Source organism: Anomaloglossus baeobatrachus, chromosome 3, assembly GCF_048569485.1.
Source record: "Anomaloglossus baeobatrachus isolate aAnoBae1 chromosome 3, aAnoBae1.hap1, whole genome shotgun sequence".
Lineage (NCBI taxonomy): Eukaryota > Metazoa > Chordata > Amphibia > Anura > Aromobatidae > Anomaloglossus > Anomaloglossus baeobatrachus.
Genome location: NC_134355.1, coordinates 627,893,239 through 627,965,327, shown reverse-complemented (window position 1 = coordinate 627,965,327; position 72,089 = coordinate 627,893,239). Strand labels below are relative to the sequence as shown.

Below are 72,089 nucleotides of genomic sequence, written 5' to 3'. Positions count from 1 at the left end.
CTCTGTTTTATCTTCAGTTCAGAATAACATAAACTGTACAGATATAGAGAAGTTTCTCTGACAATGACTGTGTTATTTTCCTTCTTGTCTTCCTTTTCCAGGAGGGGCAAATGAGATCAAAATGCATCCATTCCTGTGCGACTTGGACTTTGACAATCTGCTAAGTCAGAAACCCGTGTTCGTTCCTGATCTAAAGTCAGATCTGGACACCAGCAACTTTAACAGTAAGTAACATGAGACGTCCTCCGTAGAAAACGGCTGTGTGTCTTGTCTTTAATTTTGTGTGACAATCAGCTCCCACCATTATTAGTGATAGCATGGTGACTGTCTGACCAAGTCTTATGCTAATAATCTCTTATAACACATTACTTTGCAGCTCGCTATATGAAAAACAAACATGTGGATTCCGATGAGGAGGACACCAGTGAGGACAATAAGTGGCTAGAAGTCCGAAATTTTGTATCACCTTATCAAAGGTTTTGTAAAGTAAGTATGTGGCCAAAAAAATATATAAACCCTATAGTTATAAAAAAGTTTTAAAATAAATCTATTTTATATTTCTTCATTTATTTTAGCTATCTATCACCAACACTGAGAGGATGACCAATGAAGAGCCTATGTCACCTCCAGGATGTTCCAAAACCAATACTGAGAGGTTGACCAAAGAAGAGCCTGTGTCACCTCCAGAGTGTTTTATAACCAATACTGAGGGGTTGACCAAAGAAGAGCCTGTGTCACCTCCAGGGGGTTCCATAACCAATACTGAGAGGTTGACCAAAGAAGAGCCTGTGTCACCTCCAGGGTGTTCTATAACCAGTACTGAGAGGATGACTAAAGAAGAGCCTGTGTCACCTCCAGAGTGTTCCATAACCAATATTGACAGGATGACTAAAGAAGAGCCTGTGTCACCTCCAGGGGGTTCCATAACCAATACTGAGAGGATGACCAAAGAGCCTGAGTCACCTCCAGGGGGTTCTGTAACCAATACTGAGAGGATGACCAAAGAGACTATGTCACCTGCAGAGTGGTCCATAACCAATACTGAGAGGTTGACCAAAGAAGAACCTGTGTCACCTCCAGGGTGTTCTATAACCAATACTGAGAGTATGACCAAAGAGCCTGTGTCACCTCCAGAGTGTTCCATAACCAATACTGGGAGGTTGACCAAAGAAGAGCCTTTGTCAGCTCCAGAGGGTTTAATAACCAATACTGAGAGGATGACTAAAGGAGAGCCTGTGTCACCTCCAGGGGGTTCCATAACCAATACTGAGAGGATGACCAAAGAGCCTGTGTCCCCTCCAGAGTGTTCCATAACCAATACTGAGAGGTTGACCAAAGAAGAGCCTGTGTCACCTCCAGGGGGTTCCATAACCAATACTGAGAGGTTGACTAAAGAAGAGCCTGTGTCACCTCCAGTGGGTTCCGAAAAACCCTCAGACATGTGAGTAGATAATTATTATTATTATTATTATTATTATTATTATTATTATTATTATTATTATTATTATTATTATGTGATTTATAAGGGACGAGTAGCACAAATATAAATCCAGCATCCACCGCCCCATGATTGCTGATCTCTGTAGTTCTGGATTGTGAGAACACTGTAATAACAGCTGAATATGGAGACCAGCCATTCATTTCCAGTTCAATACAATATTACTAGTTGAGTCCATTATTTCAGGGAGAATGGGGTCCTGAGTGGGGAATCTCTTCCGTGTTTTCCTAATTGGTCTTACAGGCAGGTGCTCGTCCTTTTATATTGTTTTTACTTGTAATTTACTTGACTTTCTTCTATCAAACAGACAGAAAGAATCTTCACTTTCCAAATCTGATGGTGGGAATCAGTGTTTCCCTGTAAATAACATTGCGGCATCCTCGCCCTCCGTCTCAGGTATGTACAGATTTATAGATCATCCTATTATTTATCTATTCTCTTATATAGCGCTTTTAATTCCACCGCACCTTACAGACATGATCATCACTGTCCCCAGTGGGGTTCCCAAATTACATTCCCTATCAGTATGTCTTCGTAGTGTGGGAGGAAACCGGAGAATCCAGAGGATACCCACGGATTATACGGGAAGAACATACAAACTCCTTGCAGATGTCCTTAGCCTATAATCCAAAAGTGTAATGTGAATCTGCACATGAAGGATCAGGAAATTACTTACTTTATTCCCGTCGCCCCACTGAATTTTATTTTTCTTTGTGGGGGGTATATAAAATCCCCCATACGTTTCAAGAGTTATTGGGCCTTTATATTTGGTGCAAATGATTATGGTCTTTACCAAGGGGGTGTGGCACACAGGATTTTTTGGGGGCGTGTCTTCAGACTTCTCATTATGGGAACTATTAGCCACGCCCCTATGGTAAACACCATAAAAATTAGCACAAAAAAATATATCTCTGAACTGAAAAGGGGACGGTAACAAATAACAAACAGCAAACTCAGGGGAGAGCGGGAATAAGAGAAAAGTGAATCCTGGACACTTTTCTCCTGGTGACGAGTTCTCTATAAAGTTACACTGAAGGTTTATGGAACTGATTATATAATAACACTGTGTCCTGCTGCAAGTAATGTCATATTAATAAGCGGACATAGATCCTTGGGGAGACACCACATGGCGGCACACAGAATAGTGATAGGTGCATAGTAATCAGGTCACATAACTTTATGAAGATACAAACCTAATCTTTTAGGAATTTATAATCAACATTTTTTGACTTTTTGATTAGAATCTCCAGTTCAGAAAGGAAGAAAATCTGCTCTAAAACTGGGAAAAAAGCAAAAAACAGAGACTGTAGAAGAGGGGGAGAGAAGGCGAGGTAAGTGTGACCATAAGCTCCATGTTGTGTGATGTCAGTGAGAATTCATGTGCAGCAGATGTGATCTGTGGTGGGATTGTCACATCTATGATGGCTGACGATGGTCCCATACCTGTGTATGGAGAAGGTTCCTCTACCGTCCGGTCACAGTGACACCACTGTACTATCCTCTAATATGGAGTCCCATTACTTACATCAGTTTTTCATTTCTTCTCACAGGTTCTATCTTCCGCCGGATGATATCATCCTGCCGACGTAGATTATCCAGGGCTGCTCGCGCTGTCAGAGAAAGCTGCATTTTTGCCTGCTGTCAGCGGGGCTCCATAGTCATCACAGAAAACCCCCTCATCTAGCGCCCTGAAGAAATTACAGCACATCCACCATCAATACTGTGCTTGTATGGAAGAACTTGTACCACCTATGGGCAGCACGGTGGCTCAGTGGTTAGCACTGTAGTCTTGCAGCAATCTGCAAGGAGTTTGTATGTTCTCCCCGTGTTTGCGTGGGTTTCCTCCGGGTTCTCCGGTTTCCTCCCACACTCCAAAGATATACTGATAGGGAATTTACATTGTGAGCCCCCAAAAAATGAATAAAAATTTAAAATTGATTCATATTTTAACTTAATTATTACTAATTTAAAACTTAATTGTTAATGGCATATCAATACTATACATGTCATAAATATTTGATGGGTTGGACACTGGAGATGAGCGAGTATCGAAATATTTGTATTCGCGATACTCGTAACAAGTACTTTGTAATACGCGCGTATTCATTCCGAATGGCGAGTATAATGCAAGTCAATGTGTAATTAGAGTAATTATCTGCTGGACTCCAACAGAAAAATACTCGCATTTCCCAATCAGAAGAAAATTACTTCCATTTCCCATTGACTTGCATTGTACTCGCTATTTGGAGAGAATATGCAATTATTACAAAATACTCGTTACGAGTATCACAAATACAAATATTTCGATACTCGCTCATCACTATTGGACACCAAACAGGAGAAGAATGGTTCTTTGTCTCCCATTAATGCTTTACACCCTGGCCACAATTGGTGTGATGACCAGAGATTCTTTTATTCCTAAGGTTATGTGTACACAGCGCCTTTTAAATGCTGCCTACCTGCTAAGTAGTGATGGGCGAAAAAGTTCGGGGTCTGTACCGGATACCTAGTATATGTGCACGGACCCCCATTACAGAAGTCTCAGGAAACTCGGTGTAACGGTTCGGATTTGGCCATCCAAAATATTAAAAAAAATTCAGGAAAAAGAAAGAAAATAAGGAATAAATCAGGAGCTTTATACTTACTGAGTCTCCCACAAGGCTGTAACACCACATCAGGGTCTGCTCATTAACCCTCATACATATTCACTGCTTCCCTCGAGCACCGTCAGTCCCAACATGTAGTTGGTTACCGTCAGACCGCGCCCCCACCCTGTGTGAGAGAATGAAGCCAGCACTGATTGGCCAGACATTAACCAGTTAGTGCCCGGCTGCTTTCTGCTGTAGCCTTTGAGCTCAGCTGTGGCATCCATCTTACATGAGGAAGGAGCGTCAGTCAGGAACTTGTGCTGCACCTGATGCTACACGGGCAACTAAGCAGCAGGTACTTATATCTGAGCGAAATGTGTTTATAACTAATATAAACCATATCATACCTCCCAACCGTCCTAAATTATGTGGGACTGTCCCCAGTTAAGTGAATACATTTACTCAGTTCAGTGCATAAATTAAATTCTCATCTGCTCTGGGTTACCAATATGGCAGGACTGAAACTCGTGAACTGATTGTCCAAAGGCAGCAGCTCTACCATTGACCTACTGCCTCTAATGAAAGAGAAAGAGAGATAGATAGATAGATACAGGGATAGATAGATAGATACATGATAGAGAGAAACATGATAGATAGATACATAATAGTTGGATAGATACATGATAGATAATAGATAGATACATGATAGATAGATATGTGCCGCCCACGTGCCAGCAGCCGGGCTGCTTGGATCCGGATCCGCGGTGGCTCAAGGGGTCTCTGGACCCGGGGGTCGTGCGGCCACTCGATGAAAGGGGGACTATGTACAGGGGGATTGGAAGTCGTGATGCCACCCACAGTGTGTGGTAATGTGAGAGACCACCGCTGCTGTTGGGGAGCCCTGTGACGGTGATGTAGCAGCAGGATGTTTAACCCCTCCGTGGTTAGGGGGTTTGTGTCCTGGGACCCGTCGGATGGTTGGTGATTGGGTGCCGTTGGGGTAGGAACAGGGGTATTGCAATGTACTCACTCAGTCCAGGAATAACAACACCGAAAGCTTGTAAACCAGAATTCTGAGCACCACTGCAGCTTGTAGGGAGCATGCCTGGGTCTGTGCCCTTGGTGTTGCTGTTAGCCTGTGACCCTGTCCTTGGCACCTCTGTCTCTGTTGGACCCGTGGGTATAAAACTCTTTGGGTCCCGCTCACCCGTATGGCTATCAGAGGGAGCTTGCTCTCAGGGTTCACGCGTAGGATTTCTTTGGACTGTATTGGGAAAGTCCTATCCCATCGGTGCGCTAGTACCCCGATTTTGGAGTGGGTTGGGGATGACACTTGAAGTCTTCACCCCCGTTGGGTAAATTACCGGAACACGTGAAGCTACATTCCAGCCTGGGGTCCACGTACCCCGTCGTGCCCTGGCCCCTGCCTGGTGGTAGCTCAAGGCCGTCGGCCGCCCTCCTCGGCAGTCCGTGCCCCTTGACACTGTCCTCTGTGACCGGGGTTCCAGCTCTTACCAGGCCCAGACCAACGTCTGCCACCTAGTACACAGTAGCTCTGCTCCTTGACCTCTCCTCACGAGAGTCACCACTCCACCTTTTCTCCTTTCACTCTCACTGCTCAAGCTCAACTGTCACTTTTTCCACTTTCCCCTTACCAACCCCCCAAGTGGGTGGCCATATTTCCTTCAGGCCCCCCAATGGTGTGTCTGGTAGGTTAAAGTGTGAAGTGTTCCTATGATTTTTAATGGCTAAGCTGTTAGCAACACCAAAGGTCCAGGACCCATAACCAAGGAGGGTGGATACTGTGCAGAAGGGAAGATTGCACAATACCCTGCGATGACCTGATAGGCCAGGGCGTCACAGATACATGATAAATAGAAAGGCAGTACAAAACCATCCTCAGGAGGAAGAAGCAGAGCTACATCTTTAGCAAACATAGCCAACTCCAAGGCGTCCGCCAAGATAACTCCTTCTGGGAAATATGGAAGCACATGGACACAAAAAGCAAGAAAAACGACATCCATATCCAAAATGGCAACATCTGGCTCCAGTACTTCAGAGACCTCTACAAAGACATCCCTAAAGAAGGACTAAGCCAAGAACAGGAAAACATAACAACTGAACTAAAGGCGATGGAGTAGAAAGTCAAAAATTTTCAAAAACCTCTGGATACACCAATTACATTACAGGAAGTTGCAGAAAGAATCTCTTCCATAAGGTGTAAAAAAGCCAGTGGCCTGGATGGAATCCCCCAGAGATGCTGAAGTAGAACCCACTAGAGATTCAAGCTGCAATGGTTCAACTGTTCAATATTGAGCTAAGTGGCGGCTACTTCCCTTGAACCTAGAACCAAGGCCTCATCAGACCCATCCACAAGAGTGGGGATAGGTATGACCCTGCCAACTACAGAGGCATATGTGTCAGCAGTAACTTGGGAAAACTGTTCAACAGCATCCTGAACAAGAGGATCCTCAGTTTTCTTACCGAGCACAATGTCCTCAGCAAAAGCCAGAGTTCGTGCCAAACCACCACACCATGGATCACATCTACATCATGCACAGTCTCATTCAGAGCCACGTCTTTAATACAAAGCACAGAAAGATATACGCTTGTTTTGCAAATCTTAAAAAGGCCTTTGACTCAGTGTGGCACCCGGGCTTGTTCTTGAAATTGGTGGGTGATATATTCATGTACTCATGGTTACTGGGGTGATATATTCATGTACTCATGGTTACTGTCGTGATATATTCATGTACTCATGGTTACTGGGGTGATGTAGTCTTGTACTGATGATTACTTGGGTGATGCATCCATGTATTGATGGTTGCACAAAAAGGAGGAAAAAAAGAGCAAGGTCCCCGGAAAAATAAGTAAACAAAAAATGTAAAAAGAAAAATAGAAATCTTTATTAAGCAATTCACATGTAAAGAAAAACAGAAATGACAAAAATATACAAATTAAATAGATGATGAGAACAGGAATATATAGAGAGCAAAGAAATAAACATGATGCACAAGAGTCTGTTAGGAGAGATGAGTCCCCTCCCCAAAGAAAGGGGCTAAATCATAGCAAAAAAGATTTATATATAAATGGCAATGTGTCAATATATGCACAAAGGGATAGACACATAGCTATTAGATCAAGAGTTTAAATCCCAAACAGTGTGCTTAAGTAAGTCCCACGTCTCAAGCCCTTAGTAATGGCCACAGGCTCCAAATTAAACAATTCACCCACATATTCTATAACATAGACAGCCTCAGTATATGCACTTTAATAAATGCTAATATACCTGGGAGAATAGAAGTCAAAGGGTAAAGCCACAGCATCCGGATGGGGGGGCAATGCATGTTTCGCTGCGTAGCAGCAGCTTTTTCTCAGGGGATCATGAAGTGGCTAGAAAGTCCTCCAGTGTCATAGAAATAAGGTTGAACACAGATGTGTCTTATCAAAAACAGTTCAATCGAATTGAGTTTAGAGACAAGTACAAAAAACCTCAATTACCAGAATAAAATATAATAAACTTTATTGATATCGAAATTTAGTTAAAATACACCCAGTGACTGTGAACACACAGAGGCATACAAGGAAAATTGAGGAGCATTACCAAATGGGATCCCTCTAACAAGAGAACTGCTCCTAACTGTGGGGAAATATACAAGTGTGTGTAGTATACACCCCCTTTAGAAAGGTAATTAATCCTTGATGCCCCCTAGATATCAAAAAGTATTCATCACACCATAGGGGCACAATAGGGTAGAAGGGGTGGATAGTCTCTATGGAGTCCCTATCTCACCCTATACACGCTTACTCCTACCTACCGACGGGGGGTTTGACGCCGTAACTGTTTTGGGCGCCCCCATTCCACGTCGGCTTGCCCTTAATGCACCCTACCTCAAGGTGAATGAATACTAAATAGTTTTTCAGAATTCATAAATAATTCAAAAAAATAGACTCACAATTACACATCCTGCAGTTCAGATAAGGTAATTACCAATATATTGCAGAATGGTTACAACCCATAATCGTAACGTCTTCCTTTGAAAAAAATGAATCTCTGACTAACATTCATGGATCAGATTAAATACAAATATTGTACAAACTGCACGAGAAATGCACAAGAAGGACTTAAATAACTAATCCTCAATGCATTCTAAATATCAAATGAGTATAAATAACACCTTGGGGCAGAATAGGGTGGAAGGGGAGACAATCTCTATGGGGTCCCTATCTCACCCTATATATACTCACTCCTACCTACCAACGGAGGGTTTGACGCCGTAACTGTTTTGGGCGCCCCCGTTCCACGTCGGTTTTCCCTTAATGCACCCTGCCTCAAAAGGTGAATAAATACTAAAACAGTTTTTCAGAAATCACACATAATTCAAAAAGATGGACCTGTACATATACATCCTGCAGTTTAGATAAAATATTTACTAATATATTGCAGAATGGTTACATCTGATAATCAAGATGTCATCTTTTGAAAAAAATGATGAGATAAATTTCTGCGCCTGCGTGCATTCATGGCATCAGGCCACTTATTGGCTAGAGTATGGGTGACATGCGCAGTAATAGTGTTAGAGATGAGATAGCCAGGGATTGTTATTGGTTGGCGGCCCCATGTGATATATTGGCGCCGGTTTTTAAACCCTGCACTTCCTGTGACCAGGGCGCACAGCCATGGATCACCACATCTGACAGCTGGAACTTTGGCCTCCTGATGATCCTTATATCTATAAGAAGGGGAAACGCGTCGAGGCGAGATAGAAACGATCATTTGAAGGGAAGTAACTGCATCTATATTTCCTTCTCCTTGTACATTTTTTTGTGCAATTTCTACGATATGTCATGATAATCAGAAATTTATCTCATCATTTTTTTCAAAAGATGACATCTTGATTATCAGATGTAACCATTCTGCAATATATTAGTAAATATTTTATCTAAACTGCAGGATGTATATGTACAGGTCCATCTTTTTGAATTAAGTGTGATTTCTGAAAATCTGTTTAGTATTTATTCACCTTTTGAGGCAGGGTGCATTAAGGGAAAGCCGACGTGGAACGGGGGCGCCCAAAACAGTTACGGCGTCAAACCCTCCGTTGGTAGGTAGGAGTGAGTATATATAGGGTGAGATAGGGACCCCATAGAGATTGTCTCCCCTTCCACCCTATTCTGCCCCAAGGTGTTATTTATACTCATTTGATATTTAGAATGCATTGAGGATTAGTTATTTAAGTCCTTCTTGTGCATTTCTCGTGCAGTTTGTACAATATTTGTATTTAATCTGATCCATGAATGTTAGTCAGAGATTCATTTTTTTCAAAGGAAGACGTTACGATTATGGGTTGTAACCATTCTGCAATATATTGGTAATTACCTTATCTGAACTGCAGGATGTGTAATTGTGAGTCTATTTTTTTGAATTATTTATGAATTCTGAAAAACTATTTAGTATTCATTCACCTTGAGGTAGGGTGCATTAAGGGCAAGCAGACGTGGAACGGGGGCGCCCAAAACAGTTACGGCGTCAAACCCCCCGTCGGTAGGTAGGAGTAAGCGTGTATAGGGTGAGATAGGGACTCCATAGAGACTATCCACCCCTTCTACCCTATTGTGCCCCTATGGTGTGATGAATACTTTTTGATATCTAGGGGGCATCAAGGATTAATTACCTTTCTAAAGGGGGTCTATACTACACACACTTGTATATTTCCCCACAGTTAGGAGCAGTTCTCTTGTTAGAGGGATCCCATTTGGTAATGCTCCTCAATTTTCCTTGTATGCCCCTGTGTGTTCACAGTCACTGGGTGTATTTTAACTAAATTTCGATATCAATAAAGTTTATTATATTTTATTCTGGTAATTGAGGTTTTTTGTACTTGAACACAGATGTGTCCAATCAAAGTCAGCACGAACACAGCGGCGCGCTCATCCGCCGCTGAGATACAAAGGGGAGGAGGAGGAGACTAGCGCCACCATAACCAGCGCATGCGCAGGAGCCAGGATGTGTTGTTAAGGCTCCATCACATGCTCACACAGACCAGGTGCCGGGACATCCCCCCACGAGGACGTCAGCAAGCAGGCGCACATGCACAATCACGGTGGCCATAGGACAGCTAAACAGCTGGTGACGAGGTATCTGATAGAAATATTGCATGCAGGGAAGCAAGAAGAAAAGTCATGGACTATATATATATTGTGAGGTAGCGGCGTTGCTTGGGCAAAAACGTGAGGCAGGAGCGTGTTCACACCAACAGTCTATTTATTGTTGCAGCATAAATAGATTAAATTTCCCACAATCAAAGTCTCTTCCGGATCACAGCCGGTGCATATAGACAAATCCTTGGTATAAAAAGTCTTGTTACCTTAGGACCCCGTTAACCGCAGGGGTCTTGTTAAGGTTCTCCTAGGCTCACACTCTTGGCCTGTGTTCACTCCACACAGAGCCAGCTCAGCTCACACAGCATGTGGTAGCTTCTTCAAGCCTGGCTCTCAACTGAGACATACCCTGATGTGCTTTGCCAGATTTAAACGAAAATGCTGGACATGAGGATTGCTACAAAACCTGGACTGGGAGGAGGGATCTGTCTCCCTGTTACCCTTTGTGCTATACTCCCTGTAATAGCTATAGCAAACTCAGAGGGACACATAGCGGTCTTCAAATATTACCCCTGTCACTGCCTCACATATCCCCCCCCTCAGTTCAAATGGGCGGGTTTGAACTTTTGCCAACATACAGGGACCTCTGGACAGGGCATCCGCATTGCCCTGCAACCTACCAGCCCGCTGTTCCACAGAAAAGTGAAAGTTCTGCAAGGAGAGAAACCACCTGGCGACTCTAGCATTTCTCTCCTTAGCATTCCTCATCCAGACCAAAGGGGAGTGGTCTGTCACCAGGCGAAAGTGTCGCCCCAGCAGGTAGTAGCGTAGGGATTCCAGAGCCCATTTTATGGCCAGGCACTCCTTCTCCACTATGCTATAGTTCTTCTCTGCCGGGGTGAGTTTTCTACTCAAATAGGTGATCGGGTGCTCCTCTCCATCTACCCCCTGGGACAGAACTGCACCCAGACCCACCTCAGAGGCATCTGCCTGTACTATAAACTCCTTTTGAAAGTCAGGGTTGACAAGGACAGGCTGACCACATAGGACAACCTTTAGCGCCTGAAAGGCTTCCTCTGCTTGTGTATTCTGGAGGAGTTTGCACAGTTCCTTCGTAATTTTAGACATAAAGGGAGTACCCTGATCGGTCAGGATTTCTTTGGGTAACCCCACGCGACAGAACATAGCAAACAACTCCCGAGCAATAAGCTTCGCCGAGGTGTGACGCAGTGGAACGGCCTCCGGATAACGCGTCGCGTAATCCATCACTACCAGGATGTGCTGGTGACCACGGGCTGATTTTACAATGGGTCTGATCAGATCCATAGCAATCCGCTCACAAGGCACCTCTATAATGGGTAAAGGTATCAGAGGACTACGGAAACGTTGCGTGGGTGCGGTCAACTGACAAACGGGGCAGGACTCACAGAACCTCTTAATTTCTGCGCCGACCCCTGGCCAGTAAAACCGCTGAAACATGCGTTCCCGCGTTTTCCTTCACCTAGGTGCCCACTCATTAGGTGTTTATGAGCCAATTCCAAGGCCTGACGGCGGTACAGCTGAGGGACCACCAACTGTTCCACTATTTCCCCCCGGATTTTATCAACCCGATAGAGCAACTCTCGCTTTAGAGCCATGTAGGGAGTTTCCAGCTTGGCACCAGGCCGCTGGGGTACCCCATCAATTACCTGTACATTTCCACGTCCAGGAGCCAATGTGGGGTCCCGGAGCTGAGCTGTTCCAAAATTATCTGGAGACACGTTCAACTCCGGGATTGCCTCGGGTGGCTCAACCTCTCCTGCCATTACCTCTAGGGGGAACCTGGCAGGGTTACACTCTGTCCCTATACTGGTGACCCCTACGGCAGGTATCCCTGAGTCGGGATCGTCCGGCTCAGGGCCTGGTTCAATCATACACCTCGGAGGGCAAGGTCGCCTCCCACATAATGTCCAAAACAGGGGCAAGTCTCTTCCCAAAATAACATCATATGTAAGTCTTTTCATCACCCCCACGTCATGTTGAACCTCTCCACATGAGGTAGCAATGGTGACCCTTTCCATAGGGTATTCACGTAGGTCTCCATGAATACAAAGTACCCCTACTTTATGTTCCGTGGGGTTTTCCCCAGAGACCAACGAGGCATGTACAAGAGTCACTACACTTCCTGAGTCCAACAACACCTCTGCTGTATAGCCCTTAACACGTACTTTGCAGAGATGGAGCTCCTCAACCATAGTAACAGTGCTTACGGCACCATCAGAATGGTCACACATTGATTCCTGGCGAGCGTACCGGCAGTCCATGGGTTCTGATGTGAGTGGGCACTGTGCCATCACATTCCCGAGCTGATGGCACCGCCAGCACAAACCAGCAGAGGTGTCCCTGTTTCGGGTGTCCGACTTTGGGGAACCGGGACTCCAGCTGACCTTAGTCTGGGGTTTACTCTCTGCCAGGGCTAAAGACGGGGCAGCACCCGAGGAGGGATGGGAGTCTTTCACCAACTGTGAAGGGGGCGTATCCCTACGGAGTGCCCGCCGTGAAGCAGAGTCCGGGACCAACTCCTGGGTAGCTGTGTAGCGTTCCACCAAATTCACTAGTTGGTCCAGGGTACCGGGATCCCCCTGTCCCACCCACCGTTGAATGGGGGCTGGCAAAGTCCGCACAAACCGTTCAATCACCACCCGCTCGATCATCTGTCCGGGGTTCAAGCTCTCTGGCTGGAGCCATTTATTCACAAGGTCCAGTAAAACATGGCCTGCGAACGTGCAGGTTTTCCCTCCACAAAGGACCACTGATTCACTCGCTGGGCCCGGAGATAAGTGTTAACCCCAATTCGTGCAAGGATCTCACCTTTCAGGGTGCCATAGTCCTTGGCAGGGCTGTGGAGTCGGTAAGCCAAACCTTCGACTCCGACTCCTCAATTTCTCTTGCACCGACTCAGACTCCGGCTCCGACTCCGGCTCCCACATATATTGCTTATAGTTAGGTGAAAAATTTATTGTAGTACATGAACATGTGTATGTGAACATCAGACATTTAATAATTTTTATGATACAATAATCAAGATATTTGGATAGAACATAAAACATATTTATTGGAATACAACTTTAGAACACAAAAAACTAATAAATTGTAAATATGTAATACACTATGTAATATACAGTAGATTACATACAGTGCCTACAAGTAGTCTTGAACCCCCTGCAGATTTAGCAGGTTTGATAAGATGCAAATAACTTAGAGCTTGCAAACTTCAAACAAGAGCAGGATTTATTAACAGATGCGTAAATCTTACAAACCGACAAGTTATGTTGCTCAGTTAAATTTTAATAAATTTTCAACATAAAAGTGTGGGTCAATTATTATTCAACCCCTAGGTTTAATATTTTGTGGAATAACCCTTGTTTGCAATTACAGCTAATAATCGTCTTTTATAAGACCTGATCAGGCCGGCACAGGTCTCTGGAGTTATCTTGGCCCACTCCTCCATGCAAATCTTCTCCAAGTTATCTAGGTTCTTTGGGTGTCTCATGTGGACTTTAATCTTGAGCTCCTTCCACAAGTTTTCAATTGGGTTAAGTTCAGGAGACTGACTAGGCCACTGCAACACCTTGATTTTTTCCCTCTTGAACCAGGCCTTGGTTTTCTTGGCTGTGTGCTTTGGGTCGTTGTCTTGTTGGAAGATGAAATGACGACTCTTCTTAAGATCCTTGATGGAGGAGCGGAGGTTCTTGGCCAAAATCTCCAGGTAGGCAGTGCTATCCATCATCCCATGGATGCGGACCAGATGGCCAAGCCCCTTGGCTGAGAACCAACCCCACAGCATGATGCTGCCACCACCATGCTTGACTGTAGGGATGGTATTCTTGGGGTCGTATGCAGTGCCATCCAGTCTCCAAACGTCACGTGTGTGGTTGGCACCAAAGATCTCGATCTTGGTCTCATCAGACCAGAGAACCTTGAACCAGTCTGTCTCAGAGTCCTCCAAGTGATCATGAGCAAACTGTAGACGAGCCTTGACATGACGCTTTGAAAGTAAAGGTACCTTACAGGCTCCTCTGGAACGGAGACCATTGCGGTGGAGTACGTTACTTATGGTATTGACTGAAACCAATGTCCCCACTGCCATGAGATCTTCCCGGAGCTCCTTCCTTGTTGTCCTTGGGTTAGCCTTGACTCTTCGGACAAGCCTGGCCTCGGCACGGGTGGAAACTTTCAAAGGCTGTCCAGGCCGTGGAAGGCTAACAGTAGTTCCATAAGCCTTCCACTTCCGGATGATGCTCCCAACAGTGGAGACAGGTAGGCCCAACTCCTTGGAAAGGGTTTTGTACCCCTTGCCAGCCTTGTGACCCTCCACGATCTTGTATCTGATGGCCTTGGAATGCTCCTTTGTCTTTCCCATGTTGACCAAGTATGAGTGCTGTTCACAAGTTTGGGGAGGGTCTTAATTAGTCAGAAAAGGCTGGAAAAAGAGATAATTAATCCAAACATGTGAATCTCATTGTTCTTTGTGCCTGAAATACTTCTTAATACTTTAGGGGAACCAAACAGAATTCTGGTGGTTTGAGGGGTTGAATAATAAATGACCCTCTGAATAAACTTTTTACAATTTAAAAAAAAAAAAAAAAAAAAGAAATAACATTCTTTTTTGCTGCAGTGCATTTCACACTTCCAGGCTGATCTACAGTCCAAATGTCACAATGCCAAGTTAATTCCGAATGTGTAAACCTGTTAAATCTGCAGGGGGTTGAATACTACTTGTAGGCACTGTATATATCTTGTGTGTATATATATATATATATATATATATATATATATATATATATATATATATATATATATATATATATACATATTGTATTACATATTTACAATTTATTAGTTTTTTGTGTTCTAAAGTTGTATTCCAATAAATATTTTATGTTCTATCCAAATATCTTGATTATTGTATCATAAAAATAATTAAATGTCTGATGTTCACATTGCACTACAATAAATTTTTCACTTAAATATAAGCATTATACTAAATATTATTTAGTAAAATATTCAGCACATTCTGCATTGCACTACTGTCCCCAATTTATTATATATTTTAGAAGTCGGAGTCGGTGCATTTTATACCGACTCCGACTCCACCAAAATGAGCTCCGACTCCGACTCCACAGCCCTGGTCCTTGGCATCCTCCGTGCTGAGATCCAGATAGGCTTTTTGGGGTTCACCTATCAAGAACGGGGCCACAACATCAGTCCAACGGTCGATAGACAATTTCTCTTGCTCAGCGGTCCTCTCAAACACGGAGAGAAAGGCTTCTGGGTCGTCCTCTGCACTCATCTTCGTAAGTGCCGCCCTTATTCTGTCCTGGGCCGCAGGAAGGACTGGATGACCTGGCGTTACCGCTGGGAGCGCGTCTCGCAGAGCCGCAAGCTGCTGAGTCAACAAGCTGTTTGTCTCCTGTTGCTGAACTAACGCCCGCTGGAGCTGGGCATTTGTTTGTTGCTGCTGAGCATTAGCTTGTTGCTGCTGAGCATTAGCCTGTTGCTATTGTGCACTGGTTTGTGCAAAAGCCTGCTGTAGTTGAGCACTAGACTGGGCCAGCTGCTTTACAAGATCCTCCATAGTGACTGCTGAGTTAAACTGTAACTTTGCAGGCTTGATCATAAACATGTGGAAACTGGGTTGTTGCCCCTAGCAACCAGGCTGTAATGCCTGCAAGCTTCGTGGACCCGCCGATCCACCGCAGTGAGTAAAAAAAAAAAAAATAATATTCTTTTTTTTTTTTTTCTTTTCCAGGGAAGTACATCTTCGGCCATTGCCCTTAGCAACCAGGCTGCCTTGCCCGCATTCTCCACCATAATGTGAGGTAGCGGTGTTGCTTGAGCAAAAATGTGAGGCAGCAGCGTGTTCATACCAACGGTCTATTTATTGTTGCAGCATAAATAGATCCAATTTCCCACAATCAAAGTCTCTTCCGGATCACAGCCGGTGCATATAGACAAATCCTTGGTATAAAAAGTCTTGTTACCTTAGGACCCCGTTAACCGCAGGGGTCTTGTTAAGGTTCTCCTAGGCTCACACTCTTGGCCTGTGTTCACTCCACACAGAGCCAGCTCAGCTCACACAGCATGTGGTAGCTTCATCAAGCCTGGCTCTCAACTGAGACACACCCTGATGTGCTTTGGCAGATTTAAACGAAAATGCTGGACATGAGGATTGCTACAAAACCTGGACTGGGAGGAGGGATCTGTCTCCCTGTTACCCTTTGTGCTATACTCCCCGTAATAGCTATAGCAAACTCAGAGGGTTTCCAGACACATTCTGGGGGACACATAGCGGTCTTCAAATATTACCCCTGTCACTGCCTCACAATATAAATAAATATATATATATATATAAATATATATAGTACAGACCAAAAGTTTGGACACACCCTCTCGTTCAAAGAGTTTTCTTTATTTTCATGACTCTGAAAATTGTAGATTCACATTGAAGACATCAAAACTATGAATTAACATTAACACATGTGGTATGAAATACTTAACAAAAAAGTGTGAAACAACTGAAAATATGACTTATATTCTAGGTTCTTCAAAGTAGCCACCTTTTGCTTTGATTACTGCTTTGCACGCTCTTGACATTCTCTTGATGAGCTTAAAGAGGTAGTCACCGGAAATGGTTTTCACTTCACAGGTGTGCCCTGTCATGTTTAATAAGTGGGATTTCTTGCCTTATAAATGGGGTTGGGACCATCAGTTGTGTTGTGCAGAAGTCTGGTGGATACACAACTGATATTCCCACTGAATAGACTGTTAGAATTTTTATTATGGCAAGAAAAAAACAGCTAAGCAAAGAAAAACGAGTGGCCATCATTACTTTAAGAAATGAAGGTCAGTCAATCCAAAAAATTGGGAAAACTTTGAAAGTGTTACCAAGTGCAGTGGCAAAAACCATCAAATGCTTCAAAGAAACTGGCTCACATGAGGACCGACCCAGGAAAGGAAGACCAAGAGTCACCTCTGCTGCAGAGGATAAGTTTATCCGAGTCACCAGCCTCAGAAATCGCAGGTTAACAGCAGCTCAGATCAGAGACCAGGTCAATGCCACACAGAGTTCTAGCAGCAGACACATCTCTAGAACAACTGTTAAGAGGAGACTTTGTGCAGCAGGCCTTCATGGTAAAATAGCTGCTAGGAAACCACTGCTAAGGACAGGCAACAAGCAGAAGAGATTTGTTTGGGCTAAACAACACAAGGAATGGACATTAGACCAGTTGCAATCTGTGCTTTGGTCTGATGAGTCCACATTTGAAATCTTTGGATCCAACCACCATGTCTTTGTGCGATGCAGAAAAGGTGAACGGATGGACTGTACATGCCTGGTTCCCACCGGGAAGCATGGAGGAGGAGGTGTGATTGTGTGGGGGTGCTTTGCTGGTGACACTGTTGGGGTTTTATTCAAAATTGAATGCATAAAGAACCAGCATGGCTACCACAGCATCTTGCAACGGCATTCTATTCCATCCGGTTTGCGTTTAGTTAGACCATCATTTATTTTTCAACAGCACAATGACCCCAAACAAACCTCCAGGCTGTGTAAGGGCTATTTGACTAAGAAGGAGAGTGATGGGGTGTTACGCCAGATGACCTGATCTCCACAGTAACCAGACCTGAACCCAATCGAGATGGTTTCGGGTGAGCTGGACCGCAGAGTGAAGGCAAAAGGGCCAAAAAGTGCAAAGCATCTCTGGGAACTCCTTCAAGACTGTTGGAAAACCATTTCTAGTGACTACCTCTTGAAGCTCATCAAGAGAATGCCAAGAGTGTGCAAAGTAGTAATGAAAGCAAAAGTTGGCTACTTTGAAGAACCAAGAATATCAGACATATTTTCAGTTGTTTCACACCTTTTTAAGTATTTCATTCCACATGTACAAAATAAAGAAAACTCTTTGAATGAGAAGGTGTGTCCAAACTTTTGGTCTGTACTGTATATTTTATATATATATATATATATATATATATATACACACACATTCACTATCCAATGACAGTGATCAGTGAGCGGGGTCTAATGAAATGGGTCCCTGCATCTCTTCCGGTGCTGGTTGGCTGTCAGTGACCGCTGTCAGCACGGATCTGTCACTGAGTTTTTATACAGTGACAGTTTTACTCCATTATGGACATAGTAGGTCATAATGCGGGAACTGACACCTGCTCATGGCGTTCTACAGTATGTCCGTCATTCGTCATGAAGAGGATAAGTTGATTTTGGTATCTACAAAATGATATTTCGTAACTGGCATAAAGAAACGTGTCCATGTAGGTTACAAAGTGACAGTTAAAGGGTATTCTCATCTCCAAGATGAGCTCAGCATAATAATAGTAATATTAGCAAATACCTCTAATTAGAAATATATACCACCTGGTATAGGATACTAGAGATATAAATACCCCTTTAATTATTGTATGAGCTATTTTCCATAAATGCATGCACATAAGTGTACACCACTAGGAGAAGTCATATAATAAAGTGGGAGGGAAAAGAGAGAATTACTACAGTTAGGTCCAGAAATATTTGGACAGTGACACAATTTTCACGAGTTGGGCTCTGCATGCCACCACATTGGATTTGAAATGAAACCTCTACAACAGAATTCAAGTGCAGATTGTAACGTTTAATTTGAAGGTTTGAACAAAAATATCTGATAGAAATTGTAGGAATTGTACACATTTCTTTACAAACACTCCACATTTTAGGAGGTCAAAAGTAATTGGACAAATAAACCAAACCCAAACAAAATATTTTTATTTTCAATATTTTGTTGCGAATCCTTTGGAGGCGATCACTGCCTTAAGTCTGGAACCCATGGACATCACCAAACGCTGGGTTTCCTCCTTCTTAATGCTTTGCCAGGCCTTTACAGCCGCAGCCTTCAGGTCTTGCTTGTTTGTGGGTCTTTCCGTCTTAAGTCTGGATTTGAGCAAGTGAAATGCATGCTCAATTGGGTTAAGATCTGGTGATTGACTTGGCCATTGCAGAATGTTCCACTTTTTTGCACTCATGAACTCCTGGGTAGCTTTGGCTGTATGCTTGGGGTCATTGTCCATCTGTACTATGAAGCGCCGTCCGATCAACTTTGCGGCATTTGGCTGAATCTGGGCTGAAAGTATATCCCGGTACACTTCAGAATTCATCCGGCTACTCTTGTCTGCTGTTATGTCATCAATAAACACAAGTGACCCAGTGCCATTGAAAGCCATGCATGCCCATGCCATCACGTTGCCTCCACCATGTTTTACAGAGGAAGTGGTGTGCCTTGGATCATGTGCCGTTCCCTTTCTTCTCCAAACTTTTTTCTTCCCATCATTCTGGTACAGGTTGATCTTTGTCTCATCTGTCCATAGAATACTTTTCCAGAACTGAGCTGGCTTCATGAGGTGTTTTTCAGCAAATTTAACTCTGGCCTGTCTATTTTTAGAATTGATGAATGGTTTGCAACTAGATGTGAACCCTTTGTATTTAACCCAATCGAGATGGTTTCGGGTGAGCTGGACCGCAGAGTGAAGGCAAAAGGGCCAAAAAGTGCTAAGCATCCCTGGGAACTCCTTCAAGACTGTTGAAAAACCATTTCTAGTGACTACCTCTTGAAGCTCATCAAGAGAATGCCAAGAGTGTGCAAAGCTACACAGTAGCTCTGCTCCTTGACCTCTCCTCACGAGAGTCACCACTCCACCTCTTCTCCTTTCACTCTCAATTGTCACTTTTTCCACTTTCCCCTTACCAACACCCCAAGTGGGTGGCCCCATTTCCTTCAGGCCCCCCAATGGTGTGTCTGGTAGGTTAAAGTGTGAAGTGTTTCTATGATTTTTATTGGCTAAGCTGTTAGCAACACCAAAGGTCCAGGACCCGTAACCAAGGAGGGTGGATACTGTGCAGAAGGGAAGATTGCACAATACCCTGCGACGACCTGATAGGCCAGAGCATCACAGATACATGATAAATAGAAAGGCAGTACAAAACCATCCTCAGGAGGAAGAAGCAGAGCTACATCTTTACCAAACATAGTCAACTCCAAGGCGTCCTCCAAGATAACTCCTTCTGGGAAATATGGAAGCACATGGACACAAAAAGCACAAGAAAAACGACATCCATATCCAAAATGGCAACATCTGGCTCCAGTACTTCAGAGACCTCTACAAAGACATCCCTAAAGAAGGACTAAGCCAAGAACAGGAAAACATAACAACTGAACTAAAGGCGATGGAGTAGAAAGTCAAAAATTTTCAAAAACCTCCGGATACACCTATTACATTACAGGAAGTTGCAGAAAGAATCTCTTCCATAAGGTGTAAAAAAGCCAGTGGCCTGGATGGAATCCCCCAGAGATGCTGAAGTAGAACCCACTAGAGATTCAAGCTGCAATGGTTCAACTGTTCAATATTGTGCTAAGTGGCGGCTACTTCCCTTGAACCTGGAACCAAGGCCTCATCAGACCCATCCACAAGAGTGGGGATAGGTATGACCCTGCCAACTACAGAGGCATATGTGTCAGCAGTAACTTGGGAAAACTGTTCAACAGCATCCTGAACAAGAGGATCCTCAGTTTTCTTACCGAGCACAATGTCCTCAGCAAAAACCAGAGTTCGTGCCAAACCACCACACCACGGATCACATCTACATCATGCACAGTTTCATTCAGAGCCACGTCCATAATACAAAGCACGGGCAGATATACGCTTGTTTTGTAAATTTTAAAAAGGCCTTTGACTCAGTGTGGCACCCGGGCTTGTTCTTGAAATTGGTGGGTGATATATTCGTGTACTCATGGTTACTGGGGTGATGTATTCATGTACTCATGGTTACTGGGGTGATGTAGTCTTGTACTGATGATTACTTGGGTGATGCATCCATGTGTTGATGGTTGCACAAAAAGGAAGAAAAAAAGAGCAAGGTCCCCGGAAAAATAAGTAAACAAAAAATGTAAAAAGAAAAATAGAAATCTTTATTAAGCAATTCACATGTAAAGAAAAACAGAAATGACAAACATATACAAATTAAATAGATGAGGAGAACAGGAAGATATAGAGAGCAAAGAAATAAACATGATGCACAAGAGTCTGTTAGGAGAGATGAGTCCCCTCCCCAAAGAAAGGGGCTAAATCATAGCAAAAAAGCTTTATATATAAATGGCAATGTGTCAATATATGCACAAAGGGATAGACACATAGCTATTAGATCAAGAGTTTAAATCCCAAACAGTGTGCTTAAGTAAGTCCCACGTCTCAAGCCCTTAGTAATGGCCACAGGCTCCAAATTAAACAATTCACCCACATATTCTACAACATAGACAGCCTCAGTATATGCACTTTAATAAACGCTAATATACCTGGGAGAATAGAAGTCAAAGGGTAAAGCCACAGCATCCGGATGGGGGGGCAATACACGTTTCGCTGCGTAGCAGCAGCTTTTTCTCAGGGGATCATGAAGTGGCTAGAAAGTCCTCCAGTGTCATAGAAATAAGAATGAACACAGGTGTGTCCAATCAAAGTCAGCACGATCACAGCGGCGCGCACATCCGCCGCTGAGGTACAAAGGGGAGGAGGAGACTAGCGCCACCATAACCAGCGCATGCGCAGGAGCCAGGATGTGTTGTTAAGGCTCCATCACATGCTCACACAGACCAGGTGCCAGGACATCCCCCCACGAGGACGTCAGCAAGCAGGCGCACATGCACAATCACGGTGGCCAGAGAACAGCTAAACAGCTGGTGACGAGGTATCTGATAGAAATATTGCATGCAGGGAAGCAAGAAGAAAAGTCATGGACTATATATATATTGTGAGGTAGCGGCGTTGCTTGGGCAAAAACGTGAGGCAGCAGCGTGTTCACACCAACAGTCTATTTATTGTTGCAGCATAAATAGATCCAATTTTCCACAATCAAAGTCTCTTCCGGATCACAGCCAGTGCATATAGACAAATCCTTGGTATAAAAAGTCTTGTTACCTTAGGACCCTGTTAACCGCAGGGGTCTTGTTAAGGTTCTCCTAGGCTCACACTCTTGGCCTGTGTTCACTCCACACAGAGCCAGCTCAGTTCACACAGCATGTGGTAGCTTCTTCAAGCCTGGCTCTCAACTGAGACATACCCTGATGTGCTTTGCCAGATTTAAACAAAAATGCTGGACATGAGGATTGCTACAAAACCTGGATTGGGAGGAGGGATCTGTCTCCCTGTTACCCTTTGTGCTATACTCCCCGTAATAGCTATAGCAAACTCAGAGGGACACATAGCGGTCTTCAAATATTACCCCTGTCACTGCCTCACATATCCCCCCCCTCAATTCAAATGGGCGGGTTTGTACTTTTGCCAACATACAGGGACCTCTGGACAGGGCATCCGCATTGCCCTGCAACCTACCAGCCCGCTATTCCACAGAAAAGTGAAAGTTCTGCAAGGAGAGAAACCACCTGGTGACTCTAGCATTTCTCTCCTTAGCATTCCTCATCCAGACCAAAGGGGAGCGATCTGTTACCAGGCGAAAGTGTCGCCCCAGCAGGTAGTAGCGTAGGGATTCCAGAGCCCATTTTATGGTCAGGCACTCCTTCTCCACTATGCAAAATTCTTCTCTGCCGGGGTCAGTTTTCTACTCAAATAGGTGATCGGGTGCTCCTCTCCATCTACCTCCTGGGACAGAACTGCACCCAGACCCGCCTCAGAGGCATCTGCCTGTACTATAAACTCCTTTTGAAAGTCAGGGTTGACAAGGACAGGCTGACCACATAGGACAACCTTTAGCGCCTGAAAGGCTTCCTCTGCTTGTGTATTCTGGAGGAGTTTGCACAGTTCCTTCGTAATTTTAGACATAAAGGGAGTACCCTGATCGGTCAGGATTTCTTTGGGTAACCCCACGCGACAGAACTTAGCAAACAACTCCCGAGCAATAAGCTTCGCCGAGGTGTGAAGCAGTGGAACGGCCTCCGGATAACGCGTCGCTTAATCCATCACTACCAGGATGTGCTGGTGACCACGGGCTGATTTTACAATGGGTCCGATCAGATCCATAGCAATCCGCTCAAAAGGCACCTCTATAATGGGTAAAGGTATCAGAGGACTATGGAAACGGTGCGTGGGTGCGGTCAACTGACAAACGGGGCAGGACTCACAGAACCTCTTAATTTCTGCGCCGACCCCTGGCCAGTAAAACCGCTGAAACATGCGTTCCCGCGTTTTCTCTTCACCTAGGTGCCCACTCATTAGGTGGTTATGAGCCAATTCCAAGGCCTGATGGCGGTACAGCTGAGGGACCACCAACTGTTACACTATTTCCCCCCGGATTTTATCAACCCGATAGAGCAACTCTCGCTTTAGAGCCATGTAGGGAGTTTCCAGCTTGGCACCAGGCCGCTGGGGTACCCCATCAATTACCTGTACATTTCCACGTCCAGGAGCCAATGTGGGGTCCCGGAGCTGAGCTGTTCCAAAATTATCTGGAGACACGTTCAACTCCGGGATTGCCTCGGGTGGCTCAACCTCTCCTGCCATTACCTCTAGGGGGAACCTGGCAGGGTTACACTCTGTCCCTATACTGGTGACCCCTACGGCAGGTATCCCTGAGTCGGGATCGTCCGGCTCAGGGCCTGGTTCAATCATACACCTCGGAGGGGTAGGTCGCCTCCCACAAAATGTCCAGAACAGGGGCAAGTCTCTTCCCAAAATAACATCATATGGAAGTCTTTTCATCACCCCCACGTCATGTTGAACCTCTCCACATGAGGTAGCAATGGTGACCCTTTCCATAGGGTATTCACGTAGGTCTCCATGAATACAAAGTACCCCTACTTTATGTCCCGTGGGGTTTTCCCCAGAGACCAACGAGGCATGTACGAGAGTCACTACACTTCCTGAGTCCAACAACGCCTCTGCTGTATAGCCATTAACACGTACTTTGCAGAGATGGAGCTCCTCAACCATAGTAACAGTGCTTACGGCACCATCAGAATAGTCACACATTGATTCCTGGCGAGCGTACCGGCAGTCCATGGGTTCTGATGTGAGTGGGCACTGTGCCATCACATTCCCGAGCTGATGGCACCGCCAGCACATAACAGCAGAGGTGTCCCTGTTTCGGGTGTCTGACTTTGGGGAACCGGGACTCCAGCTGACCTTAGTCTGGGGTTTACTCTCTGCCAGGGCTAAAGACGGGGCAGCACCCGAGGAGGGATGGGAGTCTTTCACCAACTGTGAAGGGGGCGTATCCCTACGGAGTGCCCGCCGTGAAGCAGAGTCCGGGACCAACTCCTGGGTAGCTGTGTAGCGTTCCACCAAATTCACTAGTTGGTCCAGGGTACCGGGATCCCCATGTCCCACCCACCGTTGAATGGGGGCTGGCAAAGTCCGCACAAACCGTTCAATCACCACCCGCTCGATCATCTGTCCGGGGTTCAAGCTCTCTGGCTGGAGCCATTTTTTCACAAGGTCCAGTAAAACATGGCCTGTGAACATGCAGGTTTTCCCTCCACAAAGGACCACTGATTCACTCGCTGGGCCCGGAGATAAGTGTTAACCCCAATTTGTGCAAGGATCTCACCTTTCAGGGTGCCATAGTCCTTGGCAGGTCTGTGGAGTCGGTAAGCCAAACCTTCGACTCCGACTCCTCAATTTCTCTTGCACCGACTCAGACTCCGGCTCCGACTCCGACTCCGGCTCCCACATATATTGCTTATAGTTAGGTGAAAAATTTATTGTAGTACATGCACATGTGTATGTGAACATCAGACATTTAATAATTTTTATGATACAATAATCAAGATATTTGGATAGAACATAAAACATATTTATTGGAATACAACTTTAGAACACAAAAAACTAATAAATTGTAAATATGTAATACACTATGTAATATACAGTAGATTACATACAGTGCCTACAAGTAGTCTTGAACCCCCTGCAGATTTAGCAGGTTTGATAAGATGCAAATAAGTTAGAGCCTGCAAACTTCAAACAAGAGCAGGATTTATTAACAGATGCATAAATCTTACAAACCGACAAGTTATGTTGCTCAGTTAAATTTTAATAAATTTTCAACATAAAAGTGTGGGTCAATTATTATTCAACCCCTAGGTTTAATATTTTGTGGAATAACCCTTGTTTGCAATTACAGCTAATAATCGTCTTTTATAAGACCTGATCAGGCCGGCACAGGTCTCTGGAGTTATCTTGGCCCACTCCTCCATGCAGATCTTCTCCAAGTTATCTAGGTTCTTTGGGTGTCTCATGTGGACTTTAATCTTGAGCTCCTTCCACAAGTTTTCAATTGGGTTAAGGTCAGGAGACTGACTAGGCCACTGCAACACCTTGATTTTTTCCCTCTTGAACCAGGCCTTGGTTTTCTTGGCTGTGTGCTTTGGGTTGTTGTCTTGTTGGAAGATGAAATGACGACTCATCTTAAGATCCTTGATGGAGGAGCGGAGGTTCTTGGCCAAAATCTCCAGGTAGGCAGTGCTATCCATCTTCCCATGGATGCGGACCAGATGGCCAAGCCCCTTGGCTGAGAACCAACCCCACAGCATGATGCTGCCACCACCATGCTTGACTGTAGGGATGGTATTCTTGGGGTCGTATGCAGTGCCATCCAGTCTCCAAACGTCACGTGTGTGGTTGGCACCAAAGATCTCGATCTTGGTCTCATCAGACCAGAGAACCTTGAACCAGTCTGTCTCAGAGTCCTCCAAGTGATCATGAGCAAACTGTAGACGAGCCTTGACATGACGCTTTGAAAGTAAAGGTACCTTACAGGCTCCTCTGGAACGGAGACCATTGCGGTGGAGTACGTTACTTATGGTATTGACTGAAACCAATGTCCCCACTGCCATGAGATCTTCCCGGAGCTCCTTCCTTGTTGTCCTTGGGTTAGCCTTGACTCTTCGGACAAGCCTGGCCTCGGCACGGGTGGAAACTTTCAAAGGCTGTCCAGGCCGTGGAAGGCTAACAGTAGTTCCATAAGCCTTCCACTTCCGGATGATGCTCCCAACAGTGGAGACAGGTAGGCCCAACTCCTTGGAAAGGGTTTTGTACCCCTTGTCAGCCTTGTGACCCTCCACGATCTTGTCTCTGATGGCCTTGGAATGCTCCTTTGTCTTTCCCATGTTGACCAAGTATGAGTGCTGTTCACAAGTTTGGGGAGGGTCTTAATTAGTCAGAAAAGGCTGGAAAAAGAGATAATTAATCCAAACATGTGAATCTCATTGTTCTTTGTGCCTGAAATACTTCTTAATACTTTAGGGGAACCAAACAGAATTCTGGTGGTTTGAGGGGTTGAATAATAACTGACCCTCTGAATAAACTTTTTACAATTTAAAAAAAAAAAAAAAGAAATAACATTCTTTTTTGCTGCAGTGCATTTCACACTTCCAGGCTGATCTACAGTCCAAATGTCACAATGCCAAGTTAATTCCGAATGTGTAAACCTGTTAAATCTGCAGGGGATTGAATACTACTTGTAGGCACTGTATATATCTTGTGTGTGTGTATATATATATATATATATATATATATATATATATATATATATATATATATATATATATATATATATATATATATATATATATATTACATATTGTATTACATATTTACAATTTATTAGTTTTTTGTGTTCTAAAGTTGTATTCCAATAAATATTTTATGTTCTATCCAAATATCTTGATTATTGTATCATAAAAATAATTAAATGTCTGATGTTCACATTGCACTACAATAAATTTTTCACTTAAATATAAGCATTATACTAAATATTATTTAGTAAAATATTCAGCACATTCTGCATTGCACTACTGTCCCCAATTTATTATATATTTTAGAAGTCGGAGTCGGTGCATTTTATACCGACTCCGACTCCACCAAAATGAGCTCCGACTCCGACTCCACAGCCCTGGTCCTTGGCATCCTCCGTGCTGAGATCCAGATAGGCTTTTTGGGGTTCACCTATCAAGAACGGGGCCACAACATCAGTCCAACGGTCGATAGACAATTTCTCTTGCTCAGCGGTCCTCTCAAACACGGAGAGAAAGGCTTCTGGGTCGTCCTCTGCACTCATCTTCGTAAGTGCCGCCCTTATTCTGTCCTGGGCCGCAGGAAGGACTGGATGACCTGGCGTTACCGCTGGGAGCGCGTCTCGCAGAGCCGCAAGCTGCTGAGTCAACAAGCTGTTTGTCTCCTGTTGCTGAACTAACGCCCGCTGGAGCTGGGCATTTGTTTGTTGCTGCTGAGCATTAGCTTGTTGCTGCTGAGCATTAGCCTGTTGCTGTTGTACACTGGTTTGTGCAAAAGCCTGCTGTAGTTGAGCACTAGACTGGGCCAGCTGCTTTACAAGATCCTCCATAGTGACTGCTGAGTTAAACTGTAACTTTGCAGGCTTGATCATAAACATGTGGAAACTGGGTTGTTGCCCCTAGCAACCAGGCTGTAATGCCTGCAAGCTTCGTGGACCCGCCGATCCACCGCAGTGAGTAAAAAAAAAAAAATACTTTTTTTTTTTTCTTTTCCAGGGAAGTACATCTTCGGCCATTGCCCTTAGCAACCAGGCTGCCTTGCCCGCATTCTCCACCATAATGTGAGGTAGCGGCGTTGCTTGAGCAAAAATGTGAGGCAGCAGCGTGTTCATACCAACAGTCTATTTATTGTTGCAGCATAAATAGATCCAATTTCCCACAATCAAAGTCTCTTCCGGATCACAGCCGGTGCATATAGACAAATCCTTGGTATAAAAAGTCTTGTTACCTTAGGATCCCGTTAACCGCAGGGGTCTTGTTAAGGTTCTCCTAGGCTCACACTCTTGGCCTGTGTTCACTCCACACAGAGCCAGCTCAGCTCACACAGCATGTGGTAGCTTCATCAAGCCTGGCTCTCAACTGAGACACACCCTGATGTGCTTTGGCAGATTTAAACGAAAATGCTGGACATGAGGATTGCTACAAAACCTGGACTGGGAGGAGGGATCTGTCTCCCTGTTACCCTTTGTGCTATACTCCCCGTAATAGCTATAGCAAACTCAGAGGGTTTCCAGACACATTCTGGGGGACACATAGCGGTCTTCAAATATTACCCCTGTCACTGCCTCACAATATAAATATATATATATATATATATATATATATATATATATAGTACAGACCAAAAGTTTGGACACACCCTCTCGTTCAAAGAGTTTTCTTTATTTTCATGACTCTGAAAATTGTAGATTCACATTGAAGACATCAAAACTATGAATTAACATTAACACATGTGGTATGAAATACTTAACAAAAAAGTGTGAAACAACTGAAAATATGACTTATATTCTAGGTTCTTCAAAGTAGCCACCTTTTGCTTTGATTACTGCTTTGCACACTCTTGACATTCTCTTGATGAGCTTCAAGAGGTGGTCACTGGAAATGGTTTTCACTTCACAGGTGTGCCCTGTCATGTTTAATAAGTGGGATTTCTTGCCTTATAAATGGGGTTGGGACCATCAGTTGTGTTGTGCAGAAGTCTGGTGGAAACACAACTGATATGCCCACTGAATAGACTGTTAGAATTTTTATTATGGCAAGAAAAAAACAGCTAAGCAAAGAAAAACAAGTGGCCATCATTACTTTAAGAAATGAAGGTCAGTCAGTCCAAAAAATTGGGAAAACTTTGAAAGTGTTACCAAGTGCAGTGGCAAAAACCATCAAATGCTTCAAAGAAACTGGCTCACATGAGGACCGACCCAGGAAAGGAAGACCAAGAGTCACCTCTGCTGCAGAGGATAAGTTTATCCGAGTCACCAGCCTCAGAAATCGCAGGTTAACAGCAGCTCAGATCAGAGACCAGGTCAATGGCACACAGAGTTCTAGCAGCAGACACATCTCTAGAACAACTGTTAAGAGGAGACTTTGTGCAGCAGGCCTTCATGGTAAAATAGCTGCTAGGAAACCACTGCTAAGGACAGGCAACAAGCAGAAGAGACTTGTTTGGGCTAAAGAACACAAGGAATGGACATTAGACCAGTTGCAATCTGTGCTTTGGTCTGATGAGTCCACATTTGAAATCTTTGGATCCAACCACCATGTCTTTGTGCGATGCAGAAAAGGTGAACGGATGGACTGTACATGCCTGGTTCCCACCGGGAAGCATGGAGGAGGAGGTGTGATTGTGTGGGGGTGCTTTGCTGGTGACACTGTTGGGGTTTTATTCAAAATTGAATGCATAAAGAACCAGCATGGCTACCACAGCATCTTGCAACGGCATTCTATTCCATCCGGTTTGCGTTTAGTTAGACCATCATTTATTTTTCAACAGCACAATGACCCCAAACAAACCTCCAGGCTGTGTAAGGGCTATTTGACTAAGAAGGAGAGTGATGGGGTGTTACGCCAGATGACCTGATCTCCACAGTAACCAGACCTGAACCCAATCGAGATGGTTTCGGGTGAGCTGGACCGCAGAGTGAAGGCAAAAGGGCCAAAAAGTGCAAAGCATCTCTGGGAACTCCTTCAAGACTGTTGGAAAACCATTTCTAGTGACTACCTCTTGAAGCTCATCAAGAGAATGCCAAGAGTGTGCAAAGTAGTAATGAAAGCAAAAGGTGGCTACTTTGAAGAACCAAGAATATCAGACATATTTTCAGTTGTTTCACACTTTTTTAAAGTATTTCATTCCACGTTTCAATTCATAGTTTTGATGCCTTCAATGTGAATCTACAATTTTCAGAGTCCTGAAAATAAAGAAAACTCTTTGAATGAGAAGGTGTGTCCAAACTTTTGGTCTGTACTGTATATTTATATATATATATATATATATATATATATATATATATATATATATATATATATATATATATTTACACACACATTCACTATCCAATGACAGTGATCAGTGAGCGGGGTCTAATGAAATGGGTCCCTGCATCTCTTCCGGTGCTGGTTGGCTGTCAGTGACCGCTGTCAGCACGGATCTGTCACTGAGTTTTTATACAGTGACAGTTTTACTCCATTATGGACATAGTAGGTCATAATGCGGGAACTGACACCTGCTCATGGCGTTCTACAGTATGTCCGTCATTCGTCATGAAGAGGATAAATTGATTTTGGTCTCTACAAAATGATATTTCGTAACTGGCATAAAGAAACGTTTCCATGTAGGTTACAAAGTGACAGGTAAAGGGTATTCTCATCTCCAAGATGTGCTCAGCATAATAATAGTAATATTAGCAAATACCTCCAATTAGAAATGTATACCACCTGGTATAGGATACTAGAGATGGAAATACCCCTTTAATTATTGTATGAGCTATTTTCCATAAATGCATGCACATAAGTGTACACCACTAGGAGAAGTGATATATTATAAAGTGGGAGGGAAAAGAGAGAATTACTATGTGACTAAAATATAGCTTTGATTGATAAGAATTAAAATCTACTATTGTTAAAAGCTACATCATATTTTTTAACCCATAATAGATGAGCACCAGATGATACTGGGTTATCCCACAGTAATTAATTTCTTACTGATACAAAACACTACGTATAACAAATATAAATATATTTTTTTACAACATAAAAATACCCTATCTGATCAGAATATAAAGCCCCCTATAGCTCTGTACTCCATGCCTGCATCTGGTACTAATGCTCAGCTACCATGTTGCCACCTTAAGGGTTGCTAGGGAACTTCCTTATAAGGTAAGATGCCCCTTTAAGAATAGAACTCAGGGTTCCATTATGACATCACAATTAAGAATCCCTACGTATACCAGTGTTTTCACTCTCATTCTCACTTTGACACTTGTGGTCATTGCTGTTAGTGATAAAGCTATATAGCTCTTCATATACAGATCGTGCTTTGCATTACTTTTATTTGAAATGTCTGGAATTTCTCCAGATAAATTTCAGGTGCTAGCAGAACTTCAGGAGATTATTATCAGCTATGACCCTGACTTTGTGCGACCACTACCCTGTGGCATCCTCAGCTTCACATACCGGCTGGTTATGAAGCTAGTGAGTGACTGCCTGACCAAATACAATCATGGTCAAATTAGCTCAGAATATCTTGAGCATTTACAGCAGAACATCAGGACAGCAGTACAAGAGGTAAATAGCAGACAATCTGCACAAATCTTATAAAAATAGTAATAATAGAAAGTAATAATGGAATAAAAATGTAAGTTTAATCGGTAAAAACTACCCTAATAAGAATAGCCAAAGAGCCAAAATAGGGCACACAGGCTACATGAGAAGGGAGAGAGTGGGATCTAAAGGATTAATTGAATTAGTGGTGGGAAGGTTGTGGTTGTGGATGAATAGGATTATTAACTATTTAAGAACAAGGGAATTTTTCACTTTTTCCGCTCCCATATTTTCATCACTTTCTTTCAAGAGTCATATATTTCTAGTGACAGACGTGTGAGGAGTTGTTTTTGTTGTTGCTTTTTTGCAAGAAGACTTGAAGCTGTGAATGGCTCTATTCTTTTTTACCCTACAATGTACTGAAAAATTGGGGGTATTAATGTGGAATATTAATAACTTACGCCTTGTACCAGTGCGCTTTTTGTAGAGTCTCATTTTTAAAAAGGTGTTGGTTTTCTCCTGGTTTAGCGCAATCTAATATCTAAAGCTGAGTGTATGTATGTACTGTATTTGTGTATGTGTGTATGTGTGTATGTATTTATGTGTGTGTGTGTATGTCCGCTAAAGGAATTTCCACCGTCGCATGTATAATCATGAAATTTTGCGCACACACTCCATTTGACTCAAGGAACGTCATAAACTATCTTTTGAGGGAAAATTTTAACCCTACGCTTTACAGTTATTCGCCAAAAGACCTGCCTCCATTAAAGTTAATAGGGCTTGGAGCCACAGTGCAGCCAGAACTCAGAAGAATGCGCAGCCACGCCCTTAAGTGGAATGTTGGCATGTCACAATGCAGCCAGGGAAAGAGACAGACAAACAAAGAAATAAGAAAAAAATAGGGAAAGAGACAAACAGAGAGAGTCAGACAGGGAAAGAGACAGACAGACAGATAAGGAAAGAAACAGACAGAGAGAGAGAGAAAGAGAAAGACAGTTACTATCCTGGGCAATGCCAGGTGCTACAGCTACTTGATATATATAATTATGGGGTTATCATTGTTGAAGTCACCCCTAGATTTGGGTTGTAAAGTTAATAAAGGATGCGTTGACCGTTTTACACCAGTCACAAGCAGTCATCTGTCTTATGTACATACACTGGGTAAGGCGTATAGACGAGGACATTTAATGGTTTACAAGTTACCAGATTCCTTGTCAGTTCCCAATATAAGCATTTTAGTGCAGATAGGAGTAAGATGGTGACATAAAGGGCCTCCTCCATTCTGAACTTTCTCTCATGATTTTCTTGTTTATTTTCATCTCTATAGGCTGAAAGATCCCAAAGTGGAGAATTGGCCTTTATTAAAGAACTGGCCCAAAATGTCCTGAGGGTACTAGAGAACCCATCCTGCCAACTGGAGCATCAGGTAAGGATCCATAATCTTCTATATCTTATGTCATTGTTGTCTGATCTTCTCCAGATTTCCAGTCATGTAGCAGAAGGTCAGATTTATGATGTTTACGTTCTACTTTTGGTTCCAGGCAGACACAGGGTATCGTATGACAGCCTGTCTCCGCGGTTCTATCTGGGATGGCAGTCTGTACTCAGCGGTGCGGAGTTTGTATTTATGCTTCTGTCTCGCTCGGTCATCACAGTCTTCCTTCTTATAAATGCTGCAGTTCAGGGAAATTATTAGAGAACAGTTGTATATACAAGTCCATTATATATTAATGTATATTTACTAGAGGGAGCGGCCGGGTATAGTTCATCCCATACTGAAATTATTAAGTAAATCCAGATTTAGATTTAGATTTAGATATATATGGTATTTAGTAATTTAGTATTTCTGAAATGTTATATTAATTGTATATATTATATCCATCAGGAAACATCAGAAGATGACTCCGAAGAAGGGCAGGACCTAAATATCCCTGACTGTGATACCAGTCAGCAGGAGCTTAATACTGATCTGATAGAAGGTAAGCTGATCACCAATATTTTACATTCAAATGTCAAGTAATAGAGAACGGCAGAGAATATGCAGATTTACTCTTCATCCTCTGTATGAGGCCGATAGCTACACCAGAGCCCCCCCATAGACAATAATGGAGGGCGCTCATATAATTCTGCTTCTTTTCTGGGGTTTTCTCAGCTTAAAATATAAAAAGAGGCTCATGAGTCCCCGGTCATATCATTGTTGGGGATTCAATCAAATTTGCCGCAATCACAGATTTATCTACTGATACAGACTATTACATGACATCTCTTCATTATTTATCATTATTTTAGGAACATCTGTGCCGGCAAATACTGAACGTGAAATATGTGAGACACCAGAGATCGTCCACGAATCTGCCAGTGTAAGTATCAGAGGGATGTCTGTATAATGATGACTGGGCACGAAATACACATCCCATATTATATCCCATATGACAATGGGATGTCTCTGTTCTTCATGTAGATCAGACCTATTATATGTGATGATGGCATTATTCCTGCCTCCTCTGTGTGATGACCCTCATCATCCCCTGCAGTATAATAATATATTTATATGGAGGATACAACCCTTTAATATAAGAGCGTCTGTGGAGGGTCCGGCTTGTATGACGTCCTCTACATCTGCTGCAGTGTAATCAGCGGGATATAATATAGACGGGAGATGTTCCTGCATCTGGAGCTTTATTTTTCAGTAGTTTCTATGACCTAATATAATTTCTTATTAATTTATAGGCCGCGAGTGGATCCTTAAATGTAATGAGAAGTCCTTGTAAGAGCGACTTTGATCCGATCAAGCTGATCAGCTTTGGAAATTTTGGGTGAGCTTTTCTTTGATATAATATTTATTTCCAAGGACTTCTTATGACGACGCCTATGTCTCTGTGTCCCGCTCATGCAATGTTCCCATACAGAAATTAGGAGTCGATATCACTGTCCACATTTGTTACTATTCAGGACAGATGGAATGGAGTGTGAATGAGGACCTCCTATAGGTGATCATTTATGGAGTGTTAGAAAAAAAAAAAAGCCAGCACTAAAATGTGCACTACAGCACTAAAAATTCCAACTGTACTTATTATAAAATTGAGATTTTTGGCCAAAAATTGCAATTTCTTGAGCTACCCCACCACGTCACGGCAAATCTAATTTGGGGCAGTCCTACGCTAAAATATTTTTATAAAATGTGCCAGATGGCCTCACATATGAAATAGTAGAACTGCTCTTAGCAGCACTAACCTGGTTTATTTCAATCCCGTACCCATAACTGAGTCATGGCTGTGGGCGGGACAGGTCCAAGCAAATGCTGCATGAAGTAAATAGCCTGTGGACAGGGCCTGATGACTGTATGTGAACAGTCACCAACCACCAAAATCTAGACAGGTGGAATACATCCCAAATTAGGGTGCATAGCTAGGTGGGGGTCAGCCACCGACCAATTGAATGAAAAAAAAACCCAAAAAAGCCAGCACTAAAAATTCCAACTGTACTTATTATAAATTTGAGATTTTGGGCAAAAAATTGCAATTTCAATTTTTATGGAATTTTAGTTTATGTATTTGTAGACACGGATTTCTAGAAATGGTCTCACATCTAGTATTAACCATTAGTACAGAAGATCATTTGATGAGGTCTACAGACAGATTATTAATAACAATTGATAATTAATCATGGATTTTCCTTTTCTCCAGTGCCGTCCACTTAGTGCGCCATAAAGACACAAAACAGATCTGCGCCATGAAGAAAATGGACAAGCAGAACCTGAATAATACATGGAGTCTTGAACAAGCCTTTCTGGAGAGGGACATCTCAGCAATAGCGGATTGTCCCTTTCTGGTCTCCATGTTCTGCTCCTTTCCTACTAGACGACATCTTTGTATGGTGATGGAGTACGCACCAGGTAGGACACATCCATTGTATATATATACTGCCCACGTCTGCTTAATCCTTATATATACCCAGATTGTGACCACATGGGCGGTTACATGTCCACACAGCATTTACTATAATGTATCTATTACCAAGATGCCTGAAAAATCATTGATCTCTGTGAAATCCTCGGGCGTATGCCCTGACTAAGCATGGCGGCAATTTCTGATAAGGATAAAAGCATAAATTGTTTATATTTGAGCAGTTTTTATAGATGGAAACTTTCGCAGAGAAATACATGAGGCTTGTAGATGGGGCTGGGCTCTATCTCTGTGTATAGGGTAACTCTGTAGTATACAATATACGCTGTGCATTATACAGTTTATCTCTATATATGATTTCCTGTTCCACTATCTTTGATTATTTCTCATTCACCCTCATCATGTGTAATTTACATTGTAACAAACCCTCACCTGTGATATTTGCTTTCTCGTGTAGGAGGAGACTGTGCCAGTCTCCTAAAGAACAAAGGTGCTTTTCCTAACGCCTTGGCTCAGTTGTACATTGCAGAAACAGTTGTCGCTGTGGAATATCTGCATAGCCATGGTGTGGTGCACAGAGACCTGAAGCCTCAGAAGTAAGTGACCCCTGTATTATAATGACGGGGAAGAAAGTTACAGATTGTTATATAGAGTCTATGAGTTATTACTGACGCCATCTTTTCATTCACAGCCTCCTGATAACAGCTACAGGACATATTAAAGTCACGGATTTTGGGCTTTCAAAACTCGGCGTCATGAGACCAACGTCCAACGTCTACAAGGCTCCAACTGAGGACATCATCAGAGAGTTCTGTGATAAAGAGGTCGGCTTTACTTACAGGATCTTGTACTTTACAGATCTCTTCTCTTTCTCCTTATCTGATCATTTCTCATTTAGACGTTTCCTTTGATGTCATTTGTTGAAATGATATTTATTGATCATCATCCCTTGTTTTTGTTTGTTTCCAGACGGTTGGCACGGTTACCTACATGGCCCCAGAAGTCATCCTATTGAAAGGATACGGAAGACCTGTAGACTGGTGGTCATTAGGGATCATTCTATACACATTCTATTTAGGATATGAACCCTTTACTGGGGCTACCAAGAAGGAGATTATGCGCAGGATCGTCTATGGTGAGTAACGTAATCTGAATGCCATGTGGTGTCTGTTATTTGCTTTGATTTGTTGTGTGCCCAAGTTTCTATTTTGTTAGGAAAAATGGTTTTTTTTCCATGAAAATGAATTCAGATGTTTTATTTTATGTAATACTTGATTTTTATATAACAGCTGACATACCTTGGACATTTAATGAATACTGTCCTCCACCAAAAGCTAAAGAATTAATCATTGCGCTGCTCCGAAAAAATCCTGCACATCGACTTGGGACAGGTAATATTATCATAGTATTAATAATGATTTATTACACCTCATTGACAAGACAAATGACCATGCCCATGAGGACCAGCACTGAGGGTCTTTACTCCACCTACTTGTCCATTCCCCATTCTTCATACTATGATTTTCACTACATTTCCTTCATGTCTGGCTCTGTTTTATCTTCAGTTCAGTATAACATAAACTGTACAGACATAGAGAAGTTTCTCTGACAATGACTATGTTATTTTCCTTCTTGTCTTCCTTTTCCAGGAGGGGCAAATGAGATCAAAATGCATCCATTCCTGTGCGACTTGGACTTTGACAATCTGCTAAGTCAGAAACCCGTGTTCGTTCCTGATCTAAAGTCAGATCTGGACACCAGCAACTTTAACAGTAAGTAACATGAGACGTCCTCCGTAGAAAACGGCTGTGTGTCTTGTCTTTAATTTTGTGTGACAATCAGCTCCCACCATTATTAGTGATAGGATGGTGACTGTCTGACCAAGTCTTATGCTAATAATCTCTTATAACACATTACTTTGCAGCTCGCTATATGAAAAACAAACATGTGGATTCCGATGAGGAGGACACCAGTGAGGACAATAAGTGGCTAGAAGTCCGAAATTTTGTATCACCTTATCAAAGGTTTTGTAAAGTAAGTATGTGGCCAAAAAAATATATAAACCCTATAGTTATAAAAAAAGTTTTAAAATAAATCTATTTTATATTTCTTCATTTATTTTAGCTATCTATCACCAACACTGAGAGGACGACCAATGAAGAGCCTATGTCACTTCCAGGATGTTCCAAAACCAATACTGAGAGGTTGACCAAAGAAAAGCCTGTGTCACCTCCAGAGTGTTTTATAACCAATACTGAGGGGTTGACCAAAGAAGAGCCTGTGTCACCTCCAGGGGGTTCCATAACCAATACTGAGAGGTTGACCAAAGAAGAGCCTGTGTCACCTCCAGGGTGTTCTATAACCAGTACTGAGAGGATGACTAAAGAAGAGCCTGTGTCACCTCCAGAGTGTTCCATAACCAATACTGACAGGATGACTAAAGAAGAGCCTGTGTTACCTCCAGGGGGTTTCATAACCAATACTGAGAGGATGACCAAAGAGCCTGAGTCACCTCCAGGGGGTTCTATAACCAATACTGAGAAGATGACCAAAGAGCCTGAGTCACCTCCAGGGGGTTCTATAACCAATACTGAGAGGATGACCAAAGAGACTATGTCACCTGCAGAGTGGTCCATAACCAATACTGAGAGGTTGACCAAAGAAGAACCTGTGTCACCTCCAGGGTGTTCTATAACCAATACTGAGAGTATGACCAAAGAGCCTGTGTCACCTCCAGAGTGTTCCATAACCAATACTGGGAGGTTGACCAAAGAAGAGCCTTTGTCAGCTCCAGAGGGTTTAATAACCAATACTGAGAGGATGACTAAAGGAGAGCCTGTGTCACCTCCAGGGGGTTCCATAACCAATACTGAGAGGATGACCAAAGAAGAGCCTGTGTCACCTCCAGGGGGTTCCATAACCAATACTGAGAGGTTGACCAAAGAAGAGCCTGTGTCACCTCCAGGGGGTTCCATAACCAATACTGAGAGGTTGACTAAAGAAGAGCCTGTGTCACCTCCAGGGGGTTCCGAAAAACCCTCAGACATGTGAGTAGATAATTATTATTATTATTATTATTATGTGATTTATAAGGGACGAGTAGCACAAATATAAATCCAGCATCCACCGCCCCATGATTGCTGATCTCTGTAGTTCTGGATTGTGAGAACACTGTAATAACAGCTGAATATGGAGACCAGCCATTCATTTCCAGTTCAATACAATATTACTAGTTGAGTCCATTATTTCTGGGAGAATGGGGTCCTGAGTGGGGAATCTCTTCCGTGTTTTCCTAATTGGCCTTACAGGCAGGTGCTCGTCCTTCTATATTGTTTTTACTTGTAATTTACTTGACTTTCTTCTATCAAACAGACAGAAAGAATCTTCACTTTCCAAATCTGATGGTGGGAATCAGTGTTTCCCTGTCAATAACATTGCGGCATCCTCGCCCTCCGTCTCAGGTATGTACAGATATATAGATCATCCTATTATTTATCTATTCTCTTATATAGCGCTTTTAATTCCACCGCACCTTACAGACATGATCATCACTGTCCCCAGTGGGGTTCCCAATTTACATTCCCTATCAGTATGTCTTCGTAGTGTGGGAGGAAACCGGAGAATCCAGAGGATACCCACGGATTATACGGGAAGAACATACAAACTCCTTGCAGATGTCCTTAGCCTATAATCCAAAAGTGTAATGTGAATCTGCACATGAAGGATCAGGAAATTACTTACTTTATTCCCGTCGCCCCACTGAATTTTATTTTTCTTTGTGGGGGGTATATAAAATCCCCCATACGTTTCAAGAGTTATTGGGCCTTTATATTTGGTGCAAATGATTATGGTCTTTACCAAGGGGGTGTGGCACACAGGATTTTTTTGGGGGCGTGTCTTCAGACTTCTCATTATGGGAACTATTAGCCACGCCCCTATGGTAAACACCATAAAAATTAGCACAAAAAAATATATCTCTGAACTGAAAAGGGGACGGTAACAAATAACAGACAGCAAACTCAGGGGAGAGCGGGAATAAGAGAAAGGTGAATCCTGGACACTTTTCACCTGGTGACGAGTCCTCTATAAAGTTACACTGAAGGTTTATGGAACTGATTATATAATAACACTGTGTCCTGCTGCAAGTAATGTCATATTAATAAGCGGACATAGATCCTTGGGGAGACACCACATGGCGGCACACAGAATAGTGATAGGTGCATAGTAATCAGGTCACATAACTTTATGAAGATACAAACCTAATCTTTTAGGAATTTATAATCAACATTTTTCTGACTTTTTGATTAGAATCTCCAGTTCAGAAAGGAAGAAGATCTGCTCTAAAACTGAGAAAACAGCAAAAAACAGAGACCGTAGAAGAGGGGGAGAGAAGGCGAGGTAAGTGTGACCATAAGCTCCATGTTGTGTAATGTCCGTGAGAATTCATGTGCAGCAGATGTGATCTGTGGTGGGATTGTCACATGTATGATGGCTGACGATGGTCCCATACCTGTGTATGGAGAAGGTTCCTCTACCGTCCGGTCACAGTGACACCACTGTACTATCCTCTAATATGGAGTCCCATTACTTACACCAGTTTTTCATTTCTTCTCACAGGTTCTATCTTCCGCCGGATGATATCATGCTGCCGACGTAGATTATCCAGGGCTGCTCGCGCTGTCAGAGAAAGCTGCATTTTTGCCTGCTGTCAGCGGGGCTCCATAGTCATCACAGAAGACCCCCACATCTAGCGCCCTGAAGAAATTACAGCACATCCACCATCAATACTGTGCTTGTATGGAAGAACTTGTACCACCTATGGGCAGCACGGTGGCTCAGTGGTTAGCACTGTAGTCTTGCAGCAATCTGCAAGGAGTTTGTATGTTCTCCCCGTGTTTGCGTGGGTTTCCTCCGGGTTCTCCGGTTTCCTCCCACACTCCAAAGATATACTGATAGGGAATTTACATTGTGAGCCCCCAAAAAATGAATAAAAATTTAAAATTGATTCATATTTTAACTTAATTATTACTAATTTAAAACTTAATTATTAATGGCATATCAATACTATACATGTCATAAATATTTGATGGGTTGGACACTGGAGATGAGCGAGCATCGAAATATTCGTATTCGCGATACTCGTAACAAGTACTTTGTAATACTCCCATATTCGTTCTGAATGGCGAGTATAATGCAAGTCAATGCGTAATTAGAGTAATTATCTGCTGGACTCCAACAGAAAAATACTCGCATTTCCCAATCAGAAGAAAATTACTTCCATTTCCCATTGACTTGCATTGTACTCGCTATTTGGAGAGAATATGCAATTATTACAAAATACTCGTTACGAGTATCACAAATACAAATATTTCGATACTCGCTCATCTATATTGGACACCAAACAGGAGAAGAATGGTTCTTTGTCTCCCATTAATGCTTTACACCCTGGCCACAATTGGTGTGATGACCAGAGATTCTGTTATTCCTAAGGTTATGTGTACACAGCGCCTTTTAAATGCTGCCTACCTGCTAAGTAGTGATGGGCGAAAAAGTTCGGGGTCTGTACCGGATACCTAGTATATGTGCACGGACCCCCATTACAGAAGTCTCAGGGAACTCGGTGTAACGGTTCGGATTTGGCCATCCAAAATATTAAAAAAAAATTCAGGAAAAAGAAAGAAAATAAGGAATAAATCAGGAGCTTTATACTTACCGAGTCTCCCACAAGGCTGTAACACCACATCAGGGTCTGCTCATTAACCCTCATACATATTCACTGCTTCCCTCGAGCACCGTCAGTCCCAACATGTAGTTGGTTACCGTCAGACCGCGCCCCCACCCTGTGTGAGAGAATGAAGCCAGCACTGATTGGCCAGACATTAACCAGTTAGTTCCCGGCTGCTTTCTGCTGTAGCCTTTGAGCTCAGCTGTGGCATCCATCTTACATGAGGAAGGAGCGTCAGTCAGGAACTTGTGCTGCACCTGATGCTACACGGGCAACTAAGCAGCAGGTACTTATATCTGAGCGAAATGTGTTTATAACTAATATAAACCATATCATACCTCCCAACCGTCCTAAATTATGTGGGACTGTCCCCAGTTAAGTGAATACATTTACTCAGTTCAGTGCATATATTAAATTCTCATCTGCTCTGGGTTACCAATATGGCAGGACTGAAACTCGTGAACTGATTGTCCAAAGGCAGCAGCTCTACCATTGACCTACTGCCTCTATTGAAAGAGAAAGAGAGATAGATAGATAGATACAGGGATAGATAGATACATGATAGAGAGAAACATGATAGATAGATACATAATAGTTGGATAGATACATGATAGATAATAGATAGATACATGATAGATAATACATATATATGTGCCGCCCACGTGCCAGCAGCCGGGCTGCTCGGATCCGGATCCGCGGTGGCTCAAGGGGTCTCTGGACCCGGGGGTCGTGCGGCCACTCGATGAAAGGGGGACTATGTACAGGGGGATTGGAAGTCGTGACGCCACCCACAGTGTGTGGTAATGTGAGAGACCACCGCTGCTGTTGGGGAGCCCGGTGACGGTGATGTAGCAGCAGGATGTTTAACCCCTCCGTGGTTAGGGGGTTTGTGTCCTGGGACCCGTCGGATGGTTGGTGATTGGGTGCCGTTGGGGTAGGAACAGGGGTATTGCAATGTACTCACTCAGTCCAGGAATAACAACACCGACAGCTTGTAAACCAGAATTCTGAGCACCACTGCAGCTTGTAGGGAGCATGCCTGGGTCTGTGCCCTTGATGTTGCTGTTAGCCTGTGACCCTGTCCTTGGCACCTCTGTCTCTGTTGGACCCGTGGGTATAAAACTCTTTGGGTCCCGCTCACCCGTATGGCTATCAGAGGGAGCTTGCTCTCAGGGTTCACGCGTAGGATTTCTTTGGACTGTATTGGGAAAGTCCTATCCCATCGGTGCGCTAGTACCCCGATTTTGGAGTGGGTTGGGGATGACACTTGAAGTCTTCACCCCCGTTGGGTAAATTACCGGAACACGTGAAGCTACATTCCAGCCTGGGGTCCACGTACCCCGTCGTGCCCTGGCCCCTGCCCGGTGGTAGCTCAAGGCCGTCGGCCGCCCTCCTCGGCAGTCCGTGCCCCTTGACACTGTCCCCTGTGACCGGGGTTCCAGCTCTTACCAGGCCCAGACCAACGTCTGCCACCTAGTACACAGTAGCTCTGCTCCTTGACCTCTCCTCACGAGAGTCACCACTCCACCTTTTCTCTTTTCACTCTCAGTGCTCAAGCTCAACTGTCACTTTTTCCACTTTCCCCTTACCAACCCCCCAATTGGGTGGCCATATTTCCTTCAGGCCCCCCAATGGTGTGTCTGGTAGGTTAAAGTGTGAAGTGTTCCTATGAATTTTAATGGCTAAGCTGTTAGCAACAACAAAGGTCCAGGACCCGTAACCAAGGAGGGTGGATACTGTGCAGAAGGGAAGATTGCACAATACCCTGCGATGACCTGATAGGCCAGGGCGTCACAGATACATGATAAATAGAAAGGCAGTACAAAACCATCCTCAGGAGGAAGAAGCAGAGCTACATCTTTACAAAACATACCCAACTCCAAGGCGTCCGCCAAGATAACTCCTTCTGGGAAATATGGAAGCACATGGACACAAAGAGCAAGAAAAACGACATCCATATCCAAAATGGCAATATCTGGCTCCAGTACTTCAGAGACCTCTACAAAGACATCCCTAAAGAAGGACTAAGCCAAGAACAGGAAAACATAACAACTGAACTAAAGGCGATGGAGTAGAAAGTCAAAAATTTTCAAAAACCTCTGGATACACCAATTACATTACAGGAAGTTGCAGAAAGAATCTCTTCCATAAGGTGTAAAAAAGCCAGTGGCCTGGATGGAATCCCCCAGAGATGCTGAAGTAGAACCCACTAGAGATTCAAGCTGCAATGGTTCAACTGTTCAATATTGAGCTAAGTGGCGGCTACTTCCCTTGAACCTGGAACCAAGGCCTCATCAGACCCATCCACAAGAGTGGGGATAGGTATGACCCTGCCAACTACAGAGGCATATGTGTCAGCAGTAACTTGGGAAAACTGTTCAACAGCATCCTGAACAAGAGGATCCTCAGTTTTCTTACCGAGCACAATGTCCTCAGCAAAAGCCAGAGTTCGTGCCAAACCACCACACCATGGATCACATCTACATCATGCACAGTCTCATTCAGAGCCAAGTCTTTAATACAAAGCACAGAAAGATATACGCTTGTTTTGCAAATCTTAAAAAGGCCTTTGACTCAGTGTGGCACCCGGGCTTGTTCTTGAAATTGGTGGGTGATATATTCATGTACTCATGGTTACTGGGGTGATATATTCATGTACTCATGGTTACTGTCGTGATATATTCATGTACTCATGGTTACTGGGGTGATGTAGTCTTGTACTGATGATTACTTGGGTGATGCATCCATGTATTGATGGTTGCACAAAAAGGAGGAAAAAAAGAGCAAGGTCCCCGGAAAAATAAGTAAACAAAAAATGTAAAAAGAAAAATAGAAATCTTTATTAAGCAATTCACATGTAAAGAAAAACAGAAATGACAAAAATATACAAATTAAATAGATGATGAGAACAGGAAGATATAGAGAGCAAAGAAATAAACATGATGCACAAGAGTCTGTTAGGAGAGATGAGTCCCCTCCCCAAAGAAAGGGGCTAAATCATAGCAAAAAAGCTTTATATATAAATGGCAATGTGTCAATATATGCACAAAGGGATAGACACATAGCTATTAGATCAAGAGTTTAAATCCCAAACAGTGTGCTTAAGTAAGTCCCACGTCTCAAGCCCTTAGTAATGGCCACAGGCTCCAAATTAAACAATTCACCCACATATTCTATAACATAGACAGCCTCAGTATATGCACTTTAATAAACGCTAATATACCTGGGAGAATAGAAGTCAAAGGGTAATGCCACAGCATCCGGATGGGGGGGCAATGCACGTTTCGCTGCGTCGCAGCAGCTTTTTCTCAGGGGATCATGAAGTGGCTAGAAAGTCCTCCAGTGTCATAGAAATAAGGTTGAACACAGATGTGTCCAATCAAAGTCAGCACGATCACAGCGGCGCGCACATCCGCCGCTGAGGTACAAAGGGGAGGAGGAGGAGACTAGCGCCACAATAACCAGCGCATGCGCAGGAGCCAGGATGTGTTGTTAAGGCTCCATCACATGCTCACACAGACCAGGTGCCGGGACATCCCCCCACGAGGACGTCAGCAAACAGGCGCACATGCACAATCACGGTGGCCATAGGACAGCTAAACAGCTGGTGACGAGGTATCTGATAGAAATATTGCATGCAGGGAAGCAAGAAGAAAAGTCATGGACTATATATATATTGTGAGGTAGCGGCGTTGCTTGGGCAAAAACGTGAGGCAGGAGCGTGTTCACACCAACAGTCTATTTATTGTTGCAGCATAAATAGATCCAATTTCCCACAATCAAAGTCTCTTCCGGATCCCAGCCGGTGCATATAGACAAATCCTTGGTATAAAAAGTCTTGTTACCTTAGGACCCCGTTAACCGCAGGGGTCTTGTTAAGGTTCTCCTAGGCTCACACTCTTGGCCTGTGTTCACTCCACACAGAGCCAGCTCAGCTCACACAGCATGTGGTAGCTTCTTCAAGCCTGGCTCTCAACTGAGACATACCCTGATGTGCATTGCCAGATTTAAACGAAAATGCTGGACATGAGGATTGCTACAAAACCTGGACTGGGAGGAGGGATCTGTCTCCCTGTTACCCTTTGTGCTATACTCCCCGTAATAGCTATAGCAAACTCAGAGGGACACATAGCGGTCTTCAAATATTACCCCTGTCACTGCCTCACATATTCCCCCCCTCAGTTCAAATGGGCGGGTTTGAACTTTTGCCAACATACAGGGACCTCTGGACAGGGCATCCGCATTGCCCTGCAACCTACCAGCCCGGTGTTCCACAGAAAAGTGAAAGTTCTGCAAGGAGAGAAACCACCTGGTGACTCTAGCATTTCTCTCCTTAGCATTCCTCATCCAGACCAAAGGGGAGTGGTCTGTCACCAGGCGAAAGTGTCGCCCCAGCAGGTAGTAGCGTAGGGATTCCAGAGCCCATTTTATGGCCAGGCACTCCTTCTCCACTATGCTATAGTTCTTTTCTGCCGGGGTGAGTTTTCTACTCAAATAGGTGATCGGGTGCTCCTCTCCATCTACCCCCTGGGACAGAACTGCACCCAGACCCACCTCAGAGGCATCTGCCTGTACTATAAACTCCTTTTGAAAGTCAGGGTTGACAAGGACAGGCTGACCACATAGGACAACCTTTAGCGCCTGAAAGGCTTCCTCTGCTTGTGTTTTCTGGAGGAGTTTGCACAGTTCCTTCGTAATTTTAGACATAAAGGGAGTACCCTGATCGGTCAGGATTTCTTTGGGTTACCCCACGCGACAGAACATAGCAAACAACTCCCGAGCAATAAGCTTCGCCGAGGTGTGACGCAGTGGAACGGTCTCCGGATAACGCGTCGCGTAATCCATCACTACCAGGATGTGGTGGTGACCACGGGCTGATTTTACAATGGGTCCGATCAGATCCATAGCAATCCGCTCAAAAGGCACCTCTATAATGGGTAAAGGTATCAGAGGACTACGGAAACGGTGCGTGGGTGCGGTCAACTGACAAACGGGCCAGGACTCACAGAAACTCTTAATTTCTGTGCCGACCCCTGGCCAGTAAAACCACTGAAACATGCGTTCCCGCGTTTTCTCTTCACCTAGGTGCCCACTCATTAGGTGGTTATGAGCCAATTCTAAGCCAGCTCAGCTCACACAGCATGTGGTAGCTTCATCAAGCCTGGCTCTCAACTGAGACACACCCTTATGTGCTTTGCCAGATTTAAAAGAAAATGCTGGACATGAGGATTGCTACAAAACCTGGACTGGGAGGAGGGATCTGTCTCCCTGTTACCCTTTGTGCTATACTACCCGTAATAGCTATAGCAAACTCAGAGGGTTTCCAGACACATTCTGGGGGACAAATAGCGGTCTTCAAATATTACCCCTGTCACTGCCTCACAATATATATATATGTATATATATACAGTACAGACCAAAAGTTTGGACACACCCTCTCATTCAAAGAGTTTTCTTTATTTTCATGACTCTGAAAATTATAGATACACATTGAAGACATCAAAACTATGAATTAACATTAACACATGTGGAATGAAATACTTAACAAAAAAGTGTGAAACAACTGAAAATATGACTTATATTCTAGGTTCTTCAAAGTAGCCACCTTTTGCTTTGATTACTGCTTTGCACACTCTTGACATTCTCTTGATGAGCTTCAAGAGGTAGTCACCGGAAATGGTTTTCACTTCACAGGTGTGCCCTGTCATGTTTAATAAGTGGAATTTCTTGCCTTATAAATGGGGTTGGGACCATCAGTTGTGTTGTGCAGAAGTCTGGTGGATACACAGCTGATATTCCTACTGAATAGACTGTTAGAATTTTTATTATGGCAAGAAAAAAACAGCTAAGCAAAGAAAAACGAGTGGCCATCATTACTTTAAGAAATGAAGGTCAGTCAGTCCGAAAAATTGGGAAAACTTTGAAAGTGTTACCAAGTGCAGTGACAAAAAACATCAAATGCTTCAAAGAAACTGGCTCACATGAGGACCGACCCAGGAAAGGAAGACCAAGAGTCACCTCTGCTGCAGAGGATAAGTTTATCCGAGTCACCAGCCTCAGAAATCACAGGTTAACAGCAGCTCAGATCAGAGACCAGGTCAATGCCACACAGAGTTCTAGCAGCAGACACATCTCTAGAACAACTGTTAAGAGGAGACTTTGTGCAGCAGGCCTTCATGGTAAAATAGCTGCTAGGAAACCACTGCTAAGGACAGGCAACAAGCAGAAGAGACTTGTTTGGGGTAAAGAACACAAGGAATGGACATTAGACCAGTGGAAATCTGTGCTTTGGTCTGATGAGTCCACATTTGAAATCTTTAGATCCAACCACCATGTCTTTGTGCGATGCAGAAAAGGTGAACGGATGGACTGTACATGCCTGGTTCCCACCGGGAAGCATGGAGGAGGAGGTGTGATTGTGTGGGGGTGCTTTGCTGGTGACACTGTTGGGAATTATTCAAAATTGAACGCATAAAGAACCAGCATCGCTACCACAGCATCTTGCAACGGCATTCTATTCCATCCGATTTGCGTTTAGTTGGACCATCATTTATTTTTTAACAGGACAATGACCCCAAACACAGCTCCAGGCTGTCTAAGGGCTATTTGACTAAGAATGAGAGTGATGGGGTGTTACGCCAAATGACCTGGTCTCAACAGTCACCAGACCTGAACCCAATCGAGATGGTTTGAGGTGAGCTGGACCGCAGAGTGAAGGCAAAAGGGCCAAAAAGTGCTAAGCATCTCTGGGAACTCCTTCAAGACTGTTGGAAAATGATTTCTGGAGACTACCTCTTGAAGCTCATCAAGAGAATGCCAAGAGTGTGCAAAGTAGTAATGAAAGCAAAAGGTGGCTACTTTGAAGAACCTAAAATATAAGACATATTTTCAGTTGTTTCACACTTTTATAAGTATTTCATTCCACATGTTTCAATTCATAGTTTTGATGCCTTCAATGTGAATCTACAATTTTCAGAGTCCTGAAAATAAAGAAAACTCTTTGAATGAGAAGGTGTGTCCAAACTTTTGGTCTGTACTGTATATATATATATATATATATATATATATATATATATATATATGGATATATATGTACACACACATTCACTATCCAATGACAGTGATCAGTGAGCGGGGTCTAATGAAATGGGTCCCTGCATCTCTTCCGGTGCTGGTTGGCTGTCAGTGACCGCTGTCAGCACGGATCTGTCACTGAGTTTTTATACAGTGACAGTTTTACTCCATTATGGACATAGTAGGTCATAATGCGGGAACTCACACCTGCTCATGGCGTTCTACAGTATGTCCGTCATTCGTTATGAGGAGGATAAATTGATTTTGGAATCTACAAAATGATATTTCGTAACTGGCATAAAGAAACGTGTCCATGTAGGTTACAAAGTGACAGTTAAAGGGTATTCTCATCTCCAAGATGAGCTCAGCATAATAATAGTAATATTAGCAAATACCTCTAATTAGAAATGTATACCACCTGGTATAGGATACTAGAGATGTAAATACCCCTTTAATTATTGTATGAACTATTTTCCATAAATGCATGCACATACAGTTAGGTACAGAAATATTTGGACAGTGACACAATTTTCGCGAGTTTGGCTCTGCATGCCACCACATTGGATTTGAAATGAAACCTCTACAACAGAATTCAAGTGCAGATTGTAACGTTTAATTTGAAGGTTTGAACAAAAATATCTGATAGAAATTGTAGGAATTGTACACATTTCTTTACAAACACTCCACATTTTAGGAGGTCAAAAGTAATTGGACAAATAAACCAAACCCAAACAAAATATTTTTATTTTCAATATTTTGTTGCGAATCCTTTGGAGGCAATCACTGCCTTAAGTCTGGAACCCATGGACATCACCAAACGCTGGGTTTCCTCCTTCTTAATGCTTTGCCAGGCCTTTACAGCCACAGCCTTCAGGTCTTGCTTGTTTGTGGGTCTTTCCGTCTTAAGTCTGGATTTGAGCAAGTGAAATGCATGCTCAATTGGGTTAAGATTTGGTGATTGACTTGGCCATTGCAGAATGTTCCACTTTTTTGCACTCATGAACTCCTGGGTAGCTTTGGCTGTATGCTTGAGGTCATTGTCCATCTGTACTATGAAGCGCCGTCCGATCAACTTTGCGGCATTTGGCTGAATCTGGGCTGAAAGTATATCCCGGTACACTTCAGAATTCATCCGGCTACTCTTGTCTGCTGTTATGTCATCAATAAACACAAGTGACCCAGTGCCATTGAAAGCCATGCATGCCCATGCCATCACGTTGCCTCCACCATGTTTTACAGAGGATGTGGTGTGCCTTGGATCATGTGCCGTTCCCTTTCTTCTCCAAACTTTTTTCTTCCCATAATTCTGGTACAGGTTGATCTTTGTCTCATCTGTCCATAGAATACGTTTCCAGAACTGAGTTGGCTTCATGAGGTGTTTTTCAGCAAATTTAACTCTGGCCTGTCTATTTTTGGAATTGATGAATGGTTTGCATCTAGATGGGAACCCTTTGTATTTACTTTCATGGAGTCTTCTCTTTACTGTTGACTTAGAGACAGATACACCTACTTCACTGAGAGTGTTCTGGACTTCAGTTGATGTTGTGAACGGGTTCTTCTTCACCAAATAAAGTATGCGGCGATCATCCACCACTGTTGTCATCCGTGGACGCCCAGGCCTTTTTGAGTTCCCAAGCTCACCAGTCAATTCCTTTTTTCTCAGAATGTACCCGACTGTTGATTTTGCTACTCCAAGCATGTCTGCTATCTCTCTGATGGATTTTTTCTTTTTTTTCAGCCTCAGGATGTTCTGCTTCACCTCAATTGAGAGTTCCTTAGACCGCATGTTGTCTGGTCACAGCAACAGCTTCCAAATGCAAAACCACACACCTGTAATCAACCCCAGACCTTTTAACTACTTCATTGATTACAGGTTAACGAGGGAGACGCCTTCAGAGTTAATTGCAGCCCTTAGAGTCCCTTGTCCAATTACTTTTGGTCCCTTTAAAAAGAGGAGGCTATGCATTACAGAGCTATGATTCCTAAACCCTTTCTCCGATTTGGATGTGAAAACTCTCATATTGCAGCTGGGAGTGTGCACTTTCAGCCCATATTATATATATATAATTGTATTTCTGAACATGTTTTTGTAAACAGCTAAAATAACAAAACTTGTGTCACTGTCCAAATATTTCTGGACCTAACTGTAGGTTACAAAGTGACAGGTAAAGGGTATTCTCATCTCCAAGATGAGCTCAGCATAATAATAGTAATATTAGCAAATACCTCTAATTAGAAATATATACCACCTGGTATAGGATACTAGAAATGTAAATACCCCTTTAATTATTGCATGAGCTATTTTCCATAAATGCATGCACATAAGTGTACACCACTAGGAGAAGTCATATAATAAAGTGGGAGGGAAAAGAGAGAATTACTATGTGACTAAAATATAGCTTTCATTGATAAGAATTAAAATCTACTATTGTTAAAAGCTACATCATATTTTTTAACCCATAATAGATGAGCACCAGATGATACTGGGTTATCCCACAGTAATTAATTTCTTACTGATACAAAACACTACGTATAACAAATATACTGTAAATATATTTTTTTACAACATAAAAATACCCTATCTGATAAGAATATAAAGCCCCCTATAGCTCTGTACTCCATGCCTGCATCTGGTACTAATGCTCAGCTACCTTTTTGCCACCTTAAGGGTTACTAGGGAACTTCCTTATAAGGTAAGATGCCCCTTTAAGAATAGAACTCAGGGTTACATTATGACATCACAATTAAGAATCCCTATGTATACCAGTGTTTTCACTCTCATTCTCACTTTGACACTTGTGGTCATTGCTGTTAGTGATAAGCTATATAGCTCTTCATATACAGATCGTGCTTTGCATTACTTTCATTCGAAATGTCTGGAATTTCTCCAGATAAATTTCAGGTGCTAGCAGAACTTCAGGAGATTCTTATCAGCTATGACCCTGACTTTGTGCTACCACTACCCTGTGGCATCCTTAGCTTCACATACCGGCTGGTTATGAAGCTAGTGAGTGACTGCCTGACCAAATACAATCATGGTCAAATTAGCTCAGAATATCTTGAGCATTTACAGCAGAACATCAGGACAGCAGTACAAGAGGTAAATAGCAGACAATCTGCACAAATCTTATAAAAATAGTAATAATAGAAAGTAATAATGGAATAAAAATGTAAGTTTATTCGGTAAAAAGTACCCTAATAAGAATAGCCAAAGAGCCAAAATAGGGCACACAGGCTACATGAGAAGGGAGAGAGTGGGATCTAAAGGATTAATTGAATTAGTGGTGGGAAGGTTGTGGTTGTGGAGGAATAGGATTATTAACTATTTAAGATCAAGGGAATTTTTCACTTTTTCCGCTCCCATATTTTCATCACTTTCTTTCAAGAGTCATATATTTGTAGTGACAGACGTGTGAGGAGTTGTTTTTGTTGTTGCTTTTTTGCAAGAAGACTTGAAGCTGTGAATGGCTCTATTCTTTTTACCATACAATGTACTGAAAAACGGGAATAATATTCCAAATGTGATGAAATGGTAACGAAAATTCTGGTTTTGCTTTTAAGGCTTTCAATATGGAAAAAAATTACCTAAAAACATTATTCTCCATGTCAGTCTGATAAGTGTGATATCATTATAACTAGTGGGCCCAGATCTTGTGAGAATTGGGGGTATTAATGTGGAATATTAATATCTTACGCCTTGTACCAGTGCGCTTCTTGTAGAGTCTCATTTTTAAAAAGGTGTTGTTTTTCTCCTGGTTTAGCTCAATCTAATATCTAAAGCTGAGTGTATGTATGTACTGTATGTGTGTGTATGAGTGTATGTATGTATGTATGTATGTATGTATGTATGTGTGTATGTATGTATGTATGTATGTATGTATGTGTGTGTGTATGTATGTATGTATGTATGTATGTATGTATGTATGTGTGTATGTGTGTATGTCCGCTAAAGGAATTTCCACCGTCGCATGTATAATCACGAAATTTTGCGCACACACTCCATTTGACTCAAGGAACGTCATAAACTATCTTTTGAGGGAAAATTTTAACCCTACGCTTTACAGTTATTCGCCAAAAGACCTGCCTCCATTAAAGTTAATAGGGCTGGGAGCCACAGTGCAGCCAGAACTCAGAAGAATGCGCAGCCACGCCCTTAAGTGGAATGTTGGCATGTCACAATGCAGCCAGGGAAAGAGACAGAGAGACAGACAAACAAAGAAATAGGGAAAAAATAGGGAAAGAGACAGACAGAGAGAGTCAGACAGGAAAAGAGACAGACAGACAGATAAAGAATGAAACAGACAGAAAGAGAGAGAAAGAGAAAGACAGTTACTATCCTGGGCAATGCCAGGTGCTACAGCTACTTGATATATATAATTGTGGGGTTATCATTGTTGAAGTCACCCCTAGATTTGGGTTGTAAAGTTAATAAAGGATGCAGTGACCGTTTTACACCAGTCACAAGCAGCCATGTGTCTTATGTACATACACTGGGTAAGGCGTATAGACAAGGACATTTAATGGTTTACAAGTTACCAGATTCCTTGTCAGTTCCCAATATAAGCATTTTAGTGCAGATAGAAGTAAGATGGTGACATAAAGGGCCTCCTCCATTCTGAACTTTCTCTCATGATTTTCTTGTTTATTTTCATCTCTATAGGCTGAAAGATCCCAAAGTGGAGAATTGGCCTTTATTAAAGAACTGGCCCAAAATGTCCTGAGGGTACTAGAGAACCCATCCTGCCAACTGGAGCATCAGGTAAGGATCCATCATCTTCTATATCTCATGTCATTGTTGTCTGATCTTCTCCAGATTTCCAGTCATGTAGCAGAAGGTCAGATTTATGATGTTTACTTTCTACCTTTGGTTCCAGGCAGACACAGGGTATCGTATGACAGCCTGTCTCCGCGGTTCTATCTGTGATGGCAGTCTGTACTCAGCGGTGCGGAGTTTGTATTTATGCTTCTGTCTTGCTCGGTCATCACAGACTTCCTTCTTATAAATGCTGCAGTTCAGGGAAATTATTAGAGAACAGTTGTATATACAAGTCTATTATATATTAATGTACATTTACTAGAGGGAGCGGCCGGGTATAGTTCATCCCATACTGAAATTATTAAGTAAATCCAGATTTAGATATATATGGTATTTAGTATTTCTGAAATGTTATATTAATTGTATATATTATATCCATCAGGAAACATCAGAAGATGACTCCGAAGAAGGGCAGGACCTAAATAGCCCTGACTGTGAGACCAGTCAGCAGGAGCTTAATACTGATCTGATAGAAGGTAAGCTGATCACCAATATTTTACATTCAAATGTCAAGTAATAGAGAACGGCAGAGAATATGCAGATTTACTCTTCATCCTCTGTATGAGGCCGATAGCTGCACCAGAGCCCCCCCCATAGACAATAATGGAGGGCGCTCATATAATTCTGCTTCTTTTCTGGGGTTTTCTCAGCTTAAAATATAAAAAGAGGCTCATGAGTCCCCGATCATATCATTGTTGGGGATTCAATCAAATTTGCCGCAATCACAGATTTATTTACTGATACAGACTATTAAATGACATCTCTTCATTATTTATCATTATCTTAGGAACATCTGTGCCGGCAAATACTGAATGTGGAATATGTGAGATACCAGAGATCGTCCACGAATCTGCCAGTGTAAGTATCAGAGGGATGTCTGTATAATGATGACTGGGCACGAAATACACATCCCATATTATATCCCATATGACAATGGGATGTCTCTGTTCTTCATGTAGATCAGACCTATTATATGTGATGATGGCATTATTCCTGCCTCCTCTGTGTGATGACCCTCATCATCCCCTGCAGTATAATAATATATTTATATGGAGGATACAACCCTTTAATATAAGAGCGTCTGTGGAGGGTCCGGCTTGTATGACGTCCTCTACATCTGCTGCAGTGTAAACAGCGGGCTATAATATAGACGGGAGATGTTCCTGCATCTGGAGCTTTATTTTTCTGTAGTTTCTATGACCTAATATAATTTCTTATTAATTTATAGGCCGCGAGTGGATCCTTAAATATAATGGGAAGTCCTTGTAAGAGCGACTTTGATCCGATCAAGCTGATCAGCTTTGGAAATTTTGGGTGAGCTTTTCTTTGATATAATATTTATTTCCAAAGACTTCTTATGACGACGCCTATGTCTCTGTGTCCCGCTCATGCAATGTTCCCATACAGAAATTAGGAGTCGATATCACTGTCCACATTTGTTACTATTCAGGACAGATGGGATGGAGTGTGAATGAGGATCTCCTATAGGTGATCATTTATGGAATGTTAAAAAAAAAAAAAAGCCAGCACTAAATGTGCACTAAAGCACTAAAAATTCCAACTGTACTTATTATAAAATTGCGATTTTTGGCCAAAAATTGCAATTTCTTGAGCTACCCCACCACGTCACGGCAAATCTCATTTGGGGCAGTCCTACGCTAAAATATTTTTATAAAATGTGTCAGATGGCCTCACATATGAAATAGTAGAACTGCTCTTAGCAGCACTAACCTGGTTTATTTCAATCCCGTACCCATAACTGAGTCATGGCTGTGGGCGGGACAGGTCCAAGCAAATGCTGCATGAAGTAAATAGCCTGTGGACAGGGCCTGATGACTGTATGCGAACAGTCACCAACCGCCAAAATCTAGACAGGTGGAATACATCCCAAATTAGGGTGCATAGCTAGGTGGGGGTCAGCCACCGACCAATTGAATGAAAAAAAAAACCCAAAAAAGCCAGCACTAAATGTGCACTACAGCACTAAAAATTCCAACTGTACTTATTATAAATTTGAGATTTTGGGCAAAAAATTGCAATTTCTATTTTTATGGAATTTTAGTTTATGTATTTGTAGACACGTATTTCTAGAAATGGTCTCACATCTAGTATTAACCATTAGTACAGAAGATCATTTGATGAGGTCTACAGACAGATTATTAGTAACAATTGATAATTAATCATGGATTTTCCTTTTCTCCAGTGCCGTCCACTTAGTGCGCCATAAAGCCACAAAACAGATCTGCGCCATGAAGAAAATGGACAAGCAGAACCTGAATAATACATGGAGTCTTGAACAAGCCTTTCTGGAGAGGGACATCTCAGCAATTGCGGATTGTCCCTTTCTGGTCTCCATGTTCTGCTCTTTTCCTACTAGACGACATCTTTGTATGGTGATGGAGTACGCACCAGGTAGGACACATCCATTGTATATATATACTGCCCACGTCTGCTTAATCCTTATATATACCCAGACTGTGACCACATGGGCGGTTACATGTCCACACAGCATTTACTATAATGTATCTATTACCAAGATGCCTGAAAAATCATTGATCTCTGTGAAATCCTCGGGCGTATGTCCTGACTGAGCATGGCGGCAATTTCTGATAAGGATAAAAGCATAAATTGTTTATATTTGAGCAGTTTTTATAGATGGAAACTTTCGCAGAGAAATACATGAGGCTTGTAGATGGGGCTGGGCTCTATCTCTGTGTATAGGGTATCTCTGTAGTATACAATATATGTTGTGCATTATACAGTTTATCTCTATATATGATTTCCTGTTCCACTATCTTTGATTATTTCTCATTCACCCTCATCATGTGTAATTTACATTGTAACAAACCCTCACCTGTGATATTTGCTTTCTCGTGTAGGAGGAGACTGTGCCAGTCTCCTAAAGAACAAAGGTGCTTTTCCTAATGCCTTGGCTCAGTTGTACATTGCAGAAACAGTTGTCGCTGTGGAATATCTGCATAGCCATGGTGTGGTGCACAGAGACCTGAAGCCTCAGAAGTAAGTGACCCCTGTATTATAATGACGGGGAAGAAAGTTACAGATTGTTATATAGAGTCTATGAGTTATTACTGACGCCATCTTTTCATTCACAGCCTCCTGATAACAGCTACAGGACATATTAAAGTCACGGATTTTGGGCTTTCAAAACTCGGCATTATGAGACCAACGTCCAACGTCTACAAGGCTCCAACTGAGGACATCATCAGAGAGTTCTGTGATAAAGAGGTCGGCTTTACTTACAGGATCTTGTACTTTACAGATCTCTTCTCTTTCTCCTTATCTGATCATTTCTCATTTAGACGTTTCCTTTAATGTCATTTGTTTAAATGATATTTATTGATCATCATCCCTTGTTTTTGTTTGTTTCCAGACGGTTGGCACGGTTACCTACATGGCCCCAGAAGTCATCCTATTGAAAGGATACGGAAGACCTGTAGACTGGTGGTCATTAGGGATCATTCTATATACATTCTATTTAGGATATGAACCCTTTACTGGGGCTACCAAGAAGGAGATTATGCGCAGGATCGTCTATGGTAAGCAAAGTAATCTGAATGCCATGTGATGTCTCTGTTATTTGCTTTGATTTGTTCTGTGCCCAAGTTTCTATTTTGTTAAGAAAAATGTGTTTTTTTTTCATGAAAATGAATTCAGATGCTTTATTTTATGTAATACTTGATTTTTATATAACAGCTGACATACCTTGGACATTTAATGAATACTGTCCTCCACCAAAAGCTAAAGAATTAATCATTGCGCTGCTCCGAAAAAATCCTGCACATCGACTTGGGACAGGTAATATTATCATAGTATTAATAATGATTTATTACACCTCATTGACAAGACAAATGACCATGCCCATGAGGACCAGCACTGAGGGTCTTTACTCCACCTACTTGTCCATTCCCCATTCTTCATACTATGATTTTCACTACATTTCCTTCATGTCTGGCTCTGTTTTATCTTCAGTTCAGAATAACATAAACTGTACAGACATAGAGAAGTTTCTCTGACAATGACTATGTTATTTTCCTTCTTGTCTTCCTTTTCCAGGAGGGGCAAATGAGATCAAAATGCATCCATTCCTGTGCGACTTGGACTTTGACAATCTGCTAAGTCAGATACCCGTGTTCGTTCCTGATCTAAAGTCAGATCTGGACACCAGCAACTTTAACAGTAAGGAACATGAGACGTCCTCCGTAGAAAACGGCTGTGTGTCTTGTCTTTAATTTTGTGTGACAATCAGCTCCCACCATTATTAGTGATAGCATGGTGACTGTCTGACCAAGTCTTATGCTAATAATCTCTTATAACACATTACTTTGCAGCTCGCTATATGAAAAACAAACATGTGGATTCCGATGAGGAGGACACCAGTGAGGACAATAAGTGGCTAGAAGTCCGAAATTTTGTATCACCTTATCAAAGGTTTTGTAAAGTAAGTATGTGGCCAAAAAAATATATAAACCCTATAGTTATAAAAAAAGTTTTAAAATAAATCTATTTTATATTTCTTCATTTATTTTAGCTATCTATCACCAACACTGAGAGGATGACCAATGAAGAGCCTATGTCACCTCCAGGATGTTCCAAAACCAATACTGAGAGGTTGACCAAAGAAGAGCCTGTGTCACCTCCAGAGTGTTTTATAACCAATACTGAGGGGTTGACCAATGAAGAGCCTGTGTCACCTCCAGGGTGTTCCAAAACCAATACTGAGAGGTTGACCAAAGAAGAGCCTGTGTCACCTCCAGAGTGTTTTATAACCAATACTGAGGGGTTGACCAAAGAAGAGCCTGTGTCACCTCCAGGGGGTTCCATAACCAATACTGAGAGGTTGACCACAGAAGAGCCTGTGTCACCTCCAGAGTGTTTTATAACCAATACTGAGGGGTTGACCAAAGAAGAGCCTGTGTCACCTCCAGGGGGTTCCATAACCAATACTGAGAGGTTGACCAAAGAAGAGCCTGGGTCACCTCCAGGGGGTTCTATAACCAGTACTGAGAGGATGACTAAAGAAGAGCCTGTGTCACCTCCAGAGTGTTCCATAACCAATATTGACAGGATGACTAAAGAAGAGCCTTTGTCACCTCCAGGGGGTTCCATAACCAATACTGAGAGGATGACCAAAGAGTCTGAGTCACCTCCAGGGGGTTCTATAACCAATACTGAGAGGATGACCAAAGAGACTATGTCACCTGCAGAGTGGTCCATAACCAATACTGAGAGGTTGACAAAAGAAGAACCTGTGTCACCTCCAGGGTGTTCTATAACCAATACTGAGAGTATGACCAAAGAGCCTGTGTCACCTCCAGAGTGTTCCATAACCAATACTGGGAGGTTGACCAAAGAAGAGCCTTTGTCAGCTCCAGAGGGTTTAATAACCAATACTGAGAGGATGACTAAAGAAGAGCCTTTGTCACCGCCAGAGGGTTCCATAACCAATACTGAGAGGATGACCAAAGAGCCTGTGTCACCTCCAGGGGGTTCCGAAAAACCCTCAAACATGTGAGTAGATAATTATTATTATTATTATTATTATTATTATTAATATTATGTGATTTATAAGGGACGAGTAGCACAAATATAAATCCAGCATGCACCGCCCCATGATTGCTGATCTCTGTAGTTCTGGATTGTGAGAACACTGTAATAACAGCTGAATATGGAGACCAGCCATTCATTTCCAGTTCAATACAGTATTACTAGTTGAGTCCATTATTTCTGGGAGAATGGGGCCTGAGTGGGGAATCTCTTCCGTGTTTTCCTAATTGGCCTTACAGGCAGGTGCTCGTCCTTCTATATTGTTTTTACTTGTAATTTACTTGACTTTCTTCTATCAAACAGACAGAAAGAATCTTCACTTTCCAAATCTGATGGTGGGAATCAGTGTTTCCCTGTCACTAACATTGCGGCATCCTCGCCCTCCGTCTCAGGTATGTACAGATATATAGATCATCCTATTATTTATCTATTCTCTTATATAGCGCTTTTAATTCCACCGCACCTTACAGACATGATCATCACTGTCCCCAGTGGGGTTCCCAATTTACATTCCCTATTAGTATGTCTTCGTAGTGTGGGAGGAAACCGGACAACCCAGAGGATACCCACGGATTATACGGGAAGAACATACAAACTCCTTGCAGATGTCCTTAGCCTATAATAGAAAAGTGTAATGTGAATCTGCACATGAAGGATCAGGAAATTACTTACTTTATTCCCGTCGCCCCACTGTATTTTATTTTTCTTTGTGGGGGGTATATAAAATCCCCCATACGTTTCAAGAGTTATTAAGCCTTTATATTTGGTGCAAATGATTATGGTCTTTACCAAGGGGGTGTGGCACACAGGATTTTTTGGGGGCGTGTCTTCAGACTTCTCATTATGGGAACTATTAGCCACGCCTCTATGGTAAACACCATAAAAATTAGCACAAAAAAATATATCTCTGAACTGAAAAGGGGACGGTAACAAATAACAAACGGCAAACTCAGGGGAGAGCGGGAATAAGAGAAAGGTGAATCCTGGACACTTTTCTCCTGGTGACGAGTTCTCTATAAAGTTACACTGAAGATTTATAAAACTGATTATATAATAACACTGTGTCCTGCTGCAAGTAATGTCATATTAATAAGCGCACATAGATCCTTGGGGAGACACCACATGGCGGCACACAGAATAGTGATAGGTGCATAGTAATCAGGTCACATAACTTTATGAAGATACAAACCTAATCTTTTAGGAATTTATAATCAACATTTTTCTGACTTTTTGATTAGAATCTCCAGTTCAGAAGGGAAGAAGATCTGCTCTAAAACTGGGAAAAAAGCAAAAAACAGAGACCGTAGAAGAGGGGGAGAGAAGGCGAGGTAAGTGTGACCATAAGCTCCATGTTGTGTAATGTCCGTGAGAATTCATGTGGAGCAGATGTGATCTGTGGTGGGATTGTCACATCTATGATGGCTGACGATGGTCCCATACCTGTGTATGGAGAAGGTTCCTCTACCGTCCGGTCATAGTGACACCACTGTACTATCCTCTAATATGGAGTCCCATTACTTACACCAGTTTTTCATTTCTTCTCACAGGTTCTATCTTCCGCCGGATGATATCATGCTGCCGACGTAGATTATCCAGGGCTGCTCGCGCTGTCAGAGAAAGCTGCATTTTTGCCTGCTGTCAGCGGGGCTCCATAGTCATCACAGAAAACCCCCTCATCTAGCGCCCTGAAGAAATTACAGCACATCCACCATCAATACTGTGCTTGTATGGAAGAACTTGTACCACCTATGGGCAGCACGGTGGCTCAGTGGTTAGCACTGTAGTCTTGCAGCAATCTGCAAGGAGTTTGTATGTTCTCCCCGTGTTTGCGTGGGTTTCCTCCGGGTTCTCCGGTTTCCTCCCACACTCCAAAGATATACTGATAGGGAATTTACATTGTGAGCCCCCAAAAAATGAATAAAAATTTAAAATTGATTTATATTTTAACTTAATTATTACTAATTTAAAACTTAATTATTAATGGCATATCAATACTATACATGTCATAAATATTTGATGGGTTGGACACTGGAGATGAGCGAGTATCGAAATATTCGTATTCGTGATACTCGTAACAAGTACTTTGTAATACGCGCGTATTCATTCCGAATGGCGAGTATAATGCAAGTCAATGTGTAATTAGAGTAATTATCTGCTGGACTCCAACAGAAAAATACTCGCATTTCCCAATCAGAAGAAAATTACTTCCATTTCCCATTGACTTGCATTGTACTCGCTATTTGGAGAGAATATGCAATTATTACAAAATACTCGTTACGAGTATCACAAATACAAATATTTCGATACTCGCTCATCTCTATTGGACACCAAACAGGAGAAGAATGGTTCTTTGTCTCCCATTAATGCTTTACACCCTGGCCACAATTGGTGTGATGACCAGAGATTCTTTTATTCCTAAGGTTATGTGTACACAGCGCCTTTTAAATGCTGCCTACCTGCTAAGTAGTGATGGGCGAAAAAGTTCGGGGTCTGTACCGGATACCTAGTATATGTGCACGGACCCCCATTACAGAAGTCTCAGGGAACTTGGTGTAACGGTTCGGATTTGGCCATCCAAAATATTAAAAAACAATTCAGGAAAAAGAAAGAAAATAAGGAATAAATCAGGAGCGTTATACTTACCGAGTCTCCCACAAGGCACCACATCAGGGTCTGCTCATTAACCCTCATACATATTCACTGCTTCCCTCGAGCACTGTCAATCCCAACATGTAGTTGGTTGCCGTCAGACCGCGCCCCCACCCTGTGTGAGAGAATGAAGCCAGCACTGATTGGCCAGACATTTACCAGTTAGTGCCCGGCTGCTTTCTGCTGTAGCCTTTGAGCTCAGCTGTGGCATTCATCTTACATGAGGAAGGAGCGTCAGTCAGGAACTTGTGCTGCACCTGATGCCAGACGGGCAACTAAGCAGCAGGTACTTATATCTGAGCGAAGTGTGTTTATATCTAATATAAACCATATCATACCTCCCAAACGTCCCGAATTATGTGGGACTGTCCCCAGTGAAGTGAATACATTTACTCAGTTCAGTGCATAAATTAAATTCTCATCTGCTCTGGGTTACCAATATGGCAGGACTGAAACTCGTGAACTGATTGTCCAAAGGCAGCAGCTCTACCATTGACCTACTGCCTCTATTGAAAGAGAAAGAGAGATAGATAGATAGATAGATAGATACAGGGATAGATAGATACATGATAGAGAGAAACATGATAGATAGATAATAGATAGATATGTGCCGCCCACGTGCCAGCAGCCGTGCTGCTCGGATCCGGATCCGCGGTGGCTCAAGGGGTCTCTGGACCCGGGGGTCGTGCGGCCACTCGATGAAAGGGGGACTATGTACAGGGGGATTGGAAGTCGTGACGCCACTCACAGTATGTGGTAATGTGAGAGACCACCGCTGCTGTTGGGGAGCCCGGTGACGGTGATGTAGGTGGTGTTGCTGTTAGCCTGTGACCCTGTCCTTGGCACCTCTGACTCTGTTGGACCCGTGGGTATAAAACTCTTTGGGTCCCGCTCACCCGTATGGCTATCAGAGGGAGCTTGCTCTCAGGGTTCACGCGTAGGATCTCTTTGGACTGTATTGGGAAAGTCCTATCCCATCGGTGCGCTAGTACCCCGATTTTGGAGTGGGTTGGGGATGACACTTGAAGTCTTCACCCCCGTTGGGTAAATTACCGGAACACGTGAAGCTACATTCCAGCCTGGGGTCCACGTACCCCGTCGTGCCCTGGCCCCTGCCTGGTGGTAGCTCAAGGCCGTCGGCCACCCTCCTCGGCAGTCCGTGCCCCTTGACACTGTCAATTTTCAAAAACCTCTGGATACACCAATTACATTACAGGAAGTTGCAGAAAGAATCTCTTCCATAAGGTGTAAAAAAGACAGTAGCCTGGATGGAATCCCCCAGAGATGCTGAAGTAGAACCCACTAGAGATTCAAGCTGCAATGGTTCAACTGTTCAATATTGTGCTAAGTGGCGGCTACTTCCCTTGAACCTGGAACCAAGGCCTCATCAGACCCATCCACAAGAGTGGGGATAGGTATGACCCTGCCAACTACAGAGGCATATGTGTCAACAGTAACTTGGGAAAACTGTTCAACAGCATACTGAACAAGAGGATCCTCAGTTTTCTTATCGAGCACAGTGTCCTCCGCAAAAGCCAGAGTGCGTGCCAAACCACCACACCACGGATCACATCTACATCATGCACAGTCTCATTCAGAGCCACGTCTATAATACAAAGCACAGGAAGATATACGCTTTTTTTGTAAATTTTAAAAAGGCCTTTGACTCAGTGTGGCACCCGGGCTTGTTTTTGAAATTGGTGGGTGATATATTCATGTACTCATGGTTACTGGGGTGATGTATTCATGTACTCATGGTTACTGTCGTGATGTATTCATGTACTCATGGTTACTGGGGTGATGTAGTCTTGTACTGATGATTACTTGGGTGATGCATCCATGTATTGATGGTTGCACAAAAAGGAGGAAAAAAAGAGCAAGGTCCCCGGAAAAATAAGTAAACAAAAAATGTAAAAAGAAAAATAGAAATCTTTATTAAGCAATTCACATGTAAAAGAAAAACAGAAATGACAAAAATATACAAATTATATAGATGAGGAGAACAGGAAGATATAGAGAGCAAAGAAATAAACATGATGCACAAGAGTCTGTTAGGAGAGATGAGTCCCCTCCCCAAAGAAAGGGGCTAAATCATAGCAAAAAAGCTTTATATATAAATGGCAATGTGTCAATATATGCACAAAGGGATAGACACATAGCTATTAGATCAAGAGTTTAAATCCCAAACAGTGTGCTTAAGTAAGTCCCACGTCTCAAGCCCTTAGTAATGGCCACAGGCTCCAAATTAAACAATTCACCCACATATTCTATAACATAGACAGCCTCAGTATATGCACTTTAATAAACGCTAATATACCTGGGAGAATAGAAGTCAAAGGGTAAAGCCACAGCATCCGGATGGGGGGGCAATACACGTTTCGCTGTGTAGCAGCAGCTTTTTCTCAGGGGATCATGAAGTGGTTAGAAAGTCCTCCAGTGTCATAGAAATAAGGTTGAACACAGGTGTGTCCAATCAAAGTCAGCACGATCACAGCAGCGCGCACATCCGCCGCTGAGGTACAAAGGGGAGAAGGAGGAGACTAGCGCCACCATAACCAGCGCATGCGCAGGAGCCAGGATGTGTTGTTAAGGCTCCATCACATGCTCACACAGACCAGGTGCCGGGACATCCCCCCACGAGGACGTCAGCAAGCAGGCGCACATGCACAATCACGGTGGCCAGAGGACAGCTAAACAGCTGGTGACGAGGTATCTGATAGAAATATTGCATGCAGGGAAGCAAGAAGGAAAGTCATGGACTATATATATATTGTGAGGTAGGGCAAAAACGTGAGGCAGGAGCGTGTTCACACCAACAGTCTATTTATTGTTGCAGCATAAATAGATCCAATTTCCCACAATCAAAGTCTCTTCCGGATCACAGCCGGTGCATATAGACAAATCCTTGGTATAAAAAGTCTTGTTACCTTAGGACCCCGTTAACCGCAGGGGTCTTGTTAAGGTTCTCCTAGACTCACACTCTTGGCCTGTGTTCACTCCACACAGAGCCAGCTCAGCTCACACAGCATGTGGTAGCTTCTTCAAGCCTGGCTCTCAACTGAGACACACCCTGATGTGCTTTGCCAGATTTAAACAAAAATGCTGGACATGAGGATTGCTACAAAACCTGGATTGGGAGGAGGGATCTGTCTCCCTGTTACCCTTTGTGCTATACTCCCCGTAATAGCTATAGCAAACTCAGAGGGTTTCCAGACATTCTGGGGGACACAAAGCGGTCTTCAAATATAACCCCTTTCACTGCCTCACAATATATATATATATATATATAATATATATATATATATATATATATATATATATATATATACAGTACAGACCAAACGTTTGGACACACCCTCTCATTCAAAGAGTTTTCTTTATTTTCATGACTCTGAAAATTATAGATACACATTGAAGACATCAAAACTATGAATTAACATTAACACATGTGGAATGAAATACTTAACAAAAAAGTGTGAAACAACTGAAAATATGACTTATATTCTAGGTTCTTCAAAGTAGCCACCGTTTGCTTTGATTACTGCTTTGCACACTCTTGACATTCTCTTGATGAGCTTCAAGAGGTAGTCACCGTAAATGGTTTTCACTTCACAGGTGTGCCCTGTCAGGTTTAATAAGTGGTATTTCTTGCCTTATAAATGGGGTTGGCACCATCAGTTGTGTTGTGCAGAAGTCTGGTGGATACACAGCTGATAGTCCTACTGAATAGACTGTTAGAATTTTTATTATGGCAAGAAAAAAACAGCTAAGCAAAGAAAAACGAGTGGCCATCATTACTTTAAGAAATGAAGGTCAGTCAGTCCGAAAAATTGGGAAAACTTTGAAAGTGTTACCAAGTGCAGTGGCAAAAACCATCAAATGCTTCAAAGAAACTGGCTCACATGAGGACCGACCCAGGAAAGGAAGACCAAGAGTCACCTCTGCTGCAGAGGATAAGTTTATCCGAGTCACCAGCCTCAGAAATCGCAGGTTAACAGCAGCTCAGATCAGAGACCAGGTCAATGCCACACAGAGTTCTAGCAGCAGACACATCTCTAGAACAGCTGTTAAGAGGAGACTTTGTGCAGCAGGTCTTCATGGTAAAATAGTTGCTAGGAAACCACTGCTAAGGACAGGCAACAAGCAGAAGAGACTTGTTTGGGCTAAAGAACACAAGGAATGGACATTAGACCAGTTGAAATCTGTGCTTTGGTCTGATGAGTCCACATTTGAAATCTTTGGATCCAACCACCATGTCTTTGTGCGATGCAGAAAAGGTGAACGGATGGACTGTACATGCCTGGTTCCCACCGGGAAGCATGGAGGAGGAGGTGTGATTGTGTGGGGGTGCTTTGCTGGTGACACTGTTGGAGATTTATTCAAAATTGAACGCATAAAGAACCAGCATCGGTACCACAGCATCTTGCAACGGCATTCTATTCCATCCGGTTTGCGTTTAGTTAGACCATCATTTATTTTTCAACAGCACAATGACCCCAAACAAACCTCCAGGCTGTGTAAGGGCTATTTGACTAAGAAGGAGAGTGATGGGGTGTTACGCCAGATGACCTGGTCTCCACAGTAACCAGACCTGAACCCAATCGAGATGGTTTCGGGTGAGCTGGACCGCAGAGTGAAGGCAAAAGGGCCAAAAAGTGCTAAGCATCTCTGGGAACTCCTTCAAGACTGTTGGAGTACCATTTCTAGTGACTACCTCTTGAGGCTCATCAAGAGAATGCCAGGAGTGTGCAAAGTAGTAATGAAAGCAAAAGGTGGCTACTTTGAAGAATCAAGAATATCAGACATATTTTCAGTTGTTTCACACTTTTTTAAGTATTTCATTCCACATGTACAAAATAAAGAAAACTCTTTGATTGAGAAGGTGTGTCCAAACATTTGGTCTGTACTGTATATTTTTATATATATATATATATATATATATATATATATATATATATATATATATACACACATTCACTATCCAATGACAGTGATCAGTGAGCGGGGTCTAATGAAATGGGTCCCTGCATCTCTTCCGGTGCTGGTTGGCTGTCAGTGACCGCTGTCAGCACGGACCTGTCACTGAGTTTTTATACAGTGACAGTTTTACTCCATTATGGACATAGTAGGTCATAATGCGGGAACTGACACCTGCTCATGGCGTTCTACAGTATGTCCGTCATTCGTCATGAAGAGGATAAATTGATTTTGGTCTCTACAAAATGATATTTCGTAACTGGCATAAAGAAACGTGTCCATGTAGGTTACAAAGTGACAGGTAAAGGGTATTCTCATCTCCAAGATGAGCTCAGCATAATAATAGTAATATTAGCAAATACCTCTAATTAGAAATATATACAACCCAGTATAGGATACTAGAGATGGAAATACCCCTTTAATTATTGTATGAGCTATTTTCCATAAATGCATGCACATAAGTGTACACCACTAGGAGAAGTCATATATTATAAAGTGGGAGGGAAAAGAGAGACTTACTATGTGACTAAAATATAGCTTTCATTGATAAGAATTAAAATCTACTATTGTTAAAAGCTACATCATATTTTTTAACCCATAATAGATGCGCACCAGATGATACTGGGTTATCCCACAGTAATTAATTTCTTACTGATACAAAACACTACATATAACAAATATAAATATATTTTTTTACAACATAAAAATACCCTATCTGATCAGAATATAAAGCCCCCTATAGCTCTGTACTCCATGCCTGCATCTGGTACTAATGCTCAGCTACCATATTGCCACCTTAAGGGTTGCTAGGGAACTTCCTTATAAGGTAAGATGCCCCTTTAAGAATAGAACTCAGGGTTACATTATGACATCACAATTAAGAATCCCTATGTATACCAGTGTTTTCACTCTCATTCTCACTTTGACACTTGTGGTCATTGCTGTTAGTGATAAAGCTATATAGCTCTTCATATACAGATCGTGCTTTGCATTACTTTCATTTGAAATGTCTGGAATTTCTCCAGATAAATTTCAGGTGCTAGCACAACTTCAGGAGATTCTTATCAGCTATGACCCTGACTTTGTGCTACCACTACCCTGTGGCATCCTCAGCTTCACATACCGGCTGGTTATGAAGCTAGTGAGTGACTGCCTGACCAAATACAATTATGGTCAAATTAGCTCAGAATATCTTGAGCATTTACAGCAGAACATCAGGACAGCAGTACAAGAGGTAAATAGCAGACAATCTGCACAAATCTTATAAAAATAGTAATAATAGAAAGTAATAATGGAATAAAAACGTAAGTTTATTCGGTAAAAAGTACCCTAATAAGAATAGCCAAAGAGCCAAAATAGGGCACACAGGCTACATGAGAAGGGAGAGAGTGGGATCTAAAGGATTAATTGAATTAGTGGTGGGAAGGTTGTGGTTGTGGAGGAATAGGATTATTAACTATTTAAGAACAAGGGAATTTTTCACTTTTTCCGCTCCCATATTTTCATTACTTTCTTTCAAGAGTCATATATTTGTAGTGACAGACGTGTGAGGAGTTGTTTTTGTTGTTGCTTTTTTGCAAGAAGACTTGAAGCTGTGAATGGCTCTATTCTTTTTACCATACAATGTACTGAAAAACGGGAATAATATTCCAAATGTGATGAAATGGTAACGAAAATTCAATTCTGGTTTTGCTTTTAAGGCTTTCAATATGGAGAAAAATTACCTAAAAACATTATTCTCCATGTCAGTCTGATAACTGTGATATCATTATAACTAGTGGGCCCAGATCTTGTGAGAATTGGGGGTATTAATGTGGAATATTAATAACTTACGCCTTGTACCAGTGCGCTTCTTGTAGAGTCTCATTTTTAAAAAGGTGTTGTTTTTCTCCTGGTTTAGCTCAATCTAATATCTAAAGCTGAGTGTATGTATGTACTGTATGTGTGTGTATGTGTGTATGTATGCATGTATGTATGTATGTATGTATGTATGTATGTGTGTATGTGTGTATGTGTGTATGTGTGTATGTGTGTATGTGTGTATGTGTGTATGTCCGTAAAGGAATTTCCACCGTCGCATGTATAATCACGAAATTTTGCGCACACACTCCATTTGACTCAAGGAACGTCATAAACTATCTTTTGAGGGAAAATTTTAACCCTACGCTTTACAGTTATTCGCCAAAAGACCTGCCTCCATTAAAGTTAATAGGGCTGGGAGCCACAGTGCAGCCAGAACTCAGAAGAATGCGCAGCCACGCCCTTAAGTGGAATGTTGGCATGTCACAATGCAGCCAGGGAAAGAGACAGAGAGACAGACAAACAAAGAAATAGGGAAAAAATAGGGAAAGAGACAGACAGAGAGAGTCAGACGGGAAAAGAGACAGACAGACAGATAAAGAATGAAACAGACAGAAAGAGAAAGAGAAAGACAGTTACTATCCTGGGCAATGCCAGGTGCTACAGCTACTTGATATATATAATTGTGGGGTTATCATTGTTGAAGTCACCCCTAGATTTGGGTTGTAAAGTTAATAAAGGATGCAGTGACCGTTTTACACCAGTCACAAGCAGTCATGTGTCTTATGTACATACACTGGGTAAGGCGTATAGACAAGGACATTTAATGGTTTACAAGTTACCAGATTCCTTGTCAGTTCCCAATATAAGCATTTTAGTGCAGATAGGAGTAAGATGGTGACATAAAGGGCCTCCTCCATTCTGAACTTTCTCTCATGATTTTCTTGTTTATTTTCATCTCTATAGGCTGAAAGATCCCAAAGTGGAGAATTGGCCTTTATTAAAGAACTGGCCCAAAATGTCCTGAGGGTACTAGAGAACCCATCCTGCCAACTGGAGCATCAGGTAAGGATCCATCATCTTCTATATCTCATGTCATTGTTGTCTGATCTTCTCCAGATTTCCAGTCATGTAGCAGAAGGTCAGATTTATGATGTTTACGTTCTACTTTTGGTTCCAGGCAGACACAGGGTATAGTATGACAGCCTGTCTCCGCGGTTCTATCTGGGATGGCAGTCTGTACTCAGCGGTGCGGAGTTTGTATTTATGCTTCTGTCTCGCTCGGTCATCACAGTCTTCCTTCTTATAAATGCTGCAGTTCTGGGAAATTATTAGAGAACAGTTGTATATACAAGTCCATTATGTATTAATGTACCTTTACTAGAGGGAGCGGCCGGGTATAGTTCATCCCATACTGAAATTATTAAGTAAATCCAGATTTAGATATATATGGTATTTAGTATTTCTGAAATGTTATATTAATTGTATATATTATATCCATCAGGAAACATCAGAAGATGACTCCGAAGAAGGGCAGGACCTAAATAGCCCTGACTGTGAGACCAGTCAGCTGGAGCTTAATACTGATCTGATAGAAGGTAAGCTGATCACCAATATTTTACATTCAAATGTCAAGTAATAGAGAACGGCAGAGAATATGCAGATTTACTCTTCATCCTCTGTATGAGGCCGATGGCTACACCAGAGCCCCCTATAGACAATATTGGAGGGCGCTCATATAATTCTGCTTCTTTCCTCTGGGTTTTTCTCAGCTTAAAAATATAAAGAGAGGCTCATGAGTCCCCGATCATATCATTGTTGGGGATTCAATCAAATTTGCCTCAATCACAGATTTATTTACTGATACAGACTATTACATGACATCTCTTCATTATTTATCATTATCTTAGGAACATCTGTGCCGGCAAATACTGAATGTGGAATATGTGAGATACCAGAGATCGTCCACGAATCTGCCAGTGTAAGTATCAGAGGAACGTCTGTATAAAGATGATTGGGCACGAATTACACATCCCATATTATATGCCATATGACAATGGGGTGTCTCTGTTCTTCATGTAGATCAGACCTATTATATGTGATGATGGCATTATTCCTGCCTCCTCTATGTGATGACCCTCGTCATCCCCTGCAGTATAATAATATATTTATATGGAGGATACAACCCTTTAATATAAGAGCGTCTGTGGAGGGTCCGGCTTGTATGACGTCCTCTACATCTGCTGCAGTGTAATCAGCGGGATATAATATAGACGGGAGATGTTCCTGCATCTGGAGCTTTATTTTTCTGTAGTTTCTATGACCTAATATAATTTCTTATTAATTTATAGGCCGCGAGTGGATCCTTAAATGTAATGAGAAGTCCTTGTAAGAGCGACTTTGATCTGATCAAGCTGATCAGCTTTGGAAGTTTTGGGTGAGCTTTTCTTTGATATAATATTTATTTCCAAGGACTTCTTATGACGACGCCTATGTCTCTGTGTCCCGCTCATGCAATGTTCCCATACAGAAATTAGGAGTCGATATCACTGTCCACATTTGTTACTATTCAGGACAGATGGAATGGAGTGTGAATGAGGACCTCCTATAGGTGATCATTTATGGAATGTTAAAAAAAAAAAAAAAAAAAAAAAAAGCCAGCACTAAATGTGCACTACAGCACTAAAAATTCCAACTGTACTTGTTATAAAATTGCGATTTTTGGCCAAAAATTGCAATTTCTTGAGCTACCCTACCACGTCACGGCAAATCTCATTTGGGGCAGTCCTACGCTAAAATATTTTTATAAAATGTGCCATACGGCCTCACATATGAAATAGTAGAACTGCTCTTAGCAGCACTAACCTGGTTTATTTCAATCCCGTACCCATAACTGAGTCATGGCTGTGGGCGGGACAGGTCCAAGCAAATGCTGCATGAAGTAAATAGCCTGTGGACAAAGCCTGATGACTTAATGTGAACAGTCACCAACCGCCAAAATCTAGACAGGTGGAATACATCCCAAATTGGGGTGCATAGCAAGCTGGGGGTCAGCCACCGACCAATTGAATGAAAAACAAAAAACAAAAAAAACAGCACTAAATGTGCACTACAGCACTAAAAATTCCAACTGTACTTATTATAAATTTGAGATTTTGGGCAAAAAAATTGCAATTTCTATTTTTATGGAGTGTTAGTTTATGTATTTGTAGCCACGGATTTCTAGAAATGGTCTCACATCTAGTATTAACCATTAGTACAGAAGATCATTTGATGAGGTCTACAGACAGATTATTAATAACAATTGATAATTAATCATGGATTTTCCTTTTCTCCAGTGCCGTCCACTTAGTGCGCCATAAAGCCACAAAACAGATCTGCGCCATGAAGAAAATGGACAAGCAGAACCTGAATAATACATGGAGTCTTGAACAAGCCTTTCTGGAGAGGGACATCTCAGCAATTGCGGATTGTCCCTTTCTGGTCTCCATGTTCTGCTCTTTTCCTACTAGACGACATCTTTGTATGGTGATGGAGTACGCACCAGGTAGGACACATCCTTTGTATCTATATACTGCCCGCATCTGCTTAATCCTTATATACACCCAGACTGTGACCACATGGGCCGTTACATGTCCACACAGCATTTACTATAAGGTATCTATTACCAAGATGCCTGAAGGCTTGTAGATGGGGCCGGGCTCTATCTCTGTGTATAGGGTATCTCTGTAGTATACAATATATGCTGTGCATTATACAGTTTATCTCTATATATGATTTCCTGTTCCACTATCTTTGACTATTTCTCATTCAGCCTCATCATGTGTAATTTACATTGTAACAAACCCTCACCTGTGATATTTGCTTTCTCGTGTAGGAGGAGACTGTGCCAGTCTCCTAAGGAACAAAGGTGCTTTTCCTAACGCCTTGGCTCAGTTGTACATTGCAGAAACAGTTGTCGCTGTGGAATATCTGCATAGCCATGGTGTGGTGCACAGAGACCTGAAGCCTCAGAAGTAAGTGACCCCTGTATTATAATGAAGGGGAAGAAAGTTACAGATTGTTATAGAGTCTATGGGTTATTACTGACGCCATCTTTCCATTCACAGTCTCGTGATAACAGCTACAGGACATATTAAAGTCACGGATTTTGGGCTTTCAAAACTCGGCATCATGAGACCAACGTCCAACGTCTACAAGGCTCCAACTGAGGACATCATCAGAGAGTTCCATGATGAAGAGGTCGGCTTTACTTACAGGATCTTGTACTTTAGAGATCTCTTCTCTTTCTCCTTATCTGATCATTT

General features: G+C 42.5%; 3 protein-coding genes across 3 annotated transcripts in view; all 3 read left to right on the top strand.

Annotated features, from left to right (window-relative positions):
- The window catches only part of LOC142295677 (microtubule-associated serine/threonine-protein kinase 4-like), a 9,652-nt gene extending 6,216 nt beyond the window's left edge, over nucleotides 1-3,436 (top strand). The window contains exons 11-16 of the mRNA XM_075338775.1: nucleotides 102-224; nucleotides 377-486; nucleotides 576-1,441; nucleotides 1,806-1,894; nucleotides 2,740-2,829; nucleotides 3,049-3,436. Coding sequence (XP_075194890.1) covers nucleotides 102-224; nucleotides 377-486; nucleotides 576-1,441; nucleotides 1,806-1,894; nucleotides 2,740-2,829; nucleotides 3,049-3,182 — 1,412 coding nt within the window. The 3' untranslated portion in view covers nucleotides 3,183-3,436. The remainder of the gene's footprint in view (nucleotides 1-101; nucleotides 225-376; nucleotides 487-575; nucleotides 1,442-1,805; nucleotides 1,895-2,739; nucleotides 2,830-3,048) is intronic.
- A 27,584-nt stretch (nucleotides 3,437-31,020) lies between these two features.
- On the top strand, nucleotides 31,021-60,291 carry LOC142297333 (uncharacterized). Its single transcript, XM_075341567.1, has 34 exons — nucleotides 31,021-31,295; nucleotides 32,599-32,697; nucleotides 33,157-33,250; nucleotides 33,561-33,631; nucleotides 34,002-34,087; nucleotides 34,958-35,166; nucleotides 35,634-35,772; nucleotides 35,868-36,000; nucleotides 36,146-36,311; nucleotides 36,466-36,567; nucleotides 36,826-36,948; nucleotides 37,101-37,210; nucleotides 37,301-37,437; nucleotides 37,543-38,223; nucleotides 38,549-38,637; nucleotides 39,485-39,574; nucleotides 50,644-50,668; nucleotides 50,820-51,075; nucleotides 52,636-52,734; nucleotides 53,174-53,267; nucleotides 53,579-53,649; nucleotides 54,020-54,105; nucleotides 54,995-55,203; nucleotides 55,671-55,809; nucleotides 55,905-56,037; nucleotides 56,183-56,348; nucleotides 56,506-56,607; nucleotides 56,866-56,988; nucleotides 57,141-57,250; nucleotides 57,341-57,510; nucleotides 57,811-58,320; nucleotides 58,660-58,748; nucleotides 59,595-59,684; nucleotides 59,904-60,291. The coding sequence occupies exons 1-34, from the start codon at nucleotides 31,068-31,070 to the stop codon at nucleotides 60,035-60,037; spliced, it is 5,163 nt and encodes a 1,720-aa protein (XP_075197682.1). The 5' UTR covers nucleotides 31,021-31,067; the 3' UTR covers nucleotides 60,038-60,291.
- Nucleotides 60,292-66,923: 6,632 nt separating this feature from the next.
- Nucleotides 66,924-72,089, top strand: part of LOC142297332 (microtubule-associated serine/threonine-protein kinase 4-like) — a 7,600-nt gene continuing 2,434 nt past the window's right edge. The window contains exons 1-8 of the mRNA XM_075341566.1: nucleotides 66,924-67,216; nucleotides 68,749-68,847; nucleotides 69,287-69,380; nucleotides 69,693-69,763; nucleotides 70,134-70,219; nucleotides 71,121-71,329; nucleotides 71,660-71,798; nucleotides 71,892-72,024. Of these exons, the coding sequence (XP_075197681.1) occupies nucleotides 66,989-67,216; nucleotides 68,749-68,847; nucleotides 69,287-69,380; nucleotides 69,693-69,763; nucleotides 70,134-70,219; nucleotides 71,121-71,329; nucleotides 71,660-71,798; nucleotides 71,892-72,024 (1,059 nt within the window). The 5' untranslated portion in view covers nucleotides 66,924-66,988. The remainder of the gene's footprint in view (nucleotides 67,217-68,748; nucleotides 68,848-69,286; nucleotides 69,381-69,692; nucleotides 69,764-70,133; nucleotides 70,220-71,120; nucleotides 71,330-71,659; nucleotides 71,799-71,891; nucleotides 72,025-72,089) is intronic.

Excerpts from the sequence above, each read along its gene's own strand:
- LOC142297333 (XM_075341567.1), top strand. The coding sequence starts at position 31,068 with ATGTCTGGAATTTCTCCAGATAAATTTCAGGTGCTAGCAGAACTTCAG. Across the intron at positions 36,949-37,100 it reads GGACACCAGCAACTTTAACA|CTCGCTATATGAAAAACAAA; the intron begins GTAAGTAACATG and ends ATTACTTTGCAG. Across the intron at positions 37,438-37,542 it reads TTTATAACCAATACTGAGGG|TACTGAGAGGATGACTAAAG; the intron begins GTTGACCAAAGA and ends TTCTATAACCAG.